Here is a 52700-nt window from a genome sequence, read left to right on the forward strand (position 1 = left end):
ATCAATCATTAGTTTTTCGTTGCACATTGAGACACCTTAGTTATTCATTAATTGCTTTCTCATATGTGCCTTGACCACGGACCTTCAGCAGACCGAGTAACCCCTTGCTGGAGCCAGCGATCTTGGGTCCAAGCTGGTGAGCTTTTGCTCAAACCAGATGAGCCCGTGCTCAAGCTGGAGACCTCGGGGTCTCGAACCTGGGTCCTCTGCATCCCAGTCCGACGCTCTATGCACTGTGCCACTGCCTGGTCAGGCACCTTTGACATTTTTTTCATCTTGGTCTGAAAACTTACTTTGGAATACAGCCTCTGTTGTACAGGAAATTCACTTGAAATAACATTTTGGCAAGAATTTAAATGTGGATGATGGGCTTTCACTGTACTAGGTAACTTTTAAGGTCTCTTCCAACTTTAAAAAGTGTATGTGTGGGGGTGGGGTAGGGTGTAGCTGAAGAGAAGAGGAAGAGAAAGGGTGTAAATGTTGCAGGGTGATGTGATCAGGGAAGACTGTAGCAGCCAACCACATTGTACGTCTTGTTGACCATACAAGATTTAAAGAATGACTGGTGCCACCATCATTTGAAAATACCTTAAGAGAGTGGTTTGTGGGGAAAAAGAGAACCTTTTTTCTTTTCCATTTTAAGATATTTAGGATGTTGGGAAATGCACTTCAATATACTTAACTCTAGGGAGGACCATAATAGTGACTCTATTATAATATGTCAGGTCTCTGTTTTTAATAAAAATAAATGGGCACTCCATGAATGCCTTATGAAAGAATGCAGGCTACATTCAGGTTGCTTATTCCTAATGAAATGTTGCTTGATAAAAATTATAGTAAAAGCTAAATCATTTCTTAAGGAATAATCAGAACCCAAGCATTTAGCTCTGATGAGGTGAAGAGGTCCTGAACACTCTTTGGTAGACTTCCAATCAGAAATAACTGGCATTGAGAAAGCTTAGAATTGGAAGAGAGTCCATTTTTCCTCTTTCTTCTTCCTCAATAATATTGATTTCTGAACATATTTATAAATCAAAATTGTCTAAATGTTTTAGGTTTGGTACTAGAGGAAAATTTGGTTCATACTTTCACAGTTCATAAATTCCAACAAAATTGCCTTGTTTAATGATCTTGAAACTCATTGTGATGATTTATATACCCTGGCCTTTGATTCATTTTATTTCCAGTGATGAGAAAAGTAAGGTAAGGAAAAATTAGAGTGATCAATCATCAAGTTAGTTGCTTTCAGAAAAACTGTCAATATGACAGGTAAAAATTTCATATCATTGATTTAATTTACATCATTTTGATTACTAGTAAGGTTATGCATTTTTTTCAGTGCTTAATGGCCATTATATTTCTTCATTTGTGAATAACCTGTTCACAGGTAGAATGGACTTTTAATAAATCAATAGCAATTTCCAGTAGGGTAAAGACAAAGAGATCCTTTCTTTCTAAATTTGCTTCTTAATGATAATGCTCTTGGATGAGTAGATTACAGTCTTCTAGCCATCAAACAAAACAAAAAAACAAAACAAAAAACCAGCCTTCATCTCAAATGTAAGTCACGTCTAGTGTTTTTTCTATATCTGATCTGCTAATTCAGACAAGAAATGCTTCTAGAAAGGCAATTGTTCTAAAAATAATTTCTTATCCTTGAAAGGCAGATGCCAATGTTTAACTTCTATCATTAACTTATACAAGCTAACTCACTGAGTTACTTTCATGGATTTTCACTTTCAATGGCTGAGCTAGACATTAGTTTTACCAATTTAAAAATATTCCAGTTAAGTTACTAGTCATGTTTTATTATATTGAACTATGGGGTTTTAAAGACACTTCCATCTATGTGCTAAAGTGAATTCCAAACCAGTGCCTGAGGAGAATCTAGGCCCTAACCAAGAGTGGTCCATTGGCCAACCCCCATGCCTTTATACAGCTTTTCTGCCTTCAAAAGAGGTTGTCAAGTCTATTCCGAGATGACTATTAAAATTTATGGCTCTACTTTTAACTATACTCCAGGTGTCTGGCAATGAGAACAACATTGAATTCACAGTACCTGTCCAAGTGAGACAAATAATATTTCATTGAAGATTGACTGAATGATCTATTCTAGTTTACACTAAGATCTATGTAATTATTAGTATTATTGGAGAGATAAAACCAGAAGGGAGCTGGACCTCAGCCTCTCATCATCTGTTCTTGCTGAATTAAGCTCAGAGATGATGCCATTGGCCGACACCAAAGAGCATTTATGGGAAACAATCAAATTCGCTGGCCTCTCAGTTTCCTTATCTCCGTGGACATTTTCAATCTACACTAGCTGAGGTACCCACTTTCCATAGTCACATCCCAGATGTCATTGTTGCATCTACCAAGCGCAAGAAGAAATGTCAGAGACTTTTACGGGTTTAGATCTTACTTTATTGGCCAAGTTTAACCTGTGCAGGGACAAACTCTCAAGGTGTCCGGAGACACCATACCCACAAGGGGCTGCAAACGAGAGCCGCACCTGGCGTTTACAACTAGATCCTTATATATCCTAAGTGAGCAAGCATTATACAGGAGCAGATGTGGCAATTAGCTATTCGCTAGGGAGGTCGCGTGCAGCATAGCAACAGGCGAAGGGTTTAGCTCAGTGTAGAATTTCAAACATAAACTTCTGATAAGGGTCTCTAACTCATAGAATGCAGGATGTTCGCCCAACTTTGTGCTGAACTCTTTGTTCTTGGCCTCACAGGGACCTTGTCAGCACTTCCCTGTTCCTGTTTTTCTAAGAGTTAGACTCTGGCAGCCACGGCACACTTCCTTGAACCTAACAGTCATCACCGGAAACAGTGCCACTTACAAAAAGACAAATCTAACATCTCAACCTCTTTGCTGTCCATCCAGCTACTTTATTTGAGTAGCATTCTGCCACACTCTATCTCACTGAGAGCAGCTCTCCACACTCATACCACCACTTTCCACCTATCAAAGTTTTCTTGTCTTTACTTTCTTTCTTATCCAACTTCAGTACCAAAGCCTAAATATATCATATAATCACTTAGGCATATCTCAGAGATATCACCAATTCAATTGCAGACCACTGCAATAAAGCAAATACAGTACTGTATTGCAATAAAGCAAGTCATACAAAATTATTGGATTTCAGCACATATAAAAGTGATATTTACACTATACTGTAGTCTATTAAGTATACAACAGCATCATGTCTGTAAAACCAATGTAAAAAATGCTAACCGTGGTTCATCAGAGCCTTTAACAAATTGTCATCTTTTTGCTGGTGGATTCTTGCCTCAGTGTTGATGGCTGTTGATCAGGGTGGTGGTTGCTGAAGATTGGGGGTGGCTGTGGCAATTCTTTTTTTTAGAGAGAGGGACAGAGAGACAGGAAGGCAGAGAGATGAGAAGCATCAACTCGTAGTTGCAGCACTGTTTGTTCATTGATTGCTTTCTCATCTGTGCCTTGATGGGGGGAGTTTAGGGGTGAACTCCAGCTGACCCAGAGAGGCCTTGCTCAAGCCAGCATTCTTGGGCTCAAGCCAGTGACCTTGGGCTTCAAGTCAGCAACCTTTGGGCTCCAGCCAGTGACCATGGGGTTATGTCTATGATCCCATGCTCAAACTTGTGACCCCGCGCTCAAGCCTGTGACCTTGGGGACTCAAAACTGGGTCCTCCATGTTTCAGGTCAATGCTTTATTTACTGCTCTACCTCCTTCATTAAGACAACAATAAAGACTGCCACATCGATTGACTCTTTCTTTCACTTGAACACCTAGAAGTCATTGTAAGATTATTAATTGGCCTAATTTCAATATTGCTATTTCTCAGGGAATAGGGCAGTTTGAGGAGAGGGACAGAGTTGGGGGAACAGCTGGTTGGTGAAGTAGTCAGAACACACACAACTTTTATTGATAATGTTCACCATCTTACATGGGCATGGTTGTGGTTTCCCAAAACAATTACAATAATAACATCACATATCACAATAACAAATACAACAATAATGAAGAGTTTGAAATATTGCAAGTGTTGCCAAAACATAACACACAGGGACAAAGAGTGAGAAAATGCTTTTGGGAAAATGGCACCGATGGATTTGCTTTTGCAGGGTTGTCACAGACCTCCAATTTCTAAAGATGCAGTGTCTACAAATCACAATAAATGGAAGCTCAATAAAACAAGGCATTCCTGGTCTTGGCCAGTTGGCTCAGTGGTAGAGCATTAGCCCAGCATGTGGATGTCCCAGGTTCAATTCTCAATCAGAGCACACAGGAGAAGCGCCCATCTGCTTCTCCACCCTTCCTCATTTTCTTCTCTCTCTTTTTTTTTTGCCTCCTCTCCTGCAGCTATGGCTTGATTAGAACAAGTTGGCCCCGGGCACTGAAGATGGCTCGATGGCCTCCACCTCAGGTGCTAAAAATAAATGGCTCCAGTTGCAACAGAGCAAGGGCCCCAGATGGGCAGAGCATTGCCCCTTAGTGGGCTTGCTGGGTGGATCCCTGTTGGGGCACATGTGGAATCTGTCTCTGCCTCCCCTCCTATCACTAAATAGAAACAAAACAAACAAAATACAATGTATTCTTGTCATTTAAAAATCCAAGGCTATGCCTTGCTTTAGCGATAACTTGATGCTGGGGATCAGATAATATCAAAAGAACATAGTTGATTTTGGGGGGTTTTTTTTGTTTGTTTTTGTTTTGTATTTTTTTTCTTGAAGTGAGAAGTGGGGAGTCAGAGAGATAGACTCCCGCATGTGCCTGGCATGCCCACTAGGGGGCGATGCTCTGCCCATCTCGGGCATTGCTCCATTGCAACCAGAGCCATTCTAGCGCCATGGAGCCATCCTCAGTGTCCAGGGCTTACTTTGTTCCAACGGAGTCTTGGTTGCGGGAGGAGAAGAGAGAGAGAGAAAAGAAAGAGGGAAAGGTGGAGAAGCAGATGGGTGCTTCTCTTGTGTGCCCTGGCTGGGAATCAAACCTGAAACTTCCACACGCTGGGCCGATGCTCTACTGCTGAGCCAACCAGCCAGGGCCAATTTTTTGGGTATAAGAGTCTCTGCATCCTCCAGGTTGGCACCACTCTTAAATCTGGCTCTTTCCTCATGATGGCAAGGAGGCTGCACTCATTAGCCTCAAAACTTCAAATCCAAGTGAAAGAAGAATTCCCTTTATGAATAGATTTTATTGAAGTTCTGGGACTCACTAAGAATCACTCAGAGGATGTGCACTTCTCCCCTCCCTCTTCTGGCTTGCTAGAATATGGGTATAATGGCTGGTGCTTACACAGCCATTTTGGAGATAAAAACCACATGTAAGAGCATGTCTAAGTAATACAGACAGACAGAGGTGGATTTAACTGTGGGCATAGCAGGTGTGCACCCTGGGCCACAACTTCTGAAGGGCCCTGCAAAACCCCAACTTTACACTTTTTTCTAATAACACCAAGTTTGGTTTCATATGTGCAATTTTAACATTAGTAATACATAATATTTTTTATTTATTTAAAAATATGATTAACACGTATTTTTCTTTTTCCTCTTTTTTTTAAGGGGTTCAATAATTTCTTCTGTGCCTAGGACCTCAACTAACTTTAATCCACCTCTGTAGACAGAGCCTGGGTCCCTACCTTGGAAAGCTGCCCTATTACTCCTAGACAACCTTTTATACTTCTTTTATATGAAAGACAAATAAACTTTCATCTTATTTAAACCACTGTTTTGTTCTGATTTTTTCTGTCACACACAATCTAATCCAGTGGTAGTCAACCTGGTCCCTACCGCCCACTAGTGGGAGTTCCAGCTTTCATGATGGGCAGTAGCGGAGCAACCAAAGTATAAATAAAAAGATAGATTTAACTATAGTAAGTTGTTTTATAAAGATTTATTCTGCCAAACTTAGTGAAAATCCAACATAAAGTACTTGGTAAGTAATTATTATTATATGCTATAACTTGCTGTAACTCTGCTTTATAAATTTTATAAAGTAAAGTTACTTCCCTACTTTATAAATCACCATTATTGTGGAACCAGTGGGAAGTTAGAAAATTTTACTACTAACAGAGATACAAAAGTGGGTGGTAGCCCCATGTTTATTGCAGCATTGTTCACAGTGGCCAGGACATGGAAACAACCAAAAAGCCTGTCAATAGATGACTGGATAAAGAAGATGTGGCATATATACACTATGGAATACTACTCAGCCATAAGAAATGATGACATCGGAACATTTACAGCAAAATGGTGGGATCTTGATAACATGATACGAAGTGAAATAAGTAAATCAGAAAAAACCAGGAACTGCATTATTCCATACGTAGGTGGGACATAAAAGTGAAACTAAGAGACATTGATAAGAGTGTGGTGGTTACGGGGGGGAGGGGGGAATGGGAGAGGGAAAGGGGGAGGGGGAGGGGCACAAAGAAAACAAGATAGAAGGTGACAGAGGAAAATCTGACTTTGGGTGATGGGTATGCAACATAATTGAATGACAAGATAACCTGAACTTGTTATCTTTGAATATATGTATCCTGATTTATTGATGTCACCCCATTAAAAAGTAAAATTATTAAAAAAAAAAAAAAAAGAAAAGCTTTGGTACATATATACTACGGAATACTACTCAGCCATAAGAAATGATGATATCAGATCTTTTACAACAACATGGATGGACCTTAATAACATTATATGAGCGAAATAAGTAAATCAGAAAAAAACTAAGAACTATATGATTCCATACATAGGTGGGACATAAAAATGAGACTCAGAGACATGGACAAGAGTGTGGGGGTTACAGGGTGGGGGGGAGGGGAGGGAGGGGGTTGAGGGAGGGGAGGGACATAAAGAAAACCAGTTAGAAGATGACAGAAGACAATTGGACTTTGGGTGATGGGAATGCAGCATAATCAAATGTCAAAATAACCTAGAGATGTTTTCTCTGAACATATGTACCCTGATTTATCAATGTCACCCCATTAAAATTAATAAAAAAAAGACCCCCCCCCAAATCATCAATAAATATACAAATAATTTGAACAACAAACAAACAAAAAAAGTGGGTGGTAGGTATAAAAAGGTTGACTACCTCTGGTCTAATCTAACCCTCAACCATGCAGAGTGTGGTGCTGAGATAGACCATGGCATTTAAGGAGCCACAGATAGTATAATTATGTAAGAGCAAACAGAAGTAGAAGAAGGAAAATCCAATGGTGACTAAAGCACATCTTTTATGCAATCCTAATTAATTTAAATTTTATTCTTTAAGTAGTGTGTGTGTGTGTGTGTGTGTGTGTGTGTGTGTCTACACAGGGGATTTGAAATAGTTTGAGCTAGACATAATATGATAGATTATTGTATACATTAGAACGATTTTTCAAGTGATATGATTGATATTTTAGAGGTGAGCAAGACAAAAGGAACTGAGCTTGTAGCAACTCTAGCAAGAGATAAGGATCAAAATCAGGGCAAATAGTATTGGGGAAGGCAAAGAAGAGATGATTTGGAAAACATATACGAGGCACAGTGGGCTAGAATTTGGTCAACCTGAACAACTTCTGAAGTACTAGAAGCAAAAAAGGCACAATTATAAGACTACAAATGGATGGTGTAAGACGTCCAAAACAGGCATTTCAGAGAGATATGACAAAAACACAGTTAATCATGTTGTAGATTCTTTATTTACCACTGTGTCTGTAGTTCTCATAAAAGTCCTGATATTCATGCTCATATTAGGAATATGCATAGTTATTTGAAGTATTTTTTAGCAGGCAAGATGTCTTCAATCAACTGTATCAGGTGTGCAAATGAATTGTAACTTTATTCAACTACAACTCAATGTAGTCTTTATTTTTTAGCCTCCATTCCAACTAATAACCTAATGCAGTTATTTAAGATTTTTCCCCCAGCCATTATTTGTTTAAATTCTTCTCAATTCAGGATTTTTTTCTCTCTCCCCATATTTGTTTAGGTTATTTAAACTTCTGAATGTTTATATGAGCTCATTGTACTAGAAGTAGGGTATAGAACTGGACATTAATCCAATTGAGAGTTGTTGAAGGCCTTCATTAATGCAATGGCTATAAAGTATTATCTTTTAAGTACAAATGAGCACATAGAGGAAATTCTACCATTCAGATGCTCCTCACTACAAATATAACAAATAATGCCCATACAAGTTAGAAAATTATTACATTTTTAAAGTGTGAATTGCCTTCTAATTCACTTTGGATGACCTGTCCTCTTCAGAAAAAAATCATACCTACACAAATCATAATTTTTTGGAGTATTGAGAATGGCATGAACATATATTCCAAGCTGGCTTGAGCGTGAGATTATAGACATGACTCCATGGTCACTGGCTTGAGCTCACAGGTCGCTGGCTTGAAGCCCAACATCGCTGTCTTGAGCCCAAGGTCATTGGCTTGAGCGATGGGTCACTGGCTCAGCTGGAGTATTCAGTCAAGGCACGTATGAGAAAGCAATCAATGAACAATTAAGATGCCACAACAAAGAATTGATGCTTCTCATCTCTCTCCCTTCCTGTCTGTCTGTCCTTATCTGTCCCTCTCTCTGTCTCTGTCTCTTGCAAAAAAAAAACATAAAAAGGTTAAATGAGGCTGTTAACCAGTTCAAATCATAACTTTGGTTCTAGTTTAATCTGTCTCTGATTGTGAGGGTCAGGATATGTAGGGTATTGAGGATCTTAACCCCTTCATATGGACCCCACAGAGTCATTCTGTTGTTTTCTCACTTGTATCAATATATCATAACACCCATCCTGAGTATACAAGGAAGCACTTCCTAGTATTTAATGTAACAAACACAAAGAGCACATGGTGAATTTCTGAGCATTTCAAGAGACTCTCAAAGCCAGAAGATGCATTAGAGATCATTTAGCTCACTCGCTTTTGAAAGTTTTTACTTTGATTCAAAAGAAATAAAATTTACATCTTGACACAGACAGCTCACATGCATTACACACTCTCTCTCACACACACACATACACACATATCATTGAAACAAAAGTTTCATGAAAACAAACATCCTTATTACGTACTCTGGTGTTTTGTTTTGAAGTCTGGTAGTTACCCACCAAATTAATTTTTTTACCTCCAGTTTCAAAAACATGGATGTAGCTTAACCTATTTTACTGTCTAGATGAGGAAACAGAAACCCAGAGAGAGTAGGTGATTTATAAAAAGCTTCCAACTTTAGTGGCAATGCTGGGACCTGAACATGGGTCTCTTGACTCTTGATCAATAAACAACAAAATGAGATTAGTACCTCCTTCCCAGCTCTTCCAAGATTTTCACTTTCTTTTAAAAATATATATTAGTTTATCCTAACAGGTTAAACAGCTTTCTTAAATTAAATGTGCCCTTACATACCTTCCTTATTTTCTAAGTTTACACTTCTATAACCACAAACTTTTTCTTTTTAAAGAGAGAGAGAGACAGAGACAGACAGACAAGAAGAGAGAGAGATGAGAAGCATCAATTCATAGTTCTGGCACCTTAGTTGTTCATTGATTGCTTTCTCATACGTGCCTTGACTGAGTACTCCAGCTGAGCCAGTGACCCATCGCTCAAGCCAGAGTCCTTGGACTCAAGCCAGTAACCTTGGTCTCAAACCAGCAAACTTTGGGCTCAAGCCAGCGACCATGGGGTCGTGTTTATGATCCCATGCTCAATCTGGTGACCCCGCACTCAAGCCAGATGAGCCTGTATTCAAGCCAGCCACTTTGGGATTTTGAACCTGGGTTCTCAGCATCCCAGGTCAGTGCTTTATCCATTGTGCCACCACCTGGTCAGGCTAAAGACAAACTTTTTTTAACTAAATTTATTGGGGTGACACTGGTTAAAAACTTAACATTTTAACAAAAACATTTAAATGATTTGTACTTAGCATGATATCCAAATATACTTGAAATTAAGATTATTCATGGATTTTTCAAAGCCAAATTTTATTAATTACAGAAGTAATCACTTTTAGCTCATCATGAAGCTCATCAAGTTGTGTGCACATTGCACATATCTAAAAGTTAAGGTTCATAGAAAATTGTGGTTAACAGTTTATTTCCACTCAGTAAGAACTTACAGAGCACCACCATGTGCTAGCTGTGTGTCTGCTAGGAAAATAACAATGAATAATAAGTCATTCTGGTCTTGAGGAACTTACAAACTAACAAAAGATATAGTCAACCAATTGCCATAATTCAATATGAGACATATTGCAGAAGATAAGTACAGAGTACTCTTTGCTTAACTGCTGTAGGACACAGATGAAGGAGAAATCAACTGTCCTTGGGGTATAGAAGGTTTAAGAAGACTACTATGGGGAGATTTGAAAGGTGAATAGAAATTTGCTGATCTCAATCTGGTCAGATAAGGAGAGGAGACAACAACTTTGGGGCAGGGGGGAAGTATGGCATGAATAACATGTCATAAAGAATCACTCCCTAGATCACAAATACTGTTGGTCAAATAAGTTTGTAAATATGATATATAGGTTTGCTCGCTTATAGTTTGCATTGGGTGTGGTGGACAGGCTGTAAGCAGGCAGGGTTGTTATACCCTAAAGCTTAGTTTTAAGACTAAGCCTTTCCCACTCTAAGTGACTTTGTATCAAAGACTTCCTTGTTTGTATATTGGATTAAGGGTTTTGATTTCTACACTATAAAATGGGGCGGACCAGGAGCTTGCTCTCTCTTGGTTCCTGAGATTAGCACTAGAGGAGAGAGCAGAGAAAGAAGAGCAGAGAAAGGCCATGTGGAGGAGAGGAGAAGCATCCAAGATGGCGGAGTACTGAAGGAGTTTGTGCAGAGTTTGTGTAGAGAGAAGGAGATGGGTGAATAAGGCTGGTGAGGTAGAAACTTTGATTCTAGGGAACTCAGATGAGTCAGTGGCTTTGGGAGCCCTGAATGGAAAGGGAAGTGTTTTCCCACTGTGTGTATTTCTTGCCCACCAGATGCAAGCTAGGTTTAAAGCTAATGGCCCACCAGTTCTTAGCTCCATTGTTTCATTACCATCTCTCCAAATCAAATGCGAACCTGCATGGGCCAGGAGGCTGTGATGGTGGCCGTGGCTACTAGCTTTACGGATACATTATGATTGTTTATACATGACAAAATTATGTATTTAGACTTTATCATAGAATTAAAGAGTCATCAAAGGTGTTAAATAAACTAATTCTGGAAGCAATGTATATACTAAATGGCAGGTTATTATGGGTTGAATTGTATCCTTCAAAAAAGATATGTTCAAGTCCTATCTCCAGTACTTCAGAATATACCTTATTTGGATGCCGCAGACCAGTCCAACTTGTAATTGACCAGGTCCTGAGGGAGAATGGTGGGGGATGAAAAAATAAACATAGAGAGACAAAGAATGGAATCAGGAGGTCTCTGTAGGCTGATGACCTACAAGAATGCAGACACCCCCAGTCAGCTTTACTTTATAGTGCAGAGAACAAAGCCGTTTGCAAACCAAGGAAGTCTCCAACACAAAATCACATATGTGAGGTATAAACAGGACCTTTCTCAAAAGTGCATGACCTTTCATCATGCATAACATCATAACTAGCAGTTTCACAAACAAAGGGTAAGTGGAAGGGCATGTAGATTGCCTCAAGAAGCAAAAACTATCAGAGGGTGTGGGAAGAGTTTAGCCTTTGGCTTAACCTTTAGACTGCAAGGACTTTGTCAACTTACAGCAGTGATAGGCAATATTTTGAGCTTGGTGTGTCAAAATTCGCCAAAAAACAGAGCATAACTCGGGTGGTATGTCACCTCGAGAAAAAACCCGTAATTTCACGACATTTATAGTTTAACAAAAATGTATAACTGTAATATATAACTGTATTTAATAAACCAATAACTAATTATTTAACTTACCTGCTCAGTGACTTCTTTGTTCATCTGTCAGTTGGTTTCTTTTGTTGGTCTTGATATTACTTAACTTGTGTGGGGTGCCCTGTACTAAGATAAGTCAGGGGGGAGGGGGAATTCTTTAATCTGCTTATTAGTGACTTTTTTGTTGCTGAATTTCATTGGCTAAATCTTCAATTGAAGGTTGGTATTTTGTACACTTCAAGCCCAAGCAAGTGCTACTAACTTCATCTGTCAATCTGTTTCTTTTGTTGGTTTTGATATTATTTAACGCTGAGAATAAGGTCTCACAAAAGTACATAGAGGAAAAAATTGTGAGTAAAGCCATTGCTATATTTTTCAGGGTTCTAAAAGTGTCTGGTAATCGGTTCCAGGCACTCCAAATTTCCTGTTCATAGTGGCACTCCTCTTGATTCTCCAAGTGGCACCTTTCCAGATTCTCAAGCTTTGACCTCAAGTTGACAAACACCTGAGCCCAGATGCTGTCTTGAAATTCTGCAAGTTGCATCTTTTGTAAATTAAGATGGCTGCTGCTATTTCTAATGGCGGGAGACGGCACCCATAGCACAGGCCCTCTCCTCTCCCAGCCTCCCTCTCACTTATCTCAGTAATGATGGTCAATTAGAAATCCATGACATCCCAGAACAGTAGATTGAATGATGGTTGCTGTGGTTATGTGGTAATGGTAATGGCGATCACAGGGCCCCCAGAGATGCGTCCCCCATGGCATTCTGCTGCTCCCTGCTCTGCCAACCGGAAGTGATGTCAAAGATCCCCTAACGGCCTGACCAGAAGTCCCAGAACTAGATGCTCTGTGCCGGAGTTCTGTTGTTTTGGCCTGCAGACCTCGGCACAGAGTGTCTACGCTACAGCAAATGTTTTATCCTCGGCTACTGCACCTGGCCGTGCAGGAGCCGAGGATAAAACATCCTTCTCAGCAAGTGGCCCCATACTTCTCTGGTATGCGGCCGCATGCGGCCGCGTCATCAGAAATGGCTACGCTTGTCAGTGCTGATACATGTGTCATAGGTTCATCATCACGGGCTTACAGCCTGTCTCCCACATTTGGAAACAGTCTTTGAAGATAGAAAATCAACTTAAAATGAGGTCATTAGAGTGGGCCCTAATCCAATTGACTGGTATCCTTATAGAAAAGAGAAAATTTGGACAGCCATGCACAGAGAGAACACTGTGTGAAGAGATACATACACAAAAAAGCCATGTGAAGATAAAGAACTGGAGTGATAACACCTACAGTCCAACGACTGCCAAAGATTGCCAGCAAACCACCAGAAGCAGGGAAAAGGCATGGAACAGATTCTCCCTTACAGCCCTCAGAAGGAACCAACCCTGCCTTGATTTTGGACTTCTACCCTCCAGAACTGTGAGACAATAAATTTGCTACAGTTGTCCCTGGATACTAAAATTTTAGTGTGCTTAAGTCTCATATAAAACGGGGTATGCCTGACCTGTGGTGGCACAGTGGATAAAGCGTCGACCTGGAAATGCTGAGGTCGCCGGTTCGAAACCCTGGGCTTGCCCGGTCAAGGCACATATGGGAGTTGATGCTTCTAGCTCCTCCCCCCCTCCTCTCTCTCCCTCTCTGTCTCTCTCTCTCCCCTCTCTAAAAATGAATAAATAAAATTTTAAAAAAATTTAAAAAAAAATACAAAAAAAACAAAACAACAAAAAAAAACAAAAAAAAACGGGGTAGTACTTGCATATAACCCACAAACAGGACAGACACAGCTGTGTTAGGAAGCCCCTAGCAACCTTATCAAAAGCAATTACAGGTGTGTATTAGGTACAAAGAGGGTTGTTGAAGACTACCTGGTGGGTGAAGAATGATAATAAATGGTTCTTTCCTAACGCTTAACAAGGAGAATATTGTAGGAAGCGAAAATCTCAAGGAGAAGCATAATGGAGAGATATTTTGCTTGGTGTTAGGATTGTGGATACTTGAGCATATTTATAGGCTGAGTAGAAATAATTGGGAAGGGGGAGATTTGAGGTATAAATGTTATGAAATAAGATCAACTGTTGGGGAAAAAAAAGTCCAAAAAAACAGGTGGCAGGAAATTAAACATATACTCTTCCTTTAAAATAAAGGAAGAATAACTATAGTACAAGTTTAAATGTGGGTATAAAAAAATGTAGAATTGTGGCCCTGGCCGGTTGGCTCAGTGGTAGAGCGTCGGCCTGGCGTGCAGGAGTCCCAGGTTCAATTTCCGGCCAGGGCACACAGGAGAAGTGCCCATCTGCTTCTCCATCCTTCCTCCTCTCCTTCCTCTCTGTCTCTCTCTTCCCCTCCTGCAGCCAAGGCTCCATTGGAGCAAAGTTGGCCCGGGCGCTGAGGATGGCTCCATGGCCTCTGCCTCAGGTGCTAGAATGGCTCTGGTTGCCACAGAGCAATGCCCCAGATGGGCAGAGCATCGCCCCCTGGTGGGCATGCCGGGTGGATCCTGGTCGGGCACATGCGGGAGTCTGTCTGACTGCCTCCCCAGTTTCCAACTTCAGAAAAATACCAAAAAAAAAAAAAAAAAAAAAATAGAATTGTTATAAAGTCCATTTTAGCAAAAATATACTTTAAAACTGTGTTAAAAGATAAACATTGGAGGGGGTTGGGGGAGGGGAGGGGCATACAGAAAACCAAATAAAAGGTGAGGGAGGACAATTTGACTTTGGGTGATGAGTATACAACATAATCAAATGTCAAAATGATCTAGAGGTGTTTTCTCTGAATCTATATACTCTAATTGATCAATGTCACCCCATTAAAATTGTCTAAATAAAATTTTTTTAAATCCTTAAAAATAAAAGATAAACATTGACTTCGCTATTTTCCGGTTTTAAGAAAGGCATGAGGAAGTAGTAAGATTTAACCAAAATTCAGTTGTTTTTTGTTTATTTAGATCCCTGACGAGAAAAGCTAAATTGAGACCACTTTTGGATTTTTTTGACTTAGAATGGAAACCGAGAAGAATGGGATCCTTTTACAGCATCCCAAATATTTCACTTTTTTTCTCCTTTCCTTTCCCTGGCTGGAGAGCCCCAGAGAGTATGAAGATGATACTTTGCATTTTTCTCATTCTCCTGTGATACTGAAAGCAGTGAGGAAATGATGCTGGTGGCAGGAGCGACGGCCAAAGCCCTTTACAGAGAAGCATCCATTCTATCCATTTCCATAGTGTTCTCAAACTCCTCCACCTTAGAACGCCTCAGAGGGGACGCTCAGCAGGGCTAAAGAGCAGGAACCCGCAACTAGAATCTTAAGAAATCTGGGAAGTAACGGATGCCACAGAGACGGTCAAATCTATTAAATAAGCAGCAACTGCAGAAATCCAAGTTACCGCCTCCGTGACTCCCAAAATCGGAGCCGAAATCTGACAAGCCCGCCCTGACGCTTGTAAGAAAATGATTCTCACTTTTCATTGGCTGACCGTACAGGAGTTAAGACCTTGCTTCATTTTCATTGTTTGTTGCTTCTGTCACGTCCTTCACCACACCCACTTTTCCATCGGCGCGCGGTGAGCTTTGCGGGAGAGTGATTTACAGAAGTCCGGGCGGGAGCCCGCGCGCAGCTAGCCTGTTCCCCTCCCCCGCGCCGCGGTCCCGCCCCGCCCCCTGGCCGAGGCCCCGCCCCTGGCCGAGGCCCCGCCCCTGGCCGAGGCCCCGCCTCCCCTGAGAGGGCGGGGACCAGGCGGCGGCCGAAGCCGCAGGAATCTGCTGGAAGCCGGCGGGCGAGCCCCGGGAGGTGCTGAAGGGACAGTTCCCGCCGTCGCACTTAGCCCGCGGCTGTGCGGAGGGTGGGGCGGTCCCCGGGCCCGTGGGGCACGTGAGTGATGGAGACCATTTGGATCTACCAGTTCCGCCTCATCGTGATCGGAGACTCCACGGTGGGCAAGTCGTGCCTCCTGCACCGCTTCACCCGAGGCCGCTTTCCCGGGCTGCGCTCCCCCGCCTGCGACCCCACCGTCGGCGTGGACTTCTTCTCCCGCCTGCTGGAGATCGAGCCCGGCAAGAGGATCAAGCTGCAGCTCTGGGACACGGCGGGGCAGGAGCGGTTCAGGTAGGGCCGCCGGCGCCGGGCTACCCGGGAACCCAGGGGCCGCGCCGCCCCTCCGCCCGCCCGGGGCCCCGTCCTCCGGTACCGGCCGCCGGAGCCCTGGTCCGGAGGGCCCTGTGGCCCTTCCCTCCCGAAAGTGCAAGCACTCCATTCTCACTTCCCCTTTGCCCCTCCTCTTCCAGGGACGACTTCCTCCTCCGCAATTTCTCACTTCTTTCTTTGGCGCCTATTTCCTGCGCCCCCTTTCAGTCTTTTCTTACCCGCCCGAACCGGGGTCACCCTCTCCGCCCCCGCTCTTCCCCAACTCTCTCCGCTTCCGGTGGTATTTTGATCCCCAACTCTTCGGACCCCCGGCTGCCACCCCCCCACACTCAGCGTCCCTCGCTGCGCACACCCTGACTCGGCCACCCTCCTCCGAGCTCCCCTTTTCCCCCCGCAGCCCAGCCGCTTCGCCTCTGCGCGGCCCGGGAGAACTGCAGAGTAGGTACCAAGATTCGTGAAGGATCCCTTCAGCTTCCCAGCAAGCGGCGCTCCAGCCCCGGTTACTGCAGGAGCTCGTGGGGCATGGTTCAGAGGGAGATGGATGCGGTAATGGTGTGAGCACCTCACCGCACCGAATGTGCTCATCAGAAATACTGGGCCATGACCTGTGGGAATGTGTCATGTACAACAACTGGATGTATCTTCCGGGGGACTGGCACAGCTGAGGGTTTTTTGTTTTGTTTTGTTTTGTTTTTTTAAAGGTTGAGTTCTCATTTATTGGGGGGCGGGGAGTTGAGTTCTCTTAAAAGTTTGTCATCAGTGGTGCTTTGATAGGAAAAAAGAGATATACTGAGGTTTGTTGGGAACTGTTCCTTTATTTTATCTGTAATGAATACTTAACGTTCCAGGGTGATTATACATCAGAATATACATTTCTAAACAGAGAAGGAGGGAATCAAACGAGTGGTCTTTCTAAATGTTAGCTGAAACCCTGAAAGAAGGACTTCACAAAGGCGACTCCTGTAAATAAAAACTATGTAAATTGTATGCATTTCCTGGTATTTATGACTGAACCAGATACAAAGCACATTTTAAATTTCTAAGATTGAGAACACTTTTTTAAAAAGAGGAGTCTGAGATATTGTAGTCTTTGGGTTTTTATTCAAAAACTTCAAATCGATAAACAAGCATTTTGCCATCTTCAGCAAGTACTGGGCTTGTGAAATGAAGTACTCCATGAGGGGACTTCCCAAACATGGCTTCCCCTCACCCCAGCCTGCATTCGTTCTCTATGAGATCACCCTGCTTCTGTGAGTGTTCCAACATTTAAAGTTTTGGCTTCCATTCCCAGCTATGACACTGATTCATAGAGATAATAAGTGAACTGCTTAGCTTGCTTATACCTTAGTTTTACTATATATGAGGTGGAAAGATGGTAGGCCAGCCCTTCAGAAAGATGTTGAAGTTTATTGATTTGAATTATACAATACCTGGAATTTTATAAAGAAAAATTTTTCCTCTTCAAGAAGCTTCCTTTAAAATAATTTTCAAACTTCTGATTCCTCCTCTACGAAATAAAGGAGCCGTTATAATCTCTCAGATTCCTTGCAGTTTTACCATTCTAAGGTGGATTGCAAATTTCTTCACTTCTGATCACAATGAGAAATGAATTCTAAGATATTTCAGGGTTAGAAAAAAAGCATTACTGCCTGGCTGGTGGTGGTGTAGTGGATATAGAGTAGACCTGGACACTGAGCTTCCTAATTCAAAACCCAGCATCATCAGCTTGAATGCCGGCTTCTGGGTCTGAGCACAGGGTTGCTGACTGGAGTGCAGGATAATCAACATGATTTCCAAGGTCTCTGGCTTGAAGCCCAAGGTCACTGGCTTGAGCAAGGGGTCACTGGCTCAGCTTGAGCCCCCCAGTCAAGCATTGTATAAGAAGCAATCAATGAACAAGTGAAGCACCTATGAGTTGATTCTTCTCATTTCTCTCCTCCTTCTTTCTCTCCCTTCCTGTCTCCCTCTCTCTCTGCCCTCTAAAAATTGTTATGTGTTTTTGGGGGGGGTTTTTTTTTACAGAGACAGAGTCAGAGAGAAGGATAGATAGGGACAGACAGACAAGAACGAAGAGAGATGAGAAGCATCAATCATCAGTTTTTTTGTTGTAACACCTTAGTTGTTCATTGATTGCTTTTTCATATGTGCCTTGACCGTGGGCCTTCAGCTGACCAACTAACCCCTTGCTCAAGCCAGCGACCTTGGGTCCAAGCTAGTGAGCTTTTTTTGCTCAAACCAGATGAGCCCATGCTCGAACCTGGGTCCTCGGCATCCCAGTCCGACGTTCTATCTACTGCGCCACCGCCTGGTCAGGCAATTGGTTTTTTTGTTTGTTTGTTTGTTTGTTTGTTTTTCTGAAGCTGGAAACAGGGAGAGACAGTCAGACAGACTCCCGCATGCGCCCGACCGGGATCCACCCGGTACACCCACCAGGGGTGACGCTCTGCCCACCAGGGGGCGATACTCTGCCCCTCCGGGGCGTTGCTCTGTTGCGATCAGAGCCACTCTAGCGCCTGGGGCAGAGGCCAAGGAGCCATCCCCAGCGCCCGGGCCATCTTTGCTCCAATGGAGCCTCGGCTGCGGGAGGGGAAGAGAGAGACAGAGAGGAAGGAGAGCGGGAGGGGTGGAGGAGCAGATGGGCGCTTCTCCTGTGTGCCCTGGCCAGGAATCGAACCCGGGACTTCTGCACGCCAGGCCGACGCTCTACCACTGAGCCAACTGGCCAGGGCCAGGCAATTGTTTTTAATTAAAGAAAAAAAAAAACATGTACTACCATCTTTTGTTCCATCTCTCTAATATAAATATAATAAAAACATGTCTTTATGCTTTAAACTTATAGCATCTACTGTGAATTGCAACTATAAGAACATGGGTAGTAAAACCTTATTGTATCTAATTGTTTCCTTAAAAGTAGATCTGAACTGATTGACAAGAGAGTAAAAGATGATTGGTTAGATCTTAAAGACCCTTGTGCTAAATAGATCATTACTTTTAAGAAGAATGGAAATAGTACTTCATTTTATATACATTATTAAAACCAGACATTAAATCCCATAATAATGCAAAGATATTTAGGAAATGTTTACTGACAACGGATCATACTTTTTTTTTCTGGCTCTTAACCAAATATATTTATAAATACATACATATTTCAGTAACTACCTACAAATACTTGATTTTCTGTCATTTAGCAGAATGTTCCATCATAAACTTGCATTTAAAACAATGTTGGCCCCGGCTGGTGGCTCAGCGGATAGAGCATCAGTCCTCCCTATGGACATTCTGGGTTTGATTCCGGTCAGGGCACACAGGAAAAGCGACTATCTGCTCCTTCTTCCCTTCCCACTCCCCTATCTTTCTCTCTTCCCCTCTCACAGTCAGTGGATCGATTAGTTTGAGTGTCAGCCTCCCGTTCTGAGGATAGCTTAGTTGATTTGAACATCCACCCCAGACAGCTGCTGGGTGGACCCCGGTCCAGGTACATGTGGAAGTCTGTCTCACTATGTCCCACCCTCTCACTTAAAAAAAGGAGGGGCTACAGAAAGGCTATGTGATAAGAAAGCAAAAGTTAACAAAGCAAATATAAGGTGATATTTAAAACAGAATTGATAGAGTAGATGAACAGACTCTATTCATTCTAAGTGAATGAAAGTAGAGAGAAGGTTAAGTAATTGTATAGCAGAGGACTGTTGGAGGTGAGGAAAATTAGTGAGAGAATTAAAAACAAAGTCCAAGAAAGTGAGGATATAAGACATGTGATGTTAAAGAAGCTGCAGAGGTTTGAAACCCTGTGCTTGCCCGGTCAGGGCACATACAAGAAGCAACAACTACAAGTTGGTGCTACCCGCTCCTCCTTCCTTTCTCTCTCTTTCTCTCTTTCTCTTTCTCTCTCTCTCTCTCTCTCTCTCTCCCTGGTTTCTAAAATCAATAAATATCAATAAATAAAATCTTAAAAAGAAGAAAAAGATGTGTAATAAAATGACAACAAATACTTATATATCAACAATTGAATCTAAAAAAAAAAAAACAAGCAGAACAGAAACAGAGTCATAGATAGAGAACATTTTGATCGTTGCCACATAAGAGTGAGCTTGGGAGGTGGGTCTGAAAGATGAGGGAATTAAGAAGTACAAATTGGTTGTTACAGAATAGTCATGGGGATGTAAAGTACAGCATAAGGAATACAGTGAATAGCTTGACTGGTGGTGGTACACTGAATAAACCGTCAACCCAGAACGCTAAGGTCACCGCTTCAAAACCTAAGGTCACTGGCTCTGAGCACTGGCTCATCAGTGTGGAGTCACTGTCTTGAGAGGGGGAATCATCCACACAATCCCAAAGCTCACCAGCTTCAGCCCCCCAAAAAAGGTCGCTGGCATGAAAAGCCCAAGGTCACTGGCTTGAGCAAGGGGACATTGGCTCAGCCCTGGTCAAGGCACGTACAAGAAGCTCAATGTACAACTAAAGTGAAAGCAACTATGGGTTGATGCTTCTTACTCTCTCTCCCTTCCTGTTTTTCTCTCTCTTTCTCAAAAATAAAAAATAAACAACAAATGGGTTAACAATGCCATCAAGAAATAAATCAAAAGATACCGTGAGTCCTGGCCAGATAGCTTGGTTGGTTAGAGCAGTGGTCCCCAACCTTTTTTGGGCCACGGACCAGTTTAATGTCAGAAAATATTTTCACGGACCGGCCTTTAGGGTGGGACGGATAAATGTATCACGTGACTGAGACAAGCGTCAAGAGTGAGTCTTAGACCAGGGGTCCCCAAACTTTTTACACCGGGGGCCAGATCACTGTCCCTCAGACTGTTGGCGGGCTGGACTCTAAAAAAAACTATGAACAAATCCTTATGCACACTGCACATATCTTATTTTAAAGTAAAAAAAAAAAAAGGAACAAATACAATATTTAAAATAAAGAACAAGTAAATTTAAATCAACAAACTGACCAGTATTTCAATGAGAACTATGCTCCTCTCACTGACCACCAATGAAAGAGGTGCCCCTTCCAGAAGTGCGGCCGGGGCCAGATAAATGGCCTCAGGGGGCCACATGCGGCCCGCAGGCCGTAGTTTGGGGACCCCTGTCTTAGACAGATGTAACAGAGGGAATCTGGTCATTTCTTTAAAAATAAAACATCGTTCAGACTTAAATATAAATAAAACGGAAATAATATAAGTTATTTATTCTTTCTTTGCGGACCGGTACCAAATGGCCCACAGACTGGTACTGGTCCATGTCCCGGGGGTTGGGGACCACTGGGTTAGAGTATTGCTCTGAAGCACAGAGTTGCCAGTTCAGTCCCCGGTCAGGGCACATACAGGAACAGACCAATGTTCCTGTCTCTCTTCCTTTCTCTATAATCAATGAATAAATTTTTTTTAATTAACAACAAAAAGGATACCTTGAGACAGATTAAAAAGGAAAACACTACACTCCAAAATTTATTTTTAAATAAAGGAATAAAGTGAAGAAGAGTCTAATAACTATGTATGGTATCAGGTTAGTGGGAGACTTACTGGGATGATCACTTAAGTCATATAATGTCTAATCACTGGGTTGTGCATCTGAAAGTAATATAATACTGTATATCAAGTATAGTTGAAAAATTAAAAATTACTTAAATTTAAAAATATCAGGAGTCAGTTTGGCCTTAGACTTCCCTAAAACAACAGTTGAAGCTAGAAGACACGGGAGAAATGACTTCAAAATTCTGAAGGAATTCTGTACCTAAACTATCATTTAGCTGTGAGAGCAGAAATCAAATATGAAAGATTTCAAAATATTACCCCATGCATCTTTTTTAGGAAGCTGCTTGAGGATGTTCTCTACACACACATGCGCGCGCACACACAAACGGAGAAGTATAATGCAAGAAAAATATTCTTTAATTATGTTAGATCACAGAAGACACTATGTTATATGGACAATGAGATAATCATGAGAAGCTGGTCATCGTCCCATCGTTGTCCTGCAAAAGCATTCCAGAAAGCATTGGAATAAGTGAGGTCTGTTATACCCTTTCTACTAAAATACAAAAAAAAAAAAAGCATCCTTTCATTATCACCTTATTGGCAGCTAATGAAGCTAGAAACATTTCTCATTAATTTCCAAATAAATTATTTTGACTTTTACACATCTTCCAGAATCCACTGCAAAGAACAATTTGTATTACTTCTAACTTATAGTAGCTTTTTAGAAAAATGTAGGTCATTTCACCTGTATGCTTATAGTGTATATAATTATTTAGCCTATTTCTCCTTTTGACTTCATAGATCCTTACTAGAAATATCAAAAGGAAATGAGCTTTTTTGTTTTTTTCTCTGTTATTCTTCCCTTTGCTCAGTATTCACACGCTGGCTGTACACAGTGTGACTAAATCTGAATTTATTAATCTGGTTCTTTATTCGTTTACATTGGTAGGACTCACAGTCTGACTTAGACACTTAGGGAGACAGCATTCCAAAAACCTTGGCTCTTGTGTAGCTTATCTTCTCACGGGGGAAAAGCTATAACCAGATAAACTGGGAAAACTGTATAGGCTATCAGAATGTGTTCTTTGCTATGGAGGATAAAAGGTAAATAGAGCATTCTGGAGGTGATAAAAAAAAGGCCTTGCTGTCACAAAATGATGATCTTTCATAAAAGGAAAATACAAGGTGGTCAGGAGAATAAATTCACATATTTGAAGAGAGAATATGACCCATTAGGTCTTATCAGTATTATATATAGCCTTCACAACCACAAATGATTTTTTGATGGAAAGATCCTAGAATTATAAAATAAAACTAATTTTGCCCTGGCCGGTTGGCTCAGAGGTAGAGCGTCGGCCTGGCATGCGGGGGACCCGGGTTCAATTCCGGGCCAGGGCACATAGGAGAAGCGCCCATTTGCTTCTCCACCCCCCCCCCCTTCCTCTCTGTCTCTCTTCCCCTCCCGCAGCCAAGGCTCCAATTGGAGCAAAGATGGCCCAGGCGCTAGAGTGGCCCCGGAGGGGCAGGGCGTCGCCCCTGGTGGGCGTGCCGGGTTGATCCCGGTCGAGCACATGCGGGAGTCTGTCTCTGACTGTCTCTCCCCGTTTCCAGCTTCAGAAAAATACAAAAAAAAAAAGTAAAATAAAATAAAAATAAAACTAATTTAATGTTTGTAGGTATAAAGAAAAATACAAGTTATAAGCTTCAAGTTTCAGAATTTTAGGCAAGGGCACAAACTGGTCTCCAGAAAGCAGTCGAAAAGGCCCAGATTACAAGGCAGGTGAAGCAGGTATAAAGCATCACACGGTGACTATTCCCAGAGGGCAACAGGAGTGTAATGTAATGGTGAACAGAGGTTCTCACAAGACAAATGTTTTCATAGACTGCTTGCTGCCAACAGCCTTTGGCATCAAAGTACAATACTTCTATCCTCTCAATGCCTATTACAGTTGGCAAAGCCACAGAAAGGGCGTTTCCAGGAGATAACATCAGTTCATTTTACACAAGTCAGTCAGCAAGTGCTCTGCATTTTGTTGCTTTTTTTGTTTGTTTGTTTTTGTATTTTTCTGAAGTCGGAAACGGGGAGAGACAGTCAGACAGACTCCCGCATGCGCCCGACCGGGATCCACCCGGCACGCCCACCAGGGGCGACGCTCTGCCCACCAGGGGGCGATGCTCTGCCCCTCCGGGGCGTCGCTCTGCCGCGACCAGAGCCACTCCAGCGCCTGGGGCAGAGGCCAAGGAGCCATCCCCAGCGCCCGGGCCATCTTTGCTCCAATGGAGCCTTGGCTGCGGGAGGGGAAGAGAGAGACAGAGAGGAGGGAGGGGGGTGGGGGTGGAGAAGCAAATGGGTGCTTCTCCTATGTGCCCTGGCCGGGAATCGAACCCGGGTCCCCCGCACGCCAGGCCGACGCTCTACCGCTGAGCCAACCGGCCAGGGCCCATTTTGTTGCTTTTTTAAAGGCCTATGCCCATCCAGCCAAGTTCATAACAGCATATAAAATGTGTATAATCTTTCCACTTTCAGATAAAATTTTATATTTAAGTAACTAGCTAGTATAAATAATCTTGAACATTCTAGGGATCCTGTTTTTAGCACCTTCCAAGAAACTAGATAATTGTTTAATTTCAGATGTAATTTACATTTTTCAGAATCTCAGTAATCATGCTATTTGTATAAAAAAAATTCCAAATTCACCAAGGGATATCATTTACATTTGAATGCATTGCTCATCAATTAACTCATTGTAAATGTAAGCAAACTACAGTGCTCTCAATATTTGTCTATGTAATTCAGGAATAAAATTAAAGAGGGAAACCAGCAAGTTAATAATGTTTACATAAACAAGGCAACCATTTTTTTCTATCCTAAAGCAAATATACACATTAGAATGAACTTTGTGGATGAATAAAGAAAATGTAATATATACATGCTATTGAATATTATTTAGCCATAAAAAAGGGAAATCCTCTAATTTGCTACATGAGTGAATTTTAAGGACCTTATGCTAAGTAAAATAAGGCAGCTATAGAAGGAAGGACAAATAGTGCATAATTCTACTTATGAGGTATCTAAACTAGTCACACTCATAGAAGCAGAAAGTATGGTTGCCAGAGGGTGGTGGGAGGAGAAAGAGCTGCTGTTTATTGGGTATGGAAGATGAAGAAGTTCTAGAGGTCTGCTGTACACCACTGTGCTTATAGTTAATAATCCTCTACTATACACTTAAAAATTGTGAAGAGGGGACGATCACATGCTTTTCAGCACAATAATTTTAAAAGGAAATAAGTTTTGCCTCAGGAAATTGTTAAAGTTTAAAAATATTTGTGAGTTTGCTTTTTGTCATTCTTTTCTTACAAAATATATTCTGATTGGATCCATCAGGTCTTGGATTGCCAGCAACAAAACCAATTTGAGCACCTTAATCAAAAATAGAAGTAACTGGATTCCGTCTCCTCTCCTCCATTTCTTCCTCTTCCACCCTCATTCTTCACTCCTTCTCCATTTCCTTTTCCTCTTCCTCCTCTTCTTCCTCCTCCCCTTCATTTCCTCTTGCTCCTCTTTCTTCCCCCTCCTCTTCCTCTTCCTGCTCCTCTTTTCCTATTTTTTCTCCTCTTCTTCTTCCTCCTCCCTTTCTTTCTCCCCTCTCCCTTTTGTGTTTCCTTCCCCCCATGTTTTCCCCTTCTCTCTGAAAAAAAAAATGAAAGTAAATAGAAGCATGTCTGAGGCACAGAGACTTGATGGGAAACTGGAGGGACTGGGCTTGGAAGAAATCAAAAGACCCCAAGCAGCTCTGGGCATTAAGGACCACAGAAGGCCAGTGTGGTCCCCACGATACTGTTGTCCCTTTCTGCATGGTTACCCACTGCCATGAGAATATCCAGATGGCCAGTTGGCAGTCTCAGTTAATTCAGTAGAAGCATCATGTAGTTCTCTAGTGAAAGCATTTCTCTCTTGGATACTAAAACCTTTATATCAGCATAGTTTATAGTTACAGGGATTAGAAACAAAAAAAATTCAATGACTCATTAAGTGTAATTATGAGAGGCATCATCATCCCACTTTCATCCCTTGTTTTCCAAACCACAGCATCTATCTGTGGGGAAAAATACCATCTACGCTTTCCTCATTGGTTTAGAACATAGACATCCTGAAGGGTATGCCAAAATTTTACAAATCTGGACTTGGGCATAAAAATGCCCATTCCACAATTTTACAGGGCAAGATGCTTCTACATAACAGTGATAAGATCAATGAATTCCATGGTATCAGCCCATTTATCTGTCTCTTCCTCTGTTAAATGAAGTCTTTGGTTTGTATCAAAGTATGGGATACTGTGACTATCAGGCATTCTGTAAATTCATGGATGGTGGTGCTAGTATCATTTGAGTCCAGATTAAATGTCTGTTACAGTGAGGACATGTCAGTGTCTCCTCCATAATGGTCTCCCAGAATAAAGTACTACATCTGAGGTGTCAGTAGCTCCTGGAAAATCTGGTATTAAGCAATGACAGGCCAGGTAAGAGAAAATCTGAGCTCAGTCACATCCTTCGTTTTTCTACCATGACCACTTTGAGTCCAAACTTCTGTGAAAGTATGCTGACTGTTAACTATAGGACAGGATGTTTTGTTTCACCAATTATTAGAAACTCCTTTATAGAGGAGGTGAATATTTACATAAGATACAAATATTCACATATTCTAGACCCACCTGCTTACTGCTTCCCAGTACATCCTTGTTATCACTGTCTGTCTGATCTTGCTTTCTCCAACATGCCAAACACTTAGCCTCTACTCATGAATTGGTGTAGATTCTTACCTTCATCTCTCTGTCTCTTCCTCTGGGAGAAGTTCCACAAATTGGAGAGTTTCTCTTTTCCACTGAACATCCAGTTGAGTGGGGCTGACCAATGCCAGCGTATTGTTTCAAGCCATCTGTAAGGCAAACTTGGATTTTTTTTTCCCCTCTTTAATTACTGGAAAATCCAGATAAGGCCATACATTGAGAGGGTCCTACAGCATAGGCATGCTGGGTGTCTGAGCCTTGTTACACTAGGTCCCCTCCAGTTCCACCCCTATTCCTACCTATACTTATGACTTTTGCTTGGTGACAGAGTTCCAGCCTGGTGAGTGAGAGAACACATAGAGAGAACAGCTCGTGATGAACATTTAGATTGCAGTCATTTGATCTTCTACAGCCAGGCATTTGGTCTCTTATCAAAGAAAGGGTGTAAGCCCTGGTCAGATAGCTTTGTTGGTTGGAGTGTCATCTAGAAGCACAGAGGTTACCAGTTCAATCCCTGGTGAGAGCACATACAGGAACAGCTTGATGTTTTTATCTCTCTGTCTCTTTCACCCTGCCTCTCACTTAAAAAAAAAAAAAAGTTGTAAGCCACAAATTATTTCCCAAAGGTGAAATAGCTTTTGACAAAGAGAGCTTGCCTTTATTCCAAAATGCTTCTTTAATTGTCCAGTGGAACCTTCCCCAGGCTTGACAGGGCATCCCAGTCTGCTATAGGCACTTCAGGCAGGCACACCATTAAACCTGGTGCACCAAAGGCCAAATGGCAAAGCTGCTTGCATTGTAGCTTGGACCAGCTGAAGGGGATTTCCCTTGCATTCAGTTCTATTAAAGCTGGTAGCCTTTTGAGTTTCCCACTTAATGGGTCAGAGAGGTATATCCAAATATTATACCAGTATCCTTCAAAACCCAAAAAGTTCCACCAAGTATTATGCTCTTTTTCTTCTTGGTAGGGGACATAAGAGAACTTGTCTTTGGAGAGGTTTTGTCAGCATGCCCTGGATTAAGGAATCCCCCTCCCCAAAAGAAATGTCACAGAGATCACTGACTACCATATTTTCATAGGATGTATATTTCAGATGCATACATGTATATTTAATTTATCCATCCTTCTCCAACAGTGACATGCTCATTACAACTTAGTGACCTAGTGTTCAGCACCTTTCTTTCTTTATGCACTGCTACTATCTCAGTCCTCCAAACTTTCTTACTCCCTCTGCCATTTCTCACATTTCCCCAACAGCCATTCACCCACTAATAATGTCCCGAGTGCCCACTATGTGCCAGGCAGTTAAGAACCACTGGGTATTCAGTGATAAACATAGAACAGCAGCTACCTGCCTCTTATAATTAGCAAACCAATACCAAGGATTCAGAAAGTGGAAGGGAGTAAAGGATGCTATACAAGAGTGCAAACCTTGAGTCCTTGTGATTCTGCCAGCAGCCTGAGAAACAGACTCCAATCAAAGCAGCCATGTTTCCCTCTATGGAGGAACCTAATAAGAGAAGTAAAATGTTCCTCCAATTTTCTTGTGGAAAGAGGAAGGTCAGATGGAAATTCTGTTTCTTCCTGTGGTATAAACCTAAATGTGAAGAAATAGGAAGATGACTTTCTCCTCATACCAGCAGTATTCCATGGCAGTGTTGAGTGTCTGTTGGATTGGTTATAATTAATTCATAGAGACACCAGCCTGCCTGGTTGAGTGATTTTCCTCAAAAACATTCAGCTGCATAATGGAATGAACCAGATATAGTTTTCCCAAATGAATATGGCAGAGGGAGAGGGAGAGGGGGATTGAGATACTTCCAAGAAAACAATTGTAGTGATGTTTCAGAGAACTAAGATATGGAAGGAGGTAAAGATAGTAGGGTATTTATCAATAGAAATTGATAGACTTGGTCAATGGGTTTCAGAGAGGGGGGGGATAGATAGGGACAGACAAACAGGAACGGAGAGAGATGCGAAGCATCAATCATTAGTTTTTCGTTGCAACACCTTAGTTGTCCATTGGTTGCTTTCTCATATGTGCCTTGACCGCAGGCCTTCAGCAGACCAAGTGACCCCTTGCTAGAGCCAGTGACCTTGGGTCCAAGCTGGTGAGCCTTGCTCAAACCAGATGAGTCTGCGCTCAAGCTGGCGACCTCGAGGTCTCGAACCTGGGTCCTCTGCATCCCAGTCCGACACTCTGTCCACTGAGCCACCGCCTGGTCAGGCGGATTACAAGTCTTAATGAAATTAACAAAGTATCACAGTAAAAACATACTGGCAGGCTGTGAAGTTCTGGTCAAAAAGATTAAATTTGCAGTTTGGGAGGTAGTGAGCATTTCTGATGATGAAAGGGAGTGGATGAGAAAGGTAGAATGGAGGAGAGAGTTCATTAGAGATGAGGAAGTCAAGAAACTGAGATGACATGAGACAGTTAAATTAATGTTGAAATCAGTGAGCAGAATGACAGGAATTGAGATGGAAAGAAAGGGCAAGGTAACTGCTAGTCTTCAGTACATAGAGAATGACCAAGCAGTTGGCAGACAACAACAGATGATAGAGCCAGATGGCATAAGCCTCAAAGGAGCAAGGGATTTTTTTTTTTTTTTTACAACAGGGTTGGGAGAGAAATAATTATCTCAAAGTGGCATTGGCGAGGCAGAAGTCACCTCCTCTTCATTCTAATGAACAACTTGAGCATGCTGCAGCGAGATCTGTGTTCTCAGGGACCAGCAGGTTTCAGTTAAGGCAGGGAGAAGGAGAGATTCTGAGAGAAGACTAATCTTGGAAAATGGAATAGGAGTTGCTAATAGTGTAGCTTTCTAGGTATAACAGAACCAGAAGGGTTTTTTTAAAAAAATACAATCAAAGCCTGACAAGCAGTGGTGCAGTGGATATAGTGTCGACCTGGGATGCTGTGGACCCAGTTTGAAACCCTGAGGTTGTCAGCTTGAGCATGGGCTCAGCAGTTTGAACATGGGGTCACTGGCTTGAGCATGGGATCATAGACATGACCCCATAGTCACTGGCTTGATTGGAGTTGTTTCCCCCACCCCGTCAGCATGTATGAGAAGCAATCAATGAACAACTAATGTGATTCAACCATGAGTTGATGTTCCTCATCTCTCTCCCTTCCTGTCTGTCTGTCTCTCTCTCTCTTCAAAAAATGAAGAAAAAAAATAACAAAAAACTACCCAGGTTTGCTCAGTCAAGGCATATATGAGAAGCAATTGCTACGAGTTGATACTTCCTACTCCCTACCCCCACTTTATCTCTCTTTCTCTCCTTTCTCTAAAAATAAATAAATAAATAAATAAATAAATAAATAAATTTTTAAAAGGCATGACTTGTGGTGGCATCAACCTGGAAATCTCAGGTCACTGGTTCAAAACCCTGGGCTTGCTTGGTCAAGGCACATATGAGAAGCAACTATGAATTGATGTTTCCCACTTCCCTCATCCCTCTTTCTCTCTCCTCTCTCTAAAATGAATAAATAAAATCTTTCCATAACACACTTGAGACCAGATTATAATCCATTTATTTCTCCCTTCTCCTCTTCCTTAATTTTCAAAAAAATTATTTTATTTATTTTAGAGAGAGGAAGTGAGAGAGAGAGAGAGAGAGAAACCTCTGCATATCCGGAGGATGCTCCAACCAACCGAGCCATCTGGCCAGGGCTCTTCCCTAATTGTTTCCCTTACTTTAAGTCATCCATACATTCAGTGAGACTTTCAAAGCCCAGAAGGTAATGGATGTAAAGTAACATGCAACAAGATATAATTGCTTATAAAGAGTTATAACTCATCATCAACTCTTGAAGTCTTTACAGGGAGCCTACCTACCTAGTTGTTTTAAGATCTGTTCCCTACTTTCTTACAATACCTTCAAGAACTCTAGGGATCTAAGTAAGTATCCTGACTCAAACGAGGATGTCCAAAGAAAGATAGGTACTCCCTCTCCCCTCTATAAGCTGCCTTTCAAATTCTAGTTTTCAGTCTGAAAGCCTGTCTCTTCCCCTAAATCAATGATTTTCTTTCTTTTTTAAGTGAGAGGAGAGGAGATAGACTCCTGCATGCACCCCAACCAGGATCCACTGGGCAACCCCCATCTAGATACAATGTTCAAATCCACCAAGCTATCCTCAACGTCTGAGGCCAATTCTCAGACCAACTGAGCTATCCTCAGTGCCCAGGCTGACACTGGAACCAATTGAGCCACTGGCTGCAAGAGGGGAATAGGAAGAGAAGGGGGAGAGAAGCAGATGTTTTCTCCTCATGTGTGCTCTGACTGGAGATCAAACCTGGATGTCCACACACCGGGGCCAATGTTCTATCCACTGAGTCAACTGGCCAGGGCCCTAAATCAGTGCTTTTCAACCAGTGTGCCACAAGAATTTTTAAAACATGCAATATCTATTTTGTCAGAAGCACCGACCGCTTTTCCTTTAGATTGTCCCACAAAAAAATGACAATAGCCAACACTACAATAGCTGTACAATGTGAATGAATAAAAATTATACTTTATGTCAGATTTGCAAAAATCATGATATATTTTTTGGTGTGCAGCAGAATTTCAGTAATTAGTTTATATGTGTTATGAGATGAAAAAGGTTGAAAGCACTGTCCTAAATGATTGACAGCAGGAATGCCCAATTGTTTTTAGGAAAAACCTACCCCCTAGGACAACTATATATGAATCTGAAGCCTAATCATATCAGAATTCTAAACCTAATATCCAGTCCTGCATGCAGAAACTGCAGATCAACTTACTATATAGAAAATGGCAGATGTCTTATTGAGACCCTTTATTCTAAATAAACATAGATAAGGGCTGTTTGATAGCATACTTGCATAGACTTTACCGTAATTTTATTATTTTTTATTTTTTATTTTTTTTACAGAGACAGAGAGTAAGTCAGAGAGAGGGATAGACAGGGACAGAGAGACAGGAATGGAGAGAGATGAGAAGCATCAATCATTAGTTTTTCATTGCGCGTTGCAACACCTTAGTTGGTCATTGATTGCTTCTCATATGTGTCTTAACCGCGGGTCTTCAGCAGACCGAGTAACCCCTTGCTGGAGCCAGCGACCTTGGGTTCAAGCTGGTGGGCTTTTGCTCAAGCCAGATGAGCCCGCGCTCAAGCTGGTGACCTCGGGGTCTCAAACCTGGGTCTTCTGCATCCCAGTTCGATGCTCTATCCACTGCGCCACCACCTGGTCAGGCCGTAATTTTATTTTGTAGAATTATTTGCCAACTGTATTCCAAATATATTCAAAATTAAATACAAAGCACTAGAAAACATGATATTTCCTACAGTATAAAATATGCCTCTGCCTAAAATACAAGCATTTTGATAAGTCTTCAACCACAAAAGCATGTTTTTTATAAATTATATTAATGGAAAATTAAGTAGAAGGGCAAATAAATGCTGCAGAGTTGGTGCTGAATAAATTGAAGCTATCAATGTGTTATTCATAGGTTTCTCTTAAGGCACTGTACATTTGCCTACATTCACACATATAAAGTTGAGTAGCAAACAATAACATATTAACTCTCAATTTTTGTTTTAAAAGCAGCAACTTAAATTAACTGCATTATTTTCAGCCTGCTAAAGACAGTGGCAGATTTCTATATACCTAACAATCATAGTGCCCAGAAAATGCTAGGTGTCACTTAATATTTGTTACACTGGATTAATTTATTTTATTGGAAGGAAAGCGCTAAGTGTTATATGAGCCAGAGATCGCATGTGTCTCAGTTTCCAAGTTGTCACTGATATTGAGCATTGAGATCACCCTTCAGCAAACTCATCTGTTACTTGCCTGACGCATCAAAGATCGTTGTGCAGGACAGTGGGCTATCTGATACTCTCAACTTTCATTATCCTTATTGCTGAAATTATGGCTCAGTTCTGTGACCTGATACCACAAGTACTATTTGTTGTGGAAGTGTGAAGTGAGTAGTTTACCTCCCTTTTCTTGCCATTTTTCTGCTTTCCTGTTTCTCCTCATAATCCCCACCAGAGAGATTCTCAAGTGATTATATTTTTTAAAAACTTTCTCACAGACTACTGTATTATACAGCCATTGACAATAATAATAACTGAAACAATAAATTACATAGAAGAAAACATAGGCACTAAACTTATGGACCTTGGCCAAAGAGAATATTTTATGAATTTAACCCAAAAGGCAAGAGATGTAAAGACAAAAATAAATGAAGAGGATTATAGTAAACTAAAAAGCTTCTGCACAGCAAAAGAAACAGACATCAAAACAAAAAGGCAGCCTGACCAGGTGGTGGCGCAGTGGATAGAGCATCGGACTAGGATGTGGAGGACCCAGGTTCAAGACTCTGAGGTTGCCAGCTTGAGCGCAGGCTCATCTGGTTTGAGCAAAGCTCACCAGCTTTGACCCAAGGTCACTGGCTTGAGCAAGAGGTTACTCGGTCTGCTGAAGGCCCACAGTCAAGGCACATAAGAAAAAGCAATCAATGAACAACTAAGGTGTCGCAACAAAAAACTGATGATTGATGCTTCTCATCTCTCTTCGTTCCTGTTTGTCTGTCCCTGTCTATCCCTCTCTCTGACTCTCTCTCTGTCTCTGTAAATAAAAAAATAAAAAAAAAGGCAGCCAACCAAATGTGAGATAATATTCAAAAACAACAGCTCCAACAAGTGATTAACATCCAAAATATATTAAGAACTCGCAAAGCTCAACAACAACCTAACAAACAATTCAATTAAAAAATGGGGAGAGGATCTGAACAGACACACTTGTCTCATGAAAAAATACAAACAACAAACAGATATATGAAAAGATACTCATCTTCACTAGCTGTTAGAGAAATACAAATTAAAACTACAATGAGATACCACTTCACACCTGTTAGATTGGCTGTTATCAACAAGATAGGTAATAACAAGTGCTGGAGAGGATGTGGAGAAAAAGGAACCCTCATTCACTGCTGATGGGAATGTAAACTGGTACAGGCACTATGGAAGACAGTATGGCAGTGCCTGAAAAAATTAAGAATAGAATTACCATATGACCCAGCAATTCCTCCACTGGGTATCTACCACAAAAACTTGAAAACATTTGTATGCAAATACATATGCACTCCCATATTTATCTGAGCATTATTTACAGTGGCCAAGACATGGAAATAACTACATGTCCTTCAATAGAGGATTGAATAAAAAGATGTGGTCCATAGATACAATGGAATACTACTCGCCATAAAGAATGTAATATTGCCATTTGCAATAATATGGATGGACCTTGAGAATATTATGCTAAGTGAAATAAGTAAATCAGAAAAAGCTAAGAACTATATGATTCCTCACATAGGTGGGACATAAAACTGAGGCTCAGGGGTCTAGACAAAATTGAAGTGCTTTCCAGAGGAAGGAGGGCAGAGGAGTAAAGAGGGCCAAATATATGGTGACAGAAAAGGATTTGTCTCTGGGTGATGGGCACAGAGCACAACAAATAGTTCAAATGCTATAGAGATGTATACCTGAAACCTATGTGTTCCTATTAACCAATGTTAGCTCATTAAATTTAATTTCTAAATTAAAAAAGAAGAAGACATTCTAGTTAGAGAAAACAACGTATGTAAAGGCAAGAAATATAAAACTATATGTCCATAGGAAAAGATGCTCAACATCACTAATCATCAGAGAAATGCAAATCAAAACCACAGTGAGATATAACAATGACTATCATCAATAAAGCAACAAACAGCCCTGGCCGGTTGGCTCAGTGGTAGAGCGTTGGCCTGGCGTGCAGAAGTCCTGGGTTCGATTCCCGGCCAGGGTACACAGGAGAAGCGCCCATTTGCTTCTCCACCCCTCCGCCGCGCTTTCCTCTCTGTCTCTCTCTTCCCCTCCCGCAGCCAAGGCTCCACTGGAGCAAAGATGGCCCGGGCGCTGGGGATGGCTCTGTGGCCTCTGCCTCAGGCGCTAGAGTGGCTCTGGTCACAACATGGCGACTTATCGCCCCCTGGGGGGCAGAGCGTAGCCCCTGGTGGGCGTGCCGGGTGGATCCCGGTCGGGCGCATGCGGGAGTCTGTCTGACTGTCTCTCCCCGTTTCCAGCTTCAGAAAAAATGAAAAAAATAAAATAAAATAAAAATAAAGCAACAAACAAGTGTTGGTGAGGAAGTGCAGAAAAGGGAACCCTCCTTTCTAATAAAACAGAAGCTGAATTTTAAAGAAAAGAAAAGGGAACCCTCCTGTACCGTTAGTGGGAATGAAGATTGGTACAGCCATTGTGGAAAGCAGGATTGCATTACCTCAGAAAATTAAAAATGTAAATACCTTATGACCCAGCAATTCCACATCTGGAAATTTAGCCAAAGAAACCCAGAATACTAATTTGAAAAAACATGCCACTCTATTCATTGCAACATTATTTACAATAGCCAAGATTTGGAAATGGCCCAAATGTCCATCAGTAGATGAGTGGATAAAAAAAGCATTGGTACATTTGCACAATGGAATACTATGCGGCCATAAAAAAGAAGGAAATCTTACCTTTTGCCACAGCATGGATGTCCCTAGAGAGGATTATGCTAAGTGAAATAAGCCAGTCAGAGACAGACAAGTGGTATCTAATGAACAAAATGAACTAACAAGCAAAATAAAGTCAGATTCATAGATAGCAGGCTGACAGCTGTCGGGGTGGGGTGGGGTGGTGGGGTGGGCTAGGTGAAGGGGGTGGAGGAATTGAGCAAAAAAAGAAAAAACTCATGGACACGGACAACAGCATGGTGATTGCTGGGGTTGGGGAGGAAATGGAGGAAGGCATAGGGGAGATAAATGATGATGGACAAAGACTGGACTTGGGGTGGTAAATACTCAATACGGTGTACAGAGATGGGTTGCAGAACTGGGCACCTGAAAGCTGTATAATTTTAACCAGTATTACCACAATAAATATAAGTAAAAAAAAAAACCAAAACCAGTACATGACCTTGCTACCCTGCCTCATGATTCTGTTAGGAAAAAAATGGCACACTTGAAAGGTTAACTGAAGAGTTGAATGAAGTGACTAGTTATAGAAATGTGGGAAAGGTCAAGGGCACCTACAAAGGATGGTGACGCACTCAGGGACAGCAACAGTGAGAAGCCACCTGGCCAACAGGGGGAAGGAAGGGGGTGAGATCACCAGAACTTGGTGAAAGGCATAGCCACAGGGGTGGAACTACCCAACAGGAGCCTTGTCTGGACACAGGAACACAACTACTGTCAAGTCTCAGCCCAGTTGGGGGCTGGAAGGTGTCAATACCTGTCCTTCCAGTCTCCAGCAATCACCTCCCATTGGCTGAACCCCACTGCAAGCCAGATGGCAAGGGAGTTTGGGCAAGCTTTCTAAAAAGGGTCAGCTTCCTGAGGTCCAAAGAGAGGAGACTACATCTGGAGAGGCAAAAAATCATTAGCATACCTCATCCCATTTCCAAACAATTTTGTTTCTTGAATAGGTATAGCATAGGACTGTACCTGCAATTAACACTGTAAAAAATCTGCCCTTGTTTTTTACTTCGCTGATAGAGAGGGGTTTTTTTTAATTAAATGACTAGGGGAGATTCTTAAGGTCTGGTAATAACCTCTGACCTTTACTAAATCTTTCAGTGTGCCTATTTTTAACTACAATGATGTAATAATTATTTTTTCAGATATTTAAAAATAAAAACAATCCTAAAATAGTGCAAGATGACATACCATGTAAGTGCATATTTGTCTATCTAAAAATAACTTGTTGTCAGTGGTTGAAACTGGCTTGTATATTAGTCTCACAGAATATTTTTGTTCACTTACGACACTTCATACTTAAATCGCATTAAGGTATCTTCGTGTTTTATTATGGTGCTACATTGTTTGAAAAGGGGGAATAAGAACAGCTTGTCTTTTTACAATCATTTTTTTCTATTTCTTTTTCAGATCAATAACTCGATCTTATTACCGCAACTCAGTTGGTGGATTTTTAGTTTTTGATATAACTAATCGACGATCTTTTGAACATGTAAAAGATTGGCTAGAAGAAGCAAAAATGCACGTACAGCCATTTCGGATTGTATTTCTGCTAGTGGGACACAAATGTGATTTAGCTTCTCAACGTCAAGTTACAAGGGAAGAAGCTAAAAAACTGTCTGCAGACTGTGGTATCAAGTATATAGAAACCTCAGCAAAAGATGCAACAAATGTTGAGGAATCCTTCACTATCTTGACAAGAGACATATATGAACTTATCAAAAGGGGAGAGATTTGTATTCAGGATGGCTGGGAAGGGGTTAAAAGTGGTTTTGTTCCAAATACTGTGCATTCTTCTGAGGAAGCAGTGAAGCCTAGGAAAGAGTGCTTCTGCTGACTTCAAACATGCCAAAGAACTAACCAGAACAGACTTGATGTCATTTCAGGATAAATACTGACCTTAACAGGAAAATGATGCAATGAAGGCATTAAAAAAAAGTGATAAGCCCATTTTAACACTATTTTGTAAAGTATTTGATTCAGAGCACTGTGCTTATTTACACTACAAGATTGAGTATTTTGCTAAAATATCAAGAAAAGCGGAATTTTTCTTGAAACTACCAAATTACTCCCATTCTTATTTGTTAGCATATAGCTGAACTTAATGTCCAAATATGTCAATATTATTCATTTTTCTTGACAGCTTGAAATGATTTATTTTTGTGTGCATGTATAGTCTGAAAGATTTTATCAGGAATTACATTCTCTTGAGTTAATTTATTAATATTGAATAGTAAAGTGGATTTAAAAGTGCACTGTTCATTTATAAATTAGACAATCTCAGAGGTATCAACTAGGACTAAAATGGCAGTTCCTTGTTTAAGGTTCCAGGTTTTTAACCATTCTCTTAAATATTTATCTTCCCTTAATTTTGCCTGACCATAAGAAAAATTTTTATATTCATTTGTTCTCTGATTTATTGCTTCTGAAAACATTGTTTTATGAAGCTATCCAAGGACCCAAGCAAAATATTTTATTGCAAATATTTGTAACAATAAAAACAAAGGACCATTTATTAGCAAATGTTTTGATGTTGTAGTATACTGTCCTTATTTAGACAAGAAAAACAAATTTATTTATATACTGACATTTTCAAAAAAGTAAATTCAATTTACCTTGAACTATTGCCAAAATTATCGATATAGGTAAATATGGAATTAAATTTTTTTTCCCATTGATTGAAGAGAGAGAGAGGAAGGGAGTGGAAGGAAGGGAGAAAGAAAGAGAGAAACATCAACTCGTTCCCCTTAGTTGTTACATTTAGTTTTGCACTCATTGGTTGTTTCTTTTATGTGCCTTGACTGGGGATTGAACCTGCAACCTCAGAGGGCTGGAATGATGCTCTATCCATGTAGCCACCAGCCAGGGCCAAATAAGGAATTTTTTAATAATAGCTTCTTTTGGCCTGATTGATGGTGGAGCAGTAGATAGAGAGTTGAGGTGGGATGCTGAGTTCCCAGGTTTGAAACCCCAGCTTGAGCACAGGCTCACCAGCTTGAGCACGGAGCCACCAGCTTGAGTGTGGGATAATAGACATGATCCCATGGTCACTGGCTTGAGCCCAAAGGTTGCTGGTTTGAACCCAAAGGTCACTGGCTTAAGCAAAGAGTCACTGGCTTGGCTGGAGCCCCCCAGTCAAGGCATGTATGGGAAGCAATCAATAAACAACTAACTAAAGTGATGCAACACAAGTTGATGCTTCTCATCTCTCTCCCTTCTAGCCTTTCTCTGTCTGTCTCTCTTGCACTAATAATAATAATAATAATAGCTTTTGTCCAAGTAAGTTTCTAAATTTCTCTATTTCCAATACAAGGAAAATGTAAGAAAAATTTCTCTGGACAAGGAAAATCAATCAGATGTTTGATACATTTAGCATTCAAATTGTATTTTACATCTCATCAGTAAAAGTAAAGATAAAGTAATGAGTTAAGGCTGGCAAATGACTTTGAGTTTCCTAATTTTTAACTTACTGGTTAAATTCCCCTCCTACAAGGAACATTTTGATGACAATGTCAAATATTTTATAACGTACATTTCTATTCTGTTCTGTAAACCATTTCTTCAAAGGGGCACCACGAAGCTGCCTTTTTGGAATCATGAGGTTTTTACTGTTAAACTGTATTAGCTTAATTTTTTTTTTTTTTTTTTTTGAAAACCAAAGTGGTATGGTAGAAAGAATATTTAAGGAGAAATAAAAGAAAAAATAACTGGGTTCTAAGCTTGCCTTTGCTGTATAGTATTTGTACATGAGTAAATCACCTAACTTCTTTAAGCATCTGTTTTCTCATCTTTAAAATGAAGCTAAAAACCCCATTTATGGAATTATTTTGAGAATCAACTGAATCACATGAGAAAGCTTTGTAAATAGGGAAAGCAACATACAAAAGAGAGATCGGTATCAGCTGCTCATGAGTATAACTATTATATTTGTATATAATAGCATATAAATACTGGATAAGAATTTGGTTTTCTCATGTTCTTTCCCTGCATTCCCACATTCTGCAGAGAGAGCAGAAGAAGGTGCATGTTCTTGTGGACCTGGGGGAATTCTTGGTTTGATGTAAAACTTCTGCTCTCTTAAACTGAAACACAGCTCCTCCACAGTGGAAATGACAGAACAGGAAATCCCCAAAGACTTAATTGAATCAAAAATAATGTTTGCATCTAGTTTTTGTGCATCTTCAAAGTAGATATTTAATTATATTTTTAAACAGTTGTACATTTTTCTAGGTTCATGTAAGTATTTTTAATAGCATTTATAGTGAGAACAATATACCTAAATTATACCATCATTACAAAAATTTTTAATTTCAACATTTTCTTCATATCTTTAATTTTACTTGAGTGAGTTCAAATTATAATTGACTAGATAAGAAAATATCTGTCCCCCAAAATGTGAAGTTATCTATTTTTATTGTTAAAATTTTAACTTTTTTTTTTTTTTGTATTTTTCTGAAGTTGGAAATGGGGAGGCAGTCAGACAGACTCCCGCATGCGCCCGACCGGGATCCACCCGGCATGCCCACCAGGGGGCGATGCTCTGCCCATCCGGGGCGTCGCTCTGCTGCAACCAGAGCAATTCTAGCGCCTGAGGCAGAGGCCACAGAACCATCCTCAGCGCCCGGGCCAACGTTGCTCCAATGGAGACTTGGCTGCAGGAGGGGAAAAGAGAGACAGAGAGGAAGGAGAGGAGGAGGGATAGAGAAGCAGATGGGTGCTTCTCCTGTGTGCCCTGGCTGGGAATCGAACCTGGGACTCTTGCACACTAGGCCGATGCTCCACCACTGAGCCAACCGGCCAGGGCCAAAATTTTAACTCTTATATTCCAATTATCCATTAGCCCAAAATGGCATACATTCAAAAACTGAGTATCTCTTGCTTACTTATCAATTTAAATGGCTAAAATATAAAATGTAATATTTTAATTAACACCTTTTGTAATACTGATTAAGGCTAATATGTGGGCTAAAGGAGATGATGTATTCCAAGATTCAGGAAAGAATTAAGAAATCAGAAGAAACAAATGGGAAGGCAGGGCCACCAAAAGTTGATACTTACTGAGGTCACACAGGAGCAGAAGCAAGCCTAGAACTCTGGTTCTCCTTATACCTTAGTCAGGGTTCTTTCTATTACCATGCTGTGTCGTGTGTGTGTGTGTGTGTGTGTGTGTGTGTGTGTGTGTGTGTGTGTGTTGAAGAAAAGGAGAAATGTGATCTAACTGAATCCACAAAATACTAAAATTGGGCTAAATCATTTCAATGTTATAGAGGAGCTATTTGTGGTAAAACAATTTTAAAATGAACAATGACTACAAAATCTGAATTCTTATACAAGATTGCCAAACATGTGTATAACTTTAGCCAGATATCTTTATGAAGATTATATATGTATATGTATATATATATATATAAAATAGGTGACCTATTTTATTACACATTATTATAGAGAATATGGTTAACAATGCCAGGCAGAACATTTTGACTAAGTGTCTTAGAAGTCAGATAAACATGAATCAGATATAATTGAAATTATTTAATTTAAATTTATATCTATTTAAATTTTAAAAATTTAAACTACTGAATGATAGAGCTAATTACTGAATATTTTAAATAAATGTGATTTTTTTTAAAAAAATGAAAAACTATCCAATCATATGATAAACTTGTCCCCGACAAAAATTGCTTATCTTGAGTTGTATTACATTTTGAGTGCATGTGGTGATGTAATGGTTCATTAAATAGTAAGCTTAAGCCAAAATGATTTTTAAATAAGAGTGCTTTTAAATGTGTACATAATAGTAGCAAACAAGATTTCCTGAGCCTAGAAACTTGAGAGTTAACTCTAGTTTTCCAAAAGCCACAAAGTACTCCATGATTATTTTGTGTGTGGCAACCAAAGCTGTCTTTATTATTAAGACAACTTTACCAATTAAGTTATCCAACTTTACATCATCAAGAAACAATCAATGGATTAATAAAATCATTTCAAGACTGCTTTTGTCAGATTTTATACTGCCTTGTTTCAATCACACTGGTCCCTCGTTGATCACAGGGGGTTATAGGTTCCAGAACTCCCCTGTGATAGGTGAAAATCTGCAAAGTAGCAACCTTATATTTATTTTATTATTTATATATATTTTAAGGCTTTATAAACCCTCCCCACACTCTTATAAACCTTTCCCACACACACTCTTATAAACATTGCCTATGCTCTTAAACACTTTCTACACTCTTAAACCTACGTAATTTTAACAACATATAAAATTCTATATAGGTACTCACCAGTGAGTATACTACAACTTGAATGATGAAGATGATGATGAATTAGCTGTGCAGTACTGATGACGATGAAGGTGATGATGATGAGATGAATGTACTGCACAGCCAAGAAGAGCATTACAGCTCATCTGAAGGTGCCCCTTCATCAGGCACTTCATCAGGTGGTGCAGTATCCATATGTGCGAGTCTTTGTCTACTCATCTGCTGTATGTGATGTATTTTATTTTGATTTAATATTCTTTTAATATGTTTTAATTTATTCTTTTATATTGTTTTCAATTTTTTAGGCTAAAAATGCTTATTTTACTGCAAAAATAATTAAAATAATAAATATATAAAAATACCTATATACCACAAAATCCTGCAATATAGCAAAAAATTTGTGATACAAAATTAGATATATATAATTTAAAAATCCATGGTACAGTGAGACCGCAAAAAGTGAACTACGATATGGTAAGGAATGACTGTAATTATTAAGCTTCCATTGACTTCAAAAAGTGCACTATGCCCTGACCACTTGGTTTAGTGGTAGGAGCGTCCACCTGGCATGTGGATATCCCAGGTTCAATTCCCAGTCAAGGCACACAGGAGAAGCATCCATCTGCTTCTCCACCACTCCCCCCTCTCCCTTCTCTCTCTGTTTCTTTCTTCCCCTTCCGTAGCCATGGCACAGTTGGAGCAAGTTGGCCTGGAGTCCTGAGGATGACTCCATGGCCTGCCTCAGGCGCTAAAAATAACTCGGTTGCTGAACAACAGAAAAAGCTCCAGATGTGCAGAGCATGGCTTGGTAAGGGGCTTGCCAGGTGAATCCTGGTCCGGAAGCATGTGAGAGAGTCTCTCTGCCTTCCTGCTTTCCACTTAAGAAAAAAAATTTTTTTAAGTGCACTATATGTGGGCTCATCTGGTTTGAGCAAGGCTCACCAGCTTGAGCCCAAGGTCACTGCCTCAAGCAAGGGGTCACTCAGTCTGCTGTAGCCCCCCAGTCAAGGCACATGAGAAAGCAATCAATGAACAACTAAGGTGCCACAACGAAAAATTGATGCTTCTCCTCTCTTTGCCTTCCTGTCTACCCTCTCTCTGTCTGTCACAAAATAAACAAATAAAATTTAAATGCTTTAAAAAAAAAAGAACTTTAAAAGAGTGTACTGTATTTTAATAATTCACTCAGGTCTGAGTGAGAAGAATGTGAAAGACTAAAGATCCATTTTATAAGCTAACTCATTTGTTCCCTAGTAACTGCTAGGAGAAATTTAGTTGGAAATGCAAAGGAAACATGTAATCTTTAAGGAAAAAAAAAGACATAAAGACTTTAAATTTAGATCCTTTATATTTTAATATAGAATACGTTCCCAACCAGAGCTAACTCTTGGATATTCTACAGCTGATAAATAGCTATCACTGCTTCAGAATCTTTTTTCACTAAATTTTATGAGCAACAAATCTTCACATGATCTTAAAATAACTAACAAACTACTCTCCTAAACCAGAATGAAATGCTGCATGACTTGGTATTTCTATAATTGTAATCAAATGAAAGTAGACACCTGAGTTATGAGCTGTTACAATTCAATCACTACACTCTCTAGTTCACATACTACACATAATCATGGTATAGAATAAATGAAAATAGAACTTTTTAAGATTTTAAAAATTAGTGTGTCTCATCTCTCTGGGTAAATTTTTTGTCTTTTAAAAAAATAATGCCTAGCCTGACCAGGCGGTGGCGCAGCAGGTAAAGCATTGGACTGGGATGTGGAGGACCCAGGTTCGAAACCGCAAGGTCACCAGCCTGAGCGCGGGCTCATCTGGTTTGAGCAAGGCTCACCAGCTTGAGCCAAAGGTCGCTGGCTTGAGCAAGGGGTTACTCAGTCTGCTGTAGCTCCCTGGTCTAAGCACATATGAGAAAGCAATCAATGAGAAAATAAGGTGCTGCAACAAAGAATTGATGCTTCTCATCTCTCTCCCTTCCTGTCTGTCTGTCCCTATCTGTCCCTCTCTCTGTCTCTGTCACAAAAAAAAATTAAATTAAATTAAAAACTAATAATGCCTAAAACATTGTGACAGTCGGTAACTTCGATTTGGTGGTAATTATGTTGAATTAATCCTATTAAATTTGGGTTTTATAAACATGGTTTTAATTTACACATTCTATTCTGTTCCATGGAATAAACATGTTTTGCTCTAATCATATATTGTCTTTTTTTTCTTTTTTTTAGAATGACAGCCCATTGAAGAAAGATATGATACAAACTTTTTTGAAGTCTACTCACAAAAATTAGGGGATATTTCAAAATGAATATGAAGCTATAAAATATTCCCTAATTTTTGTGAGCAATATATATTATTAGTGTTATTTTATTTTAAATAACAAAAGAATGAGAATGAGAACTATGATTTTTACAGGATTATTACATTATCCATCTTTAGTGAATCATCTTTTTTTTTTTTTTTTACAGAGACAGAGAGAGAGTCAGAGAGAGGGATAGATAAGGACAGAGAGAGATGAGAAGCATCAATCATTAGTTTTTCGTTGTGCATTGCAACAGCTTAGTTGTTCGTTGATTGCTTTCTCATATGTGCCTTGACCACGGGCCTTCAGCAGACCGAGTAACCCCTTGCTCCAGCCAGTGACCTTGGGTCTAAGCTGGTGAGCTTTTGCTCAAACCAGATGAGCCAGCGTTCAAGCTGGCAACCTCAGGGTCTCAAACCTGGGTCCTCGGCATCCCAGTCTGACGCTCTATCCACTGCGCCACCGCCTGGCCAGGCTTTAGTGAATCATCTTTAATGGTGCTTTCAATACAGAAGCAAGTATAGCCCTGTTTGGTGGTACAGTGGATAGAGTGTTGTCCTAGAGCACGAGGGTGATGGGTTAATCCCAAGGGAACTGGATCAACCCTGAGGTTGCAGGTTCAAGCCCCAGTCAGGGCACACACAGAAAGCAACCAATGAATGTACGACTGAGTGGAACAACAAATGAATGTTTCCCTTACCATTCCCCTCTCTCTCCCTTCCTCTCTGTCTCAATAAATAAATAAATAAATAAATAAATAAATAAATAAATAAATCCCTGGCTGGTTAGTGGTTGGAGCATCATCCTGGAGCACAGAATTTGCTGGTTCGATTCCCCTATCAGGGCACATACAGGAGCAGCTCGATGTTCCTGACTCTCTCTCCTACCTCCCCTTACCCCCAAAGAAATCCCCACATCCTTTGGCTATTACTCCCAATACCCCTCCCCACATCACCTCACTTGAGTCCTAAACAAACCACTAATCTACTCTCTGTCTCTAATTTGCCTGTACAGTACTGGACATTTCATATAAGTGGAATCATATAGTCTTTTGTGACTAGCTTCTTTCAATTAACATAATGTCTTTGTTAGTACCATCATTTTAATAAAAGTGTCTCCAGTATGTAATAAATACTGGCTCATTGTACATTTCAGCTCTGCCTTAGTTTTTTGAAGTTATTTCTATATTTATTAATTTTTTTAACTTATGTGAGAGGAGTGGAGATAAAGAGACAGATTTCTGTATGCACTCCAACTTGGCAGCCACTGACGCCCATCTGGGGCCAATGCTCTGCTCAGCTGTAGGCAATGTTTGCAACCAAGCTATTTTTAGCACCTGAGGTGTAGGCTCCATGAAGTCATCCTCAGTGCCTGGAGCCAACATGCTCGAATCAATCAAGCTATGGCTGAGGGAGAAAAAGAGAGAAAAAAAGAAAGAAGAGAGAGGGGGAGGGGTGGAGAAGCAGATGGTTGCTCTCATATGTGCCCTGATTGGGACTTGAACCTGGGACTTCCACACACTGGGTCAGTGCCATACCACTGAGCCAATAGGCCAGAGCCTATATTTATTGATTTCTTTACTAAAATTATTAACATACTTTTAAATCATAGATATGCAAATAAAATAAGGAAATATGCCTGTTATTTGATTTGCTTCACTCACTTTGGTTTAACAAATAAGACAAAACCACAGGAACTGAGTTGACATATAAGTAGACTGTATAAGAAATATTTCTTGCCTGACCAGGCAGTGGTGCAGTGGATGGAGCGTTGGACTAGGACACAGAGGACCCAGGTTCAAAACCCTGAGATTGCCGGCTTGAGCATGCGTTCATCCAGCTTGAGCACAAGCTCACCAGCTTGAGTGTAGGGTCACTGGCTTGAACATCAGATCAGAGCCCTGGCCGGTTGGCTCAGCGGTAGAGCGTCGGCCTGGCGTGCAGAAGTCCCAGGTTCGATTCCCGGCCAGGGCACATAGTAGAAGCGCCCATTTGCTTCTCCACCCCCCCCCTTCCTCTCTGTCTCTCTCTTCCCCTCCCGCAGCCAAGGCTCCATTGGAGCAAAGATGGCTCGGGTGCTGGGGATGGCTCCTTGGCCTCTGCCCCAGGCGCTAGAGTGGCTTTGGTCGCAGCAGAGCAACGCCCCGGAGGGGCAGAGCATCACCCCCTGGTGGGCAGATCGTCGCCCCTGGTGGGCGGGCCAGGTGGATCCCAGTCGGGCGCATGCGGGAGTCTGTCTGACTGTCTCTCCCCATTTCCAGCTTCAGAAAAATACAAAAAAAAAACAAACCAAAACATCAGATCAGAGACATGACCCATGGTCGCTGGCTTGAGCCCAAAGGCCACTGTCTTGAAGCCCAAGGTTGCTGGTGTGAGCTCAAGGTCGCCGGGTTGAGCAAGGGGTCACTCGCTCTGCTGTAGCCCCCAGTCAAGGCACATATGAGAAAGCATTCAATGAACAACTAAGGAGCTGCAACAAAGAGCCACAACGAAGAATTGATGCTTCTCATCTCTCCCTTCCTGTCTGTCTGTCCCTATATTCCCTCTCTCTGACTCTCTGTCTCTATCACAAAAAAAAAAAGTTTTTCTCAAAATATTTTTTTAATTTAATGTTTATTTTATTGATTTTAGAGAGAGGAAGAGAGAAAGAGGGAGAGAGACAGGAACATCAATCTGTATGTGCCCTGACCGAGGACCGAACCAGCATCCTCTGTGCTTCAGGACCACCCTCCAACCATCCGAGCTATCTGGCCAGGGATCTCAAAATATTTTTAGCCTAAATTTGTATATATAGTTTCATTTTTAGGAAATATTATACATGCAAAAATCTGTAATACAGTTTGTTACATATGAGATATTTGTCATTGAAACAAATTCATTGATACAAGTATATTGTAGTTATTAGTACATATAATGACATAATAAAAGTTAGCTATAGTATAGATGATTGATAACTTTTTCCTAAAATATTTATACTGTGTTAAAAGTGTCAATAATGAAAAGAAAGCAGGCTCACACTAAGGGAAATTATTGTCTAAAAGAGTAGAAAAGCTGCCTGACTGGTGGTGGCACAGTGGCTGCAGCATTGATTTAGGATGCTGAGGTCCCCACTCTGAAATCCTGAGGTCACTGACTTGAGCACAGGCTCACTAGCTTGCATGTGGGGTCACTGGCTTGAACATGGGATCATCCAAATGATCCCATGGTCACTGACAAAGGTCTCTAGCTTGAAGCCCAAGGTCTCTGGCTTGAAACCCAAGGTCGCTGGCTTGAAACCCTAGGTCGGGGTCCCCAAACTACAGCCCGCGGGCCGCATGCGACCCCTGAGGCCATTTATCCTGCCCCCGCCGCACTTCTGGAAGGGGCACCTCTTTCACTGGTGGTCAGTGAGAGGAGCACATTGACCATCTCATTAGCCAAAAGCAGGCCCATAGTTCCCATTGAAATACTGGTCATGCCCTGGCCAGTTGGCTCAGTGGTAGAGCATCGGTCTGGCATGCAGAAGTCCCGGGTTCGATTCCCAGCCAGGGCACACAGGAGAAGCGCCCATCTGCTTCTCCACCCCTCCTCCCTCCTTCCTCTCTGTCTCTCTCTTCCCCTCCCGCAGCTAAGGCTCCATTGGAGCAAAGATGGCCAGGGCGCTGGGGATGGCTCTGTGGCCTCTGCCTCAGGCGCTAGAGTGGATCTGGTCGCAACATAGCGACGCCCAGGATGGGCAGAGCATCGCCCCCTGGTGGGCAGAGCTTCGCCCCTGGTGGGTGTGCCAGGTGGATCCCGGTCGGGCGCATGCGGGAGTCTGTCTGACTGTCTCTCCCTGTTTCCAGCTTCAGAAAAATACAAAAAAAAAAAAAAAAAAAAAAAAAAGAAATACTGGTCAGTTTGTTTATTTAAATTTACTTGTTCTTTATTTTAAATATTGTATTTGTTCCCTTTTTTTTTTTTTTTTTACTTTAAAATAAGATATGTGCAGTGTGCATAGGAATTTGTTTATAGTTTTTTTTATAGTCCGGCCCTCCAACGGTCTGAGGGACAGTGAACTGGCCGCCTGTGTAAAAAGTTTGGGGACTCCTGCCCTAGGTCATTGACTTGAGCAAGGAGTCACTGTCTCAGCTGCAGCCCCTAGTCAAGGCACGTATGAGAAACCATCAATGAACAACGAAAGTGCTACAACTATGAGTTGATACTTATCTCTCTCCTTCCCTCTCTCTCTCTCTAAAGAAAAAAAATAGTAGAAAAGCTATTCAACTATAACACAGTTTGAGAGCTCAGGACATGGATTTGTAATGAACAAAACAAGAGCACCTGAGGCCGGTTTCATTGTGAGAGAAGCCTTCTTTAACCAGAAGTGAGGAATAATTGGACACCCTAAAAGAAATGAGGCAGACACGGAAGAGTTTCCCAGCAGTGGAGATGGCAGTGAAAAGACCTAGAGGTTTTCCAGATAAGAAACATCCAAACCTGTAGAGAATTTATATAGGAGTTTATTTGAGCCAAATTGATGACATATGCTGGGAAGCAAGATCTCCAACACTCCTTCAGCTCCGCCTTTAACAGGCCATTCCATTGTTCTGTCAGGTCAGCAGCTTCCAGAAGGTGTAATGGGTGATGCATTCAGTGGTCTCATCGTCATGGGCCCCCTCCTGCACACCTTTTAATATAAAGTGGGCCCCTAGTCTGATGTAATATATGGCATGTTGTGCTGAGTCACTGCAAGAAAGGCAAATCCATACCAGTACAGTATATCTATCTATTCCTGTAAGAATTAAGTTGACCTTTCCCAAACTAGTCAACTTGCCACCAAAGGGTCAATATCAATGACTCAGTATTGGCCACTTCTTCAGGGAGAGTCACCCTTCAATGGTAGAAATTCAGCCTTAAGTGGAAGCCCATGCTGTTTGGTCCAAGCACAGCCTCCCTTCCTGCCACCATGACCACTTTGCTCTTGTGGCCTTCGTGCCAGAACTGGGTGGCTGTTGGGCAGATAAAATGTATTATGCTCACTTTGTTAAAGATGCCGTCGCCCAGGTGATATTAATGTGTGTTGAGAATCCTTGTAGCCTGGGGCTTGGTTTTGGGATTAAGCCTTTCCTACCCTTTTTGATGTAGGGTGGTACAATCCAATCATGCCTCAGAGGTGACTTTGTATTAGAGACTTCCCTACTTTGTATATTGGATTAGAGGTTGTGAAGCTACAGTATAAAGTGGGGGCAAAACGGGAGTTTGGGCTCTTGGTTCCTGAGATTATCATTAGAAGAGAGAGCAGAGGAGAGCAGAGAAAGGCCACGTGGAGGAGGCCAGGAGAAGCAGCCAAGATGGTGGAGTGCTGAGTGAGATGCCAGTTTGTACAGAGTTTGTATCTGGGATAAGGAAGGAGATGGGGAACTGAGGAGAATAAGGCTGGTGAGCTAGAAACCTTTGATTCTAGGAAACTCGGATAAGTCAGTGGCTTTGTGAGCACTGAATGTGAGTGGGTTTTGGAGCCCAGTGTGTATTTTTTACTTGCCCGCCGGGTGCAAGCTAGAATTAAAGACTATGGCCCATCAGTTTTTGGCTCCGCTGTTTCTTTACCGACTGTCCGAATCCAATGCGAACCTGCATGGGCCAGAAGGCTGTTGTGATAGTGGCCCTGGCCTTGGCTGCTGGCTTTACAGTGGCCAATGCCAGACACTGGTTGACACCAACTGGTAGGGTAATTTCCTCTACTTGGTCTTCTGAGGTAGCTGCTCTTGTCAGCATTAACAGAATAAAAAGACCTAAAAAGACCTTTGCCCTGTGTGCCCTCTCCCATATGTGTATCTTCTGCCTCTATCCCCGACTTCTTTTTCCTAAATCATCCTAGTTTCACACCCCTAATCAGATAACCACGCCATTCTCCACTGCAAAGGAGTCTGTATATTCTAACTTCATTCCATTTCTCATTCTACATAAAGTGAATGACCAAATTCTCAAAGAATAACCAGAACTGGACAGTAATTAAAGCAGTAAAAATAGCCTCGCCTGTGCTGGTGCAATGGATAAAGCATCTACTTGGAATGCTGAGGTCACTGGTTTGAAACCCCAGGCTTGCCTGGTCAAGACACATATGAGAAGCAACTCCTATGAGTTGTTCCTGCCCCCTTCTCTCTCTCAAATCAATAAATAAAATGTTCTTTAAAAAATTTAAATCAGTAAAAACAGATTTTACTCAGCAACCACTGCAATGGAGGAAAAGGATCCTCAGTATAGAACTGAGTTTAATTTCAAATTCAACAAGAAAAAGTAGGAATTTATAGCCAAATAGCAGGGTGGGACTAGTGGGTGGAAATTACTGAGGAAATATCCAGGAATTCTGGCTAAACAGACCTAACAGGATTCTGCTGAAGGCATGCCAGGCTGGCCAGATATCACCTGGGAGATAAGAGATGAGTAATTCGATCAGATATCAAGAGTTGGGAATTTGAGCTAAACTAACTTAGCCGGGTTCTTGCTAAAACTGGACTCAGGGACATGCCCAAGGAAAAGGTCTACTCAGGCTCAGACAAACTTTATTCAAGTTTGGTCAAAGCAAGCATATTTGTCAAAGTGCACCACACCCAAGCCCTACCCATAGGGAATTTTCCCTCACCACTACCTTTCAAGGTTTTGGTGAAACTGCTGTCCATTTTTGGCCTGCATACAAATATTGAGCCAATTCATCATGAATCAAGCCTGGCTTTTTCTTCTTCCTCAGTTGGTCATAAGGTTATAGGTATGAGTGAAGGAAGAGGTGCTGGTGAAATAGTGTTGGAAGACAGAATTCTAAGCTTCCTGCCTAGACAGCTTGCTTCTGCTTCTGGTCTGTCTTGTGCTCAGTACTGGCTTCATCACTTCTATCTCATAACTGAGTGTTGCTGTTCTTGGCAGCTCCAATGGAAACAAACTCATGAAGGGAAGTTGTAATACATGGTCACTCAGTGTTTCATAGTTAGGCTCTTCACCTCCACCAGTGCCAAGTATCATGAAAGAAGTTGATTTAATATTTTTTTTTTTTTGAGAGAGAGAGAGAGAGAAGGGAAAGAGAGAAGGTGAGAGAGGGTGACAAGCACCAACTCATAGTTGCTTTTGCTTTAGTTGTACATTGAGCTTCTTGTACGTGCCTTGACCAGGGCCATGCCAGTGTCCCCTTGCTCAAGCCAGCAACCTTAGGCTTTTCATGCCAGCAACCTTTTTGGGCTCAAGCTGGTGAGCTTTGGGATTCTATGGACAAGCCCTCACCCAAGCCAGCAACCCTAAGCTGACAAGTCCATGCTCAGAGCCAGCCAGCAACCTGGGGGTTTCAAACCAGTGACCTCAGCATTCTGGGTCAATGCTTTATCCATTGTGCCACCTCCGTCAGGTTAGAAGTTGTTTTTGAAAAGGCATATAATTCTCTGCCATAGATGGAACAACTTTGATTCAGAACCCTAAGGGCTGTTTGTGATTCTTCCATTGGGTCTTGCCATAAACTCCACAATGTGTCTTTTCTACTACAGATATGTCTAATGGTACAGGGTCTGCTGATTTTTGGTCCAAGCATAATAGCCAGTCATTTATTATATAAATTATGTCATTTATCAATTAGTCAAATGATGTTGTGCAGGTTGTTAAGATAGTCTGTATCAGTGGTTTTCAACTGTTTTACACTTGGTGACTGGTGAAAATAGGAGACTTATTTTGGGGACCACTAAAACAGAAATCAGCCTGAGCATAAGCGAATTCAACTGAGATCACTGGATCTATAGTCTTCATACAACATCAGGGTGGGTAACTCTTTCATGGGCCCACACAAAATTTCTGATGGACCAGTCTGTGGACTGGCAGTTAAAAAACACTGGATCAGATGTCTCTGGACTACAGTATGACAAAGGACAGGAGATACCATAGCTCTAGGAAAAAACTATAAATTTTACTGTTGTCCATACCTTGTGGAAACTGTTTTTGATTCTCTTCTCTGATGTAGATAGGAAAGAGTATATTCACAAAATCAAAAGCCAGATGCCATGTATCCAGGATGTGTTCATCTACTCCAGCTAAGAGAACGTTTGGGACAATGCTACAGTTGGTATTATTGGAGCTACAATTGGTTGAGTTTGGAAGTCTATTTCATTCTCCAAAATCTGTCTGGATATCCAGGAGCAAGACCAGTGAATTAAATAAACATGTGATGAGAATACCATTCCTGTTTCTAAAATCTTTCTGAATAGCCCTAATTCCCACCATCTCCCTCAGAATGTAATATTTATTCTCTTGTCCAGAGTAGATACGCACTTTCAGAGCCTACTATTTGGCCTTCCCCACCGTGCTAATTTTTATCCCACAGAGCAATGACCAAATACAGTGTTGTGTGAACTACCCAGTATAGGTGTCCAGGATTAGATAATTCAGGGGACTCTAGTGATTCAGGATTTTCTAGGTCATCAAACTAGGTGCTCTCACTCCATGTTTCGGGCTCTCATTCTTTTTCAGTTAACTCTCTGGAGCTTGGCTGATCTGATGATTAAGTCTTGGTTCTGGTCCTTGGTTTTCTCTGCCCTCCCCCTGTAGGAGATAAAAGCCTGTTTGTAAGCTATCAGGGAGACCTTATGGATTTCACATTTAGTTTCCAATTGGCAAAGAGCACTCTGTTTTCATTATTTTTTTCTAGTTCTTAGTGATAACCAATATCATTGTCCCTAGAGTTACTATACACACTCCCCATATGGTTACCCTATACTCCTCAAATGCCTCATATCTCACCAGCTAATGAACTCCCTTCTACCATCTATCAAACAATTTACCACTGGAGAAAGTTTTAATAACCCGTGATATGTCATACTAGTGAGAAGTGATTCAGGGGGATAAATAGTGATGGACAAGACTTGATTGGAGGGGGGGATGGTGAACACTCAATACAGTGCTGAGATGTGTTGTAGAACTGGGCACCTGAAACCTGTACAATTATGTTAACCAGCGCCACCCCAATAAATTCAATTAAAAAAATGAAGTGATTCAGTTCCAAAATTTCATTTTAATTTTTTTTTAATTTTTATTTATTTATTTATTTTTTACAGAGACAGAGAGTGAGTCAGAGAGAGGGATAGACAAGGGACAGACAGACAGAAATGGAGAGAGATGAGAAGCATCAATCATCAGTTTTTTGTTGCGACACCTTAGTTATTCATTGATTGCTTTCTCATATGTGCCTTGACCGGGGGCCTTCAGCAGACTGAGTAGCCCCTTGCTGGAGCCAGCGACCTTGGGTTCAAGCTGGTGGGCTTTTCCTCAAACCAGATGAGCCCGCACTCAAGCTGGCGACCTCGGGGTCTCGAACCCGGGTCCTCTGCATCCCAGTCCGACACTCTATC

The 52700-nt window shown here is 41.3% G+C and overlaps 1 protein-coding gene across 1 annotated transcript; it reads left to right on the top strand.

Annotated features, from left to right (window-relative positions):
- Nucleotides 1–15602: 15602 nt before the first annotated feature.
- Nucleotides 15603–37291, top strand: RAB39A (RAB39A, member RAS oncogene family). Its single transcript, XM_066360755.1, has 2 exons — nucleotides 15603–15953; nucleotides 36200–37291. The coding sequence occupies exons 1-2, from the start codon at nucleotides 15727–15729 to the stop codon at nucleotides 36624–36626; spliced, it is 654 nt and encodes a 217-aa protein (XP_066216852.1). The 5' UTR covers nucleotides 15603–15726; the 3' UTR covers nucleotides 36627–37291.
- The last annotated feature ends 15409 nt before the right edge of the window (nucleotides 37292–52700 follow it).

Source organism: Saccopteryx leptura, chromosome 1 (assembly GCF_036850995.1).
Source record: "Saccopteryx leptura isolate mSacLep1 chromosome 1, mSacLep1_pri_phased_curated, whole genome shotgun sequence".
Classification (NCBI taxonomy): Eukaryota; Metazoa; Chordata; class Mammalia; order Chiroptera; family Emballonuridae; genus Saccopteryx; species Saccopteryx leptura.

Coding starts and splice junctions, on each gene's coding strand:
- RAB39A (XM_066360755.1), top strand. CDS start 15,727: ATGGAGACCATTTGGATCTACCAGTTCCGCCTCATCGTGATCGGAGAC. Junction 15,954..36,199: donor GCGGGGCAGGAGCGGTTCAG/GTAGGGCCGCCG, acceptor TTTCTTTTTCAG/ATCAATAACTCGATCTTATT.